Here is a 72,089-nt window from a genome sequence, read left to right as displayed (position 1 = left end):
CTTCCTTTTTCACTGTCAAGCTTTCACATGTGTATGAGGCAACTGAAAAGACCATGACCTGGGTCAGGTGCACCTTAGTCCTTAGTAGTTTAGATTTTCATTTACAACTTTAAAATAGATATATCATCTTATAATTCAGGACTTGCCACACAACCCCTATCCCATTTTCCTACAGAATTATCAGAAGAAGAAAACATATTCTATTATGCATTGCCCCTTAGTGTTTTATGTTGCTTCATAACATAATCCTTACAGATGTCATTCTTACTACAAATATTTTCCTATTTCTCAAAATTTTTACAAAAGAAAAAGATGTTCAACACTTCAGAATAATTGCATAACTCAAAAATAGAAAGGTTAAATATTCAGAGAATAATTTCAAAATAGGGCTAATATAAAAAACAGTTGAAGATAATATTTTTCTCTCAGGGCTCTTAAATATAAAATCTGACTCAAAAACACAAAATCCATGAAATTATAGATCTAGTTTTGTTCTAACACTAATTTGAGATAATCATAAGCATGTCTAAGACACCGAATTGGTGATAGAACATACTTTAGTTCTTTTTATTTTAATTCTGAAGCAACTTTATTAAAATAATGACCATTAATTTTATTCAAAAATCGGTGCTGAGGTTGAAGACAAGAAATAGCTGGTTTATTAAGTACATTTATTTAGATTTGAATTTTGATGGGTGTCTTAGTCATCTAGTGCTGCCATAAGAGAAATACCACAAGTGGGTGGCTTTAACAGAGAGAAATTTATTTTCTCACAGTCTAGTAGATTACAAGTCTAAATTCAGGACGTCAGCTCCAGGGGAAGGCTTTCTCTCTTTATTGGCTCTGGAGGAAGGTTCTTGTCCTCAATCTTCCCCTGGTTGAAGTGCTTCTCAAGCACAGGGACCCCGGGTCAAAAAAACACTCTGCTTCTGGTGCTGCTCTCTTGGTGATAGATGAGGTCCTTAACACTCTGCTTGCTTCCCTTTCTCTTTTTCTCTTGAGAGATAAAAGTTGGCTCAGGCCACACCCCAGGGAAACTCCCTTTACCTAGGATCAGGGAGGTGACTTGAGTAAGGGTGGTGTTACAATCCCACCCTAATCCTCTCGACATGAAATTACAATCACAAAATGGAGGACAACCACACTATACTGGGAATCATGGCCCAGCCAAATTGATACACACATTTTTGAGGGCACATAATTCAGTCCATGACATTCCACCCTTTGGCACCCAAAAATCATATCCTTGCAACATGCAAAACATATTCATCCCGTCATATCACAGCAAAAGTCTTAATTCCAAGTCCCAAATCCAAAAATTCCTCTTCATCTGTGAAGTCTAGAATACAAGTTATCTGCTTCCAAAGGTATAATGGCAGAAAAGGAACAAGCTAGACATTTCCATTACAAATGGGAGAAACTGGGGGGAAAAAAGGGATAACAGGCACCAAGCAAGTCAACAGAACACATTACATTAGCCCTGAAAGCTTTGAAAATAAGCCTCTGTTCTCTGAGACCATTTATGCAATAGTCCTGGCCTCCAAATTCTAGGTACTGGCCACACTCTCCAGATTCTGAGTGGAGGCCCCTTGACCCTGGGGTTCAGCTTCACCTTCCAGGTCCACTAGGACAGCAGCTCTGCTCCCTTGGCTTTAGGCACACAATTCTCCTAGTCCATCTGAGTGGCAACACCCCCATAAGAAACACCAGAGGCCATGGCTCCACCCTTTGAAACTCCTGAGGTCATGGTCATGCCTTTCGAGACTGAGGCAGCTCAGCTTCTTGACTTTGTTTTCTCTTCAGCTTGTGTTTCTTGGTTTCTTGGCTTCTTGGATCCTTGAGCCTCATGCCCACATCTGCCCTTCTGGGGCAAGTGTTCCAAAGCTCAGTAACTCCACTGATAAGTGCCTGGAGGCACCTAACTCCACCAGGAACCTCCTGCACTCAGGCACTTAGCTCTCTCGCTCTGTGGGTTGTCTCCAACCCTGTCTTGCACTGGTATCCTGGTTCTGCTGCTGCTGGTTCTCTGCTGTTGCCACTTCTCTGCTGCTGTAGGTTCTCTGCTGTATTGGCCCTCCGCCACTGTTGCAACTCTATCCATTCACAGTTTCAAAACCACTTCCACATTTTAGATATCTGTTAGAACAGCACCCCACTCTCTTGGTTCCAAATTCGGTCTTAGTCATCTAGTGCTGCCATAACGGAAATACCACAAGTAGATGGCTTTAACAAAGAGAAATTTATTCTCTCAGAGTCTAGTAGGTTACAAGTCCAAATTCAGGACGTCAGCTCCAGGAGAAGGCTTTCTGTCTTTATAGGCTCTGGAGGACGGTCTTTGTCCTCAATCTTCCCTTGATCCAAGAACTTCTCAAGTACAGGGACCCTGTGTTCAAAGGTCGTGTTCTGCTTCTGGTGCTGCTTTCTTGGTGATATGAGGTCCCCAACTCTCTGCTTGCTTCCCTTTCCTTTTATCTCTTGAGAGATAAAGGGTGGTTCAGGCCACACCCCGGGGAAACTTCCTTTACCTTGGATCAGGGAGACGACGTGACTAAGGGTGGTGTTACAATCCCACCCTAATTCTCTCAACATAAAATTACAATCACAAAATGGAGGACAACCACACAATTCTGGGAATCATGGCCTAACCAAGTTGATTCACACATTTTTGGGAGGACATAATTCAATTCATGACAATGGGATAGAGTGTTCTTATGTCAATGTTAACAGTCAATATATAGCAATAAAGAAAACAATATGATTATTAACAATAAATTAAAAAAATTAAAATCTCCATTAAAAAATAAAATCCATTTTGGAGATTTTCTGAGATATTGCACTATAGCATCATTTTGATCTAAGACTTGTTAAATTCGTTGAGCAAAATCTGAATTTTTTACCCCTTACTTTGTACTCCATGACTCCTATTCCACTTTATGTCACCGATGCTTATTGCATGGAATGTCAACAATTTTCTATTAACTTCTAGCTTTTCTGGCAATCCCATTCCCTTTACACTTTGCCAAAACTGAATTCGAGTCACACTACACAACGGTTTAAATACAACAGTAACAACAACAAATATAATCACAAATGCCAGGAGTAAATCCAAGAATTTTTGGAGCCTTAACTTATATAGTTCAGGGGATCCTCTTTAAAAAAAAAAAAAAAAAAAAATCTTTACAAATACAACATCAGATATTGATGTGGATATTTTCACAAAGATATAAGAAGCTAAAGGTAATTAAAATAAAAAAGATGTCTGACCAATATTGCAAACATCAAAATTTAGAAAAGTAAAATTTTAAATTAATAGCTTACCTGAAAGAATGCTATAATACTTATTTTTTACATCTGTTGCTTACATATTCTTTTCCCTGTCATGTAACAAAGATTTTATTATATCATTTTCCTTAGAGTGAATGGAAAGATAATTCAGTCATTGCTCTAGCAAAAATATATAGAAAGATTTTAAAGGGGGTAGGGGGGAGCATACATTTAGGAGGCTTAGAGGTCATATGACTAAATGAATAAATACATCCATGCTCAACGTTGGAATTAGGTAGATAACGGAAGTGATACACATATAACTACAAATGACATATTTGTGTGCATATGTGCATCACTAAATTAAAAATAAATATATCTCCAACTCAATTTCCTTTTATTTGGATCCCAAAAATGTCTAGAGCAACCCCACAACCACATAACACATTAAAAAAAAAAAAAATTTACACAAGGGCAAATATGACAGAGAAGAAATCAGAACGGAAACAGCTAACTATCTTAACCAACTCTGATTAAGGATCTTGCCTTTATAGATAAAATAAAACTAAATTAAATGTGATCTAGTGACTATTTCGCAGCCCTGGTGGCAAAGTGGTTAAGAGTTTAGGCTGCTAACCAAAATGTTGGCAGTTGGAATCCACCAGCCAATCCTTGGAAACCCTATGGGGCAGTTCCACTCCATTCTATAGGGTCACTATGAGTCAGAATCGACTAGACGGCACAGAACAACAAGTGAACATTTTGCTAGGATCTCTCCTATAATCTATGAATATAATGTTTTTCTACCATAGTTGCTAATAATGAAAAATATTTGATGTCCTGTAGATTCTCATTTGAACGCATTGTTTTTAAGGAAAAAAAAAAGGAAAAGGAAATTTGTGAATATTAAAAGAAAAAAAAAATTTTTGAGTCTTAAATAGGAAAAACATATTTTATTAAGGTCCGCTTTCTTCTGCTTGCTGAGGATTAGAAATAAGTTCTTTTCCTAATCAAAGGGGAAGTAGGATTTGCACTCTTCTGGACCTTCCCATGTATTTTGCATATCTGCCTAATAAATAGTCATTCGCATAGGAAATCAAATGCAAACAGATGAGAAGAAAATTAACTTATGTGTGTTTCTGATGTTTTCCAGAGCATGGTATATCAGAGAGACCACATTTAATTTTAATTTGCATACTTTTCTGCACAATTTCCTCTGATCCCTAGGAAGTGATCTGTAGGGTGAAGAAGCATATGGAAGGGAGAGGCTGTGCTGCAGAGCGTGGTGGAGAGGTTTGGCCACACAGTAGAATCAACTCACCCTTGGGCGTTTTCTCCTAAACTTTCCACTTCCCCTTGAACAATGGCAAATCTGAACAGTGACTTCAGCCTGGGACACCTTCGACCAAAATGCTTAAGACTTTATTAGCATTTTTTTAGCTGCCCACTAGAAGTTTGCATGAATATGATGCTAAAGGATATGGAAGTCAAGTTTTCTCACAAGAAGTCAAATTTAACACTTTGAATCAGTATTTTGACTGCCTAGTAAGACCCATTTGAGATTGTTAAGAAAGCATTTTTACTTTCTAGCTCAGATCTGAATTGCATTGTTATTTTTGGTTCAACTTTGAGAGAAAGCTTTTTACAAAAGGGCACAGCACATTTTAAATGTGCTTTCCTTTAACACAAAATAGAGGCAGCATACATGTGGATAACCCCATAGAATAATGTTTGTTTTAGTATGTATTCTTTTTTATGAGTTCTTATTTTGAAATGGTGTACATCAGATGAAATGTACCTTCCAGGCTGCACCAAGATAGCTGAAAATACGTCCAACATTGTCTTGCTCCCGGTCACTTGCCTGAGACCTGTTTTCTTCACCACAGGACTGCATGTCTGTAACAAGTGATTTAATAGAGAAGAGAAGGGGATCAGAATGTCTCTGAGGCGAAGTGGAGGGGTTGGCTTTCCTACTCTTCTCCCAGCTTTGGTGGAGGGAGTCTGGCCCCAAACACAAATTCCATTCTTCAAGTTAGTTCCTGTTTCCCTTTCCCTAATTCCTGAAAATTCCTCTCTCCTTTCATCTTATTGCTTTGCAATACCCAATATAGCTTTTCACAAATGTCATCGATCTTTAAAAAATCTTATTTTCCAATAATTTTCTATTTCCACTTTCCATTCTTAACAAGGATCAGTTTGGAACAAGCAGTATATGTGTAGGTAACGGGTAACGCACCTTCTAGTTTCCCTAGAGGAGTAAAGAATTTCAGCCAGCTAAGTCATTCTGAATTTGGAATTGAGGCTTTTCAGTTGAGCCTAAGAGCAATTTTCTGTTTTCCATAGCCCCCTTTGATACTAGTCATTATCTTTATGCTCTTTAAAGACTACACCACACAAAAGAGCGTTGGTTTTCTGTAGCTATGGATTCAATACTGGAAAGTCACTTTGGGAGCCTCTATGCAGCCCAAAAGCTATGCTTCCTTCTCTGATAATACCAGTTTTGGTCCCAGTAATTATTACTGTAGTAGATGTTTTCTCATTTCTGGCCACAGATAAGTGGAACATGGGTTCCTGGCACAGACTAATCATATCAGTGAGGTTTAGAATTGAGCTTATTGATGCTGGGTGAGGTTCTGAAAATGATAATAATGAGGGTAATAATAGAAATAAAAACCACACACTTACCAGAAGCTTTATGTCTACATAAGTTCAGACATACCCCTTCAAATAATATTTCCATCATCTGATTCTCATACTTCATTTTTTTTTTTTTTCTGAATGGGCTTCGAGATGTCAATAGATGGGTAGAAACGCTATGTTGTTGTTGTCGTTGTTGTTGTTAGGCCTGTTAAGTCAGTTCCCATGCATAGTGACCCTGTACTATGATAAAAGAAGTCACCTCAATCATATATTGTGTCCTGACACATGACTCACCCAAAAGACCCAAAGATGCCTTTTTCAATCCTGCTGTTATGTTGCACTAAGTACAAAAACAGATTTCAACTGATTTTAATTGCCTGTAATGTATGGACTTTTATTTGGATAGTAAACATTTTTACTTTAAATCTGATCATCTGCAGTTTTCTTTTTTTCTCCTCAACAAAGTGCAAACATTTTTTTAAATCTAAATTTGACACAAACCAAAAAACCAGTTACCGTCCAGTTGATTCTGACTCCTAGCGACCCTATAGGACAGAGTAGAACTGTCCCATAGGATTTCCAAGGAGCGGCTGTTGGATTCAAACTGACACAAGCTACCTCAAGTAAAAATCAATAATTCTTTTTGTCTTATTGTTCCAATTATTCAAATTTCACCACAATAATAATTACAGAAATACTTTGGATTCCCAGGAATGTTAATGAAAAAATGCCCTTGCTGTTGCGTGCCCTTAAGTTGATGCCTAATCTCAGAGACCCTATATGACAGAGTAGAAACGCCCCATAGGGTTTCCTGGGGTGTAATCTTTATAGGAGCAGATCACTGAGTCCTTTCTTCCATGGAGTAGCTGGTGGGTTTGAACTGCTACCCTTTCAGTTAGCAGCTGAGCACTTAACCTTTGTACCAACAGGGCGCCTTAGTACTTAAGATACGTACTTAGTACTTTGGACATGAACACAGTAAAGGCAAGGCATTTAGGGGTGGGGAAGAAATATTTAGCCAAATTCTGTATATCTCTCTGCCGAAGAATAAAGTGCAGACTGTTTGAGTGAATTGTAATTGCTGTCTGGACAAGAGAAGGAACAGTTATCAGCTGAAATTATACCTGAAATCTAGAATACTCATTTGAGAGACAAGAAAAGAGAGTCTAAGATAACTCAAACTACTGTGCATCTGCTTCAAACAATGTCAGTAGGTTTCACGCAGCAGCAATTTGATTTCCTCAGGCATCAATAGGGAAGACACCGCAGCCTGGCTTCTCGTAAACTAACATCTGATTCAGAAATTCTGCCCTTCCTGCCTATTTATACTTTTGTTAACTTTTAGTCACCCATGGTACATAAAAGTACCACTTACATTTACTGGCTCTGGGATTTCTTGGGAGGCTCAGTGGTTAAGATGTTGGTTGCTAAACAAAAGGTCAGCAGTTCAAATCCACCAGCTGCTCCTTGGAAATGCTATGGGACAGTTCTACTCTGTCCTACAGGATTGCTATGAGTTGGAATTGACTGAAAGCAATGGGCTTTTATTTTTTATGGTACATGCTGGCATAGGGGTAGGGACTCCATAACTGCCTAAAACAGATAAAAGTTTGTTGGCTACATACTGCTGTGTTGAGAGGTTATTGTATGAGGTGGTACATCCTGGAAGAGTGGTCGCGTAAAACTTTTGTCTCTTGGGCTTCTGTAGAGTACTATAAGGCTTCTAAGTATATTTACTGTTTCCTGCATGTTACTGAGAAGGCACGGTGTTTGGGATTAGGTAATATTTAAGTGAATATTTTTTCCATGCCTCATCCCATCCATCCTACCACAAGAGTCTATTGGGACATAAGTATCCCACATAACATTTATCAAATTCCATCCTACCTAACAAAAATTCAAAACACTCAATAACTCAGCATGCATTCTATTAGAGAAAAAAATATTGTATCTACAAAATCTTATAAATGAAAAGTAATTCGGTAATGAATTAATGACATTCTTAGACTATATAGTGAATCAAGTGTAGTGAATTCCTGTGCATAGACCTGGCTGTACTAATCACAACTGAAGAAAAATTAGATCTTGTTCAACAATATATATCACCAATGAATAACTATAGAATTTCTTTAGAGATATCCAGGATAACAAACATCCAAACACTCAATGCAGTGATTCATGATATGGGCCCTGGAGTCAGACTTGCTGAATTTGATCCCCAGCGCTACTACTCACAGCTTATGTGAACTTGGGCACATTGTCTAACTTCTCTCTGCTTATTTTCTCATCTGAAAAGTTGTCAGGGAGGTACCTAACTTACAGGGTTCCTGTAAGTATTAAATGATTTAGTACTTATGAGCCATCTGGCACTGGCTCCAACATATTTTAGGTGCTAAGTATATGAGTGATGATAATTTTTTTTTTTTAATTATGAAGAGTATAATTTTATTAGATATATATTTTCATAAGTAAAAAATATTAGGTATCCCATGGAACTCTAGTAATCTAAATATTTTTAGTTTTATATTTTGTCTCAAAAAGTGTTTCTTTTTTTTCTTACTTACCAATGTTATACATACACTTTATAAAAATGTCAAACCATACAAACATATAAAAAAAAAAAACATATAGGAACCCCCTTTATCATCTTGAAACCCCATTCCGAGTGTTAACAATTGAAGGTGTATGTTTTCTATACAGATATTCAATTCCTCCACTATTGCAAAGACCACTCACTCTTCAGTGTCACACCACCAAACGGCATTGATAAATTTGTCACAAATCAGATGACTCTAGAGTGAGACAATAATAGGCCTAGATCATAGATCTTCTAATTCTACTTCCAGTTTTCTTCTTTCCAATTTCAACAATGTGTGTGGGTGTGTGCGCGTGCACACGTGTATAATGCTGAAATAATCAATATGTCAAAAATATTTTCTCCTGCCCTTAAAAAAAAGCACCCCTTAAATGGTCCACTGGAATTATGGACATTGTTTTCTTCAGTTAATTACAAATAATTGATTTTATGAACCTCGCTTAATTTTAAATATTAAGGCCAGGGTTTTAGTAACATTTCTAAGCCTCAGTTGTTTTAAAATTTTGGAATATGATAAACAATTTTAATTTTATAATAATGTTGACGGATCCTTCTGAGTGTATTCAAACACTATACATGCATATTTTGAATGTGCATTTAGGTTTAAATGGCTCTTTAATTTTGGGTTCAAAAATAATGTCTAATTCATCATACATAGTAAGTATAGTTGTGAGATCAGCTTACTAGCATGAGGAATTTTCTCACACATTTTGAAAGTTAGTAGAAGATTTAACAAGAACATGAATAAATTTCTACTGTAGTGTTATCATGGCAGCTGCATGTGGTACAGAGTAGAACTGAACTCCGTAGGGTTTTCTTGGCAGTAATTTCTATCCAAACAGACCACCAGATCTTTCTTCCGCAGCCCTAATGGGTGGGTTCAAACCGCCAACCTTTTGGTTAATAGTCAAGTGCATTTGTAATATGGTGTTTGTGCCCTATTAGCTAAAAGTTTACACCCTGCTCAATGCATGAATTTAGTAAACCTCAGCTTCCTTTGCTAAAAATGGGGTGAAAATAGGCCTTTTCTCAAACGGTTGCCATAAGAAATGAGTCAATGAACGTAAAGTTCTTGGCACATAAGGTACTCAGTAAAATATTAACTATAGCTATTATTCCATGTTACTAATACCTACCCATTTACCCCAAGTGTTCCTCAATAACATTCAACTGCATCGCTGTCGCTTTCAAGAGTCTTTAAATTGTCAACTGAATTTTTAGATGGAAGAAATAAAAAGGAGTGCTGTTTCTTGCCTCCTGACTTTAAGCGTGTGTGTTTGTCCGCCTCGACTTACTGAAAAATGCACACTGAGAAAATTACTACTCAAAACCTTTCATATTAAGCATTCAAAAATAATAATACTAATAACTGAGTGGGAAGCCTGTTATTATCTCTACTAAGAAAGCTACTTGAAATTTCTGCAACTGAAATTTTATTTCCCAATGTCAACTTTAAATAAGTGATGAATGAAGAATTCTCATGTATTGGCGATGTAACTCAATTAAGATATGACACTAATAATTAAGAAAGTGTGTCGTAATTTGAAAACTTTCTTACCTAAATTACAAAGAACTTCCCGAAATATGCCATTTCATTTCCAGAGTGTAACAGACTGAAAGTGAATGCTTTTAAACTGTTTGCACTCTGCATAAAATAATGTCTTAACAAATGAGAGCCATCTAGAAAAATAGTGAGCTGTACCAAATGTGACTTTTGTGAGATAAAATAATAGGCATCTCCATGTTTTAGCCAATCCGGTGTCCATTCTCAACAGATTCTAAAGAAAAAGGAATGCATCCAAGGCTGTGGGTTTCTCCCTGCTTGTTTCCCTCAAAGGTCATATGGCATATAAGGAAAGGAAAGCATATAACAGGACCTGGCTTATTTTCTGAGAAGAATGTCATATTTTCATAGCCCCCATAGGAACCAAAAATTTTAATGATGATTTGACGAAGGAAAGGAAAATAAAATCGAGAGTGTCTTCATTTATAGTATGACCAGTATCAGCCAATACCCGAGTGTTGGACCACCTCTCTACAAATGTTGGAAGGACGCTGTTTTACAGCAGGTGTTGTATTTTCTTTGCTTCTTTGTTGTTGTTTTGTAGATACAACATTGAAACTGTAAATCTATTGTTTTTAATGTAACATTTTAGGTCCATACAAACAGCATTAGTAGCACAAACCAGAGCTTATGTTTCACCCTGCTCTGCCATTTTCAAGTAGGCTACTCAAATGTCCAAAGCCTTAGTTCTCCCATCAGTAAAATGAGTAAAAATAATAGTGCCTACCTCATGGGATGATTTTGACAATTCATAGTATGTGCTAAAAATGGTAGCCATTGTTATTGATTGCTATTATTACCATGGTAAACTATCATTTTTAGCTTTCACTATGAATTGCCTTACTTTCTCCTTCTGTTGGCAAGCCTCCTGTACAATGTGTTCACCAGTTCTGTTTGTTCAAATAATATTTAATAAAAATCTAACAATAAATATTTGAAGGCTACTGTGTGTGTGCATGTTTAGATTTCTAACATATAAAAAATTTGCACATTATAATTATATATTTGCTTCCAAAATAACAGTTTGAGTTGAAGGTAAAGTTAAATATGCTCTTAAAAAAAAAAAAAAACAACCTTACATAACTATAAAAAGTCATGAAAAAGCAATTAATATAAAATTATGGGATCTAGATGAAAATGAATTTTAATATTAAAACCTCAGCATTCAGAACTTATATGCACTGGCTCATCAAACTTTTATATTATTTCAAGAAACATTAAACATATAATCTGGATTTCCATACTGTGCGTATCCAACAAATTTTATAATAATAGCATATTTACTCTGCATTAGTGTATAGAATTACAATAAAATGATTGTATAATATTGAGATGAGAGAAATAATTACATATTTTATGACTCTTTTGGGATGCTGCTTTTGTTGTGGCTTCTTCCTTTCTTTTTTATTTCAGATTATCTAATCCCACCTCATGTTTCAACTCTTTTTAGTATATAGATTCAAATTAAAAAATAATAAATAACTTAAAAATATTTATTTTAGAATGCAGAATTAGAAACTAAAGCAGTTTTTTTTTTTCTCTCTCTTCTGACTCGTAGCTCTTACACTTTTTATGGCTGGTAAACATATAAATCTTCAGAAAATTGATTAAGTTTAGAAAATTTTAAGGAAGTTAAAAGCTTGGAATATATAGTATGCTTATTATTTTTTATTATTAATCTACTTGGAGTGTTTTCTTGGAGCAAAATATAAAATATTTGCAATAAAATTAAAGAATGATGTCTTAAAGTACATTCTTATTTTTAAGAATGAAGATGTAATTAAAAGAAATAAAATTGATAGTTTGGTATTATGATTCAAGCCAATGAGAAAATAGATGATAGTTACATATTTAAGTTACCTTTTTTTTTTTTTTTTTTTGGAGTGGAAATTTTATTGTTATGTACTAACCCTCACTATCCTAAATAACTTATTTTGAATTATTTTATATCCGAAGACTTCTGCTAAGTCCAAGATGGAGTACAGGGATAGAATTTTCTCTCCCACCTAAAACAAACCAACAAAAAACAGTGGTTTTGCAGTCATTGGGCATTAAAAAACATAACACAGTGATTTCTCAGAAAGGAAAATAAAAGGAGAGGGGCCTTAAAATTGCCCCAGCTTACTGCATAGAGAGTTTCCAGGCCACAGCAGACAGAAGGAGGACTTAGGCAAAGTCTGAAAATTTTCCAGAGATAAAGACTTGTGAATGTGGATATCCAAGGTAGCTACAGTTTGCAATGCATAGTGGTTGTTGTTAGTTGCATTTGAGTTGGTTTCAAGTCATGGTGACCCCGTGTACAACAGAATTACATGTTGCTCTGTCCTGCACAATCTTCATGATTGCTTGTATGTTTGAGTCCATTACTACAGTTATTTTCATCAATTCATCTCCTTATTTTCCCTGACCCTCTACTTTACCATCCAGAGATTTATTTTAGATTTCAGGTATATAAAGCATCATTCTGAAAATTAACTTGGAACACTTTCTCAGCAAAAAAGAAAAATTTCATTTGTCAACACAAGTGATTGGTGGACATTATCTATTTAACTTGTGAGAAGGACAGTCTTGTAGCTGTCGTTTCCTAGATTGGGTCAGAGGGATGTGTGTTTGTGTTTGCTTTGTTATTGTTTTTATGTTGCTGCAATTGTTTCTGTCCTCCTTGATTGTGCAAAGAGTAGAAAATACACCCACATGCCGGTGTTCTTTGTCTATAACAGATTTATTGGTGTCCATTTATCATTGCATTGCAACCATGTACTGGTAGCATAAGACAAATGGAGCTATTTACCATTTATCTTTGCTGTACTTTCTTGTCAGACCCTCAGAGTGAAAGAGGCAGTGGCAGTGAAATTAAACAGTAGAAAAACAATACAGAAAAGCCTTCCAGGTGAAGTTCAAGTTGCAGTAACTTTATCATCAAGGAATTCTTCCAGTATTTTGTTCTAGGGGATCTTGAAATCCAAGTCAAATATCAAAAAACGAAACCCTGTTGCTGTTCAAGTTGATTCCAACTCATAGTGACCCTATAGGACAGAGTGGAACTGCCCAGTAGAGTTGCCAAGGAGTGGCTAGTGGATTTGAACTGCTGACCTTTTAGCTAGCAGCCAAGTCCCTTTTTTTTTCTCCCCAGTATTGTGTACTGTCTTACTCTTCATCAAAGTTACCACTTATCTATGTCTATTTAGTGTTTTGCCAGCCTCACCTCTTCCCTCCCTCATAACCATCAAAGATGTTTCTTTTCATGTGTAAACCTTTTCATAAAGTTTTTATAGTAATGGTCTCATAAAATATTTGTCCTTATGTGATTGACTTATTTCACTCAGCATAATGCCTTCCAGATTCATCCATGCTGTGAGATGCTTCACAGATTAATCATTGTTCTTTATCGTTGGGTGGTACTCCACTGTGTGTGTACCATAGTTTGTTTATCCACTTATCCGTTGATGAGCATCTAGGTTGTTTCCATCTTTTTGCTACAATGCTGCAGTGAACATAGGTGTGCATATGTCTATTTGTGTGAAGGCTTGTTTCTCTAGGATATATTCCTAAGAGCAGAATTGCTGAATCATATGGTATCCTTATTTCTACCTTCTAAGAAAGCGCCATGTGGTTTTCCAAAATGGTTGTAACATTTTGCATTCTCACCAGCAGGGCATAAGAGTTCCAGACTCCCTGCAGCCTCTCCAACATTTGTTATTTTCTGTTTTTTTGATTAATGCCAGTAATGCCGGGGTGAGATGGTATCTCACTGTGATTTTGATTTGCATTTCTGTAACAGCTGGTGATCTCAAGCATTTCCTCATGTGTCTGGTAGCCACTTGAATGTCTTCTTTGGTGATGTGTCTATTCATTTCTGTTGCTTATTTTTTATTGAATTATTTGTTTTTTTGTTGTAAAGGTGTTGAATTTTCCTATAGATATAGTGATTAGACCTTTGTCAGATTTGTACTAGTCAAGGTTTTTTTCCTAGCCTGTAGGTTCTCTTTTCACTCTTTTGGTGAAGTGCTTTGACAAGCATGTTTAATTTTTAGAAGATGTCTTCTGGAGTTTGTGTGTTGTTAGTTATGATTTTTATCCTGTTAATGCTGTATATTAGGGCCTCAGCCTGTTATAGAAAATATGCACTGAATAAGCAACTATAATATGAAGAGTCAAGAGAAACGTGGAGGCTTTCCCAAGAGTCAGAACAGGTGGATTTAACATAAAATGAAGTTTCAGAAAATATTTCTCAAATAAATTGCTTATAAACAGAGACCTGTTGGTTAAGGAAGAGCCATCTCATTAAAAAAGGGGGCGACTTCTATGAGCTTTGAGGTGGGGTGTATTTAGTATGCAAAGTTATGAAGAAAGGGAAAAAAAATTATTCGAGCTATATGAATTTCCAGCAATAATGAAACAATTTAAAATCACGTGTGACTGTATAATTGTAAAGTATGCCCAAGCTAACTTCCTAAATTAATAAGACTTAGTCCTATATTCTTAGATATGAACCATATATTGCAAGGTATTTAAAGGAAACTGATGCCATGGAAAAAAATTCCAAGATGGAAATATCCACAGTGGAAACAGAAGCAATTCAGAAAATAGAAGAAAACTTAAAATTCAAATAATTTAGTCTTCAAGAAATTCAAGAGATTATTCCATCAGGAAAACAAAAAAAAAGGCCAAAAGACAAGGAAAAGGTTTTGGAATATTAACAATATAATTTTAAACATTAAAAAATCTGTTAAAATAGAAAAAAGAAAAAACACAAAAAATATAATGTACAGATTTAAACACCAAGCTATTGACCCAGACGATAATATTAAGCATTTCTCCAATAAAACATGTAATTGAAGATAAACCTAAATGATATATATGTACTTCTGTACAATATGAATTGCAAAACCAAAGAAAATTAAAATATAAAGGAAGATATTATTAAGATACAGAGGAGGAAACATTCCCTGAACCTACAACGATACATTGAATAGGACCACTAAACGCCAGAAAAACATATGTGAAAGAATAAATCATAGTAAAATTTAAAAACAGAAAGAAGAGTGGAAAAAAATCTTATATATTTCCTAAGAAATAAAAGGGTTCTACAAAGGAGTAAGTGTACAACAGATGTCTGATTTATTGTGATGTCTAATGGGACAATTTCATTTTATATATAAACCAAATGAAACCAGAGTCATTAAGACTGTTAGTGTCAGATCTGACATAATGTTTTGCATATTGAAAAGTTCTGTGTATCTTCAGGGAGGTTTTAGACCATTCAATACTGTTGCTGTTGTTATGTGCTGACAAGTCAGTTCCGAATCACAGCTGACCTATGTACAACAAAACAAAACAGTGCCCGATCCTTCGCCGCCCTCACGATTGTTGCTATGTTTGAACCCATCATTGCATCTCTGTGTCAGCCCAACTTGCTGAGGATCTTCCTCTTTTTCACTGAGCCTCTACCTTACTAAGCACAACGTTGTTCTCCAGGGACTGGTCCCTCTTGATAACATGAGCAAAGTAAGTGAGACAAAGTCTCATCATTCTTGCTTCTAAGTAGCATTCTTGTTATACATCTTCTTAGACAGGTTTGTTTGTTCTTCATATAGTCCATGGTATGTTTAATATTCTTTGCCAACACCATAATTCAAAGACATCAATTCTTCTTTGGTCTTCCTTATTCGTTGTCCAGCTTTAACATTCATATGGAAAAAAAAAAAAAAAATGAGGCAATTGAAAATACAATGGCTTGGGTCAGCTGCACCTTAGTCCTCAAAGAAGAATCTTTGCTTTTTAGCACTTTAAAACAATCTGTGGAAGCAGATGTGCCCAATGCAATAAGACATTTGATTTCTTGACTGGTGCTTCCATGGGCATTGATTATGGATTCAAGTAAAATGAAATTCTTGACAACATAAATCTTTTTTCCATTTATCATGATATTGTATATTGATACAGTTGTGAGGATTTTTGTTTTCTTTATATTGAGGTGTAATCGTATTGAAGGCTGTAATCGTTGATCTTTATTAGTAAGTCTTCGAGTCCTTTTTGCTTTCAGCAAGCAAGTTTGTGTCATCTGCATTATTACAGGTTATCAGTGAGTCTTTCTCCAATCCTGATGTCATGTTCTTCATATAGGCCAGCTTCTCGAATTATTTGCTCAGCATATAGATTAAACAAGTGTGGTGAAGGATACAAACCTGACACACTTGTCCTGATTTTAAACCATTCAGTATGCCCTTACTCTTTTCAAACCACTGTCACTTTGGTCTATATGTAGGTTCCACGTGAGCACAATTAAGTGTTCTGGAATTCCCATTCTTCACAACGTTATCCATAATTTTTTTATGATCCACACAGTCGAATGCCTTAGCATAATCAATAAAACCCAGGTAAACATCTTTCTGGTATTCTCTGCTTTCAGCTAAGATCCATCTGATATCAGCAATGATATCCCACATTACATGTCCCTTTCTGAATCATGGTGTAAATTTCTGGCAGTCCCCTGTCAATGCACTACTGCACCCATTTTTTAATTCTCTTCAGCAAAATTTTACATGCATGTGATATTAATCATTTTGTTTGATAATTTCCACATTTCATTGCATCACATTTCTTTGGAATGGGTACAAATGTGGATCTCTTCCAGTTGATTATCTTGGTAGCTATCCTCCAAATCTTGGCATAAACAAGTGAGTGCTTCCAGTGTTGCATTTGTTTGTTGAAACATGTCAAGTGGTATTCCATCAATTCCTAGAGCCTTGTTTTTCACCAATTCCTTCAGCACAGCTTGGAGTCTTCCTTTAGTACCATTGGTTCTTGATCATATGCAACCTCTTGAAATGGTAGAATCCTGACCAATTCTTGTTGGTACAGTGACTCTGTATTTTTCCATCTTCTTTTGAGGTTTCCTGCAGCATTCAACATTTTGCCCATAGAATTCTTCAATATTGGGACTAGAGGCTTGAATTTTTGCTTCAGTTCTTTCAGCTGGAGAAATGCCTAGAATATTCTTCCCTTTTGGTTTTCCAACTCCAGGTCTATGCACGTTTCAGTATAATACTGTATTTGATCTTCTCGAGCCACCTTTTGGAATCTTCTGTTCAGCTCTTTCACTTCATCATTCCTTCTGTTTGCTTTAGCTACTCTGCATTCAAAAACATGTTTCGGAGTCTCTTCTGACATCCATTTTGGTCTTCTCTTTCTTTCTTGATTTTTTTTTTTTTTATTTCTTGTGCTTTAAGTGAAAGTTTACACATTAAGTCAGTCTCTCATACAAAAACTTATATACACCTTGCTATATACTCCTAGTTGCCTTCTTCCTAATGAGACAACACACTCCTCTCCACCCTGTATTTCCATGTCTATTCACCCAGCTTCTGTTCCCCTTGGACTTCGCATCCCCCCTCCAGATAGGAGCTGCCAACATAGTCTCATGTATCTACTTGATCCCAGAGGCTCACTCCTCACAAGTATCATTTTCTATCTTACAGTCCAGTCCAATCCCTGCCTGAAGAGTTGGCTTTGGGAATGGTTCCTGTCTTGGGCTAACAGAAGGTCTGTAGACCTTGACCTCTGGGGTCCTTCTAGTCTCAGTTAGACCATTAAGTCTAGTCTTTTTATGAGAATTTGAGGTCTGGATCCCACTGTTCCCCTGTACCGTCAGGGATTCTCTGTTGTGTTCCCTGTTATGGCAGTCATCGATTGTAGCCAGGCACCATCCAGTTCCTCTGGTCTCAAATGATATAGTGTCTGATTTATGTGGCCCTTTCTGTCTCTTTGGCTCATAATTAGCTTGTGTCTTTGGTGTTCTTCATTCTGCTTTGCTCCATGTGGGTTGAGACCAATCGATGCATCTTAAATGGCAGCTTGCTAGCCATCTTGTTTTCCAGACACCACTCTCCAAAATGGGATGCAGAATGTTTTCTTAATAGATTTTATTATGCTAATTGACCTAGATGTTCCCTGAAATCATGGTCCCCAAACCCCCGCGTCTGCTATGCTGGCCTTTGAAGCCTTCGGTTTATTCAGGAAACTGCTTTTGGTTTAGTCCAGTTGTGCTGAACTCTACTGTATTGTGTGTTGCCTTTCCCTTCACCTAAATTAATTCTTGTCTACTATCTAATTAGTGAATCCCCCTCTCCCTTCTACCCTCCCTCCCTCCCTTCTCGTAACCTTCAAAGAATATTTTCTTCTCTGTTTAAACTATTTATCGAGTTCTTATAATAGTGGTCTTATACAATATTTGTCCTTTTGCAGCTGACTAATTTCACTCAGCATAATGCCTTCCAGGTTCCTCCATGTTATGAAATGTTTCACAGATTCCTCACTGTTTTTTATCAATGCATAGTATTCCATTGTGTGAATGTGCCATAATTGATTTATCCATTAATCCATTGATGGACACCTTGTTTGCTTCCATCTTTTTGCTATTGCAAACGATGCTGCAATGAACATGGATGTGCATATATCTGTTCTTGTAAAGGCTCTTATTTCTCTAGGATATATACCAAGGAGTGGGATTGCTAGATCACGTGGTAGTTCTATTTCTAGCTTTTTAAGGAGGCCCCAAATCGATTTCCAAAGTGGTTGTATCATTTTACATTCCCACCAGCAGCCCCAAAATTTTATTCCATCCACATCATTAAGGTCAACTGTACTTTAAAGAGGCAGCTCTTAACTAGTCCCATTTGGAATGCATTTCAACCTGAGGGGCTCATTTTCCAGGACTATATCAGACAATATTCTGCTGTTATCCATAGGTTTTCATTGGCCAGTTTTTTTTTTTCAGAAGTAAATCATCAGGTCTTTCTTAGCAATCTGCAAGCTGCACTGAAATTTGTCCTCCATGGGCAACCCTGCTGGTATTTGAAACACCGGTAGCATAGTTTCTAGCATTACAACAACATGCAAGTCACCACAGTAAGAAAAACTAACAGAAAGTGGTGGCGTTCAATTTTACCACCACCAAATGCCATGTTGAATTGGTGACTCCAACAAATTTAATTTATGACAAATTCGGTAAAACCCTAAGGGCTCGAAAGACAGGTTTCCTAAGACTCTGTATTGCTTAATAACAAGTTGTATTCAAACAAACTTTATTTAAACACTTGTTAATTTAGTAAATTTACACTCAAATTAAAAAAAAAAGTACATATGTTACAAGAATCAAAAGTATAGCATTTATCTTTGTTTCCAAATAGTTTTCAGGTCAAAAAACAATAGCCTTAAATAATCAATTTTATCTTAGTGTAATGTGGACCCTCTTTTAGTTTTAAGACAGTATACACATTATCATTATTATTCATTTAGGAAAAAGTCATGAGTTTTCTCAAAAAAAATGATATGCTATAATTCTGTTATGAATCGATGTAAGCACTGCCCCAAAACTTTTTAAAATAGTTACCTCATACATTTAAGTGATCACAGGCATATTTTAATTAAATAAACACAAAATCCAACTCATAGTCACCCTATAGGAAACAGTACAACTGCCCCATAGGATTTTCAAGGAGCAGATGGTGGATCCGAACTGCTGACCTTTTGGTTATCGGCTGAGCTCTTAACCACTGGGCCACCAGGACTCCTTTAATTAAATAGTTATTCTTAAAATAGAATTCACAAGAAATCTGGGGTCATGTGTTTTACTCGTAGATCTATAGCTAGCATATTTTGGAGCCTCAGCTAGCCTCCATTTGCCTTTGTTCTTGTATTGTAAATGAAAACAATTTTTACCAGGATTCACAGCACATGACAACCCTAATAACATATACATAAAAAAAATAACATATACGTATGATATATATATTCATATATATAAACATATATACATATATATGTATATATAAACATATATACATATATATGTATATAATTTGTTGTTGTTGTTAGGTGCCACCGAGTCAGTTCTGACTCATAGCCACCCTATGCACAACAGAGTGAAACACTGCCCTGTTCTGTGGAATTCTTACAATCATAGTTATGCTTGAGCCCATTGTTGCAGCCACTATGTCAATTCATCTCGTTGAAGGTCTTCCACTTTTTCAATGAATCTCTACTTTACCAAGCGTAATGTCCTTCTCCAGGGACTGATCCCTTCTAATAACATATCCAAAGTATGTGAGACATAGTCTCACCATCCTTGCTTCTAAGGAGTATTCTGGTTGTACTTTTTCTAAGACAGATTTGCTGGTTTTTTTGGCAGTCCACGGAATATTCAATATTCTTCGCCAATACTACCATTTGAAGGCGTCAATTCTTCTACCATCCTTATTCATTATCCAGCTTTTGTATGCATATGGGGTTATTGAAAAGACCATGGCTTGAGTCAGGCGCACCTTAGTCTTCAAGGAGACATCTTTGCTTGTCAACACTTCAAAGAGGTCTTTTGTAGCTGATTTGCCCAATACAATGCATCTTTTGATTTCTTGACTGATGCTTCCATAGTTGTTGATTGTGGATCCAAGTAAAATGGAATCCTTGACAAGTTCAGACTTTTGTCCATTCATCATGATGTTGTTCATTGGTCCAATTGTGAGGATTTTTGTTTTCTTTATGTTGAGGTGTAATCCATACTGAAGGCTTTGGCCTTTGATCTTCATCAGTAAGTGCTTCAAGCCCTGTTCACTTTCAGCAAGCAAGGCTGTGTTATCTGCATAATGAGTCTTCCTACAATCCTGATGCCCTGTTCTTCTTTGTATAGTCCAGATTCCTGTATTATTTGTTCAGTATACAGATTGAATAGGTATGGTGAAAGGATACAATGCTGAGGCACACCTTTCCTGACTTTATACCATGGAGTATCCGCTTGTTCTCTTCTAATGACTACCTCTTGATCTATGTACAGGTTCTTCCTGATCACAGTTACGTGTTCTGGAATTTCCATTCTTCACAATGTTATTCATAATTTGCTATGATTCACACAGTCCAATGCCTTTGCACAGTCAATAAAACACAAGTAAACGTCTTTTTGCTATTCTCTGCTTTCAGCCAGGATCCACCTGACATCACCAATGATATCCCTGGTTCTACATCCTCTTCCGAATCAGGCTTGAATTTCTGGCAATTGCCTGTCAATATACTGCAGCAGCCACTTTTGAATGATCTTCAGCAAAATTTTACTTACGTGTGATATTGATATTGTTCAATAATTTCCACATTTGGTTGGATAGCCTTTCTTGGGAATAGGCATAAATATGGGTATCTTCCAATCAGTTGACCAGGTAGCTGTATTCCAAATTTCTTGGCGTAGATAAATAAGCACTTTCAGCTCTGCATCTGTTTGTTGAAACATCTTAATTGGTATTCTGTCAATTCTTGGAGCCTTGTTTTTTGCCAGTGCCTGCAGAGCAGCTTGGACTTCTTCCTTCAGTACCATTGGTTCCTGATCATATGCTACCTCCTGAAATCATTGAACATTGACCAGTTATTTTTGGTATAGTGGTTCTGTGCATTCCTTCTATCTTCTTTTGATACTCCAGCATCATTTAATATTTTCCCTAAAGAATCTTTCAATACTGCAACTAGAGGCTTGAATATTTTCTTCAGTTCTCTCAGCTTGAGAAATGCTGAGAGTGTTCTTCCTTTTTGGTTTTCTATCTCCAGGACTTTGCACATGTCATTATAATACTTTACTTCATCCCCTTGAGCCACCCTTTGAAATCTTCTGTTCAGCTCTTTTACTTCATCATTTCTTCCATTTGCTTTAGTTACTCAATGTTCAAGAACAAATTTCAGAGTCTCTTCTTATATCCATTTTGGTCTTTTCTTTCTTTCCTGTCTTTTTAACGAACTCTTGCTTTCTTCATGTATGATGTCCTTGATGTCATTCCATAGCTCATCTCGTCTTTTATCATTAGTGTTCAAGGTGTCAAACCTACTCTTGCAATGGTCTGGAAGTTCAGGTGGGAAATACATATATGGAGCCCTGATGGCACAGGGGTTGAGAGTTCAGCTGCTAACCAAAATGTCTACAGTTTGAATCCTTGAATCCACCAGCTCATCCTTGGAAACCCTATAGAGAAGTTCTACTTCATCCTATAGCGTCACTATGGGTTTGATTTTGTTTGTATATAATCTAATACTCAACTCCCGTGGGTTTTAAAGAGATTTTTCATTAATAAAATTTATCTACTTTAAGGCGTTTAGATAAATATTGACCACCTCTGATTCTTTGTACATGCTTATTTTCTTTCTTAATAAGTGGTCTTTTCTGAAATAGATTCCTGTTCTTTCTAGGAGAATTTTTCAGGAGGTAGATAGCCTTAATTTTCTTTCACTTGAAATCATTTATTAAAAAGCAGTAAAAAATGAAGGCCTTTTGGGCATCTTTAGGTGAAGCTTGCCTGAATCATATTAGATTTTGTTTGCGTGCCAGCATCGACATATTTTTTAAAACTTTATCTGTTGGAACTGGCAACTCCACCTAAAATATCAACATTGTAAAAAGTCAAGGTCAATTTATATACATGCTGTTGCTCTTAAAATCACTACGTATGATTCACTGTCTTAAAAGAGAAAAATGATTTTTCACTTGTACTTTGTTATGGATTAAATTTAGAGCCCCCAAAATGTGTGTCAAATTGGCTAGGTCATGTTACCAGTATCGTGTGATCACCCACCATTTTGTCATCTTATGTGATTTTCCTATGTGTTATAAATCCTACCTCTACAATGTTAATGAGGCAGAATTAAAGGCACATATATTAATGAGGCAAGATTCAATCTACAAGATTAGTTTGCATCTTGAGTCAATCTCTTTAGAGATATAAAAAAGAGAAGTGAGCAGAGAGACATGGAGACTTCATACCACCAAGAAACAAGAGCCAGGAGAATATCACATCCTTTGAACACCAGACTCCTGCTCAGAGAAACTCCTCGACTAGGGAAGATTGATGACAAAGACCTTTCCCCAGAGCCAACAAAGAGAGAAAGTCTTCCAGTGGGGCTGGTACCCTGTAAGTGGACTTCTAGCCTCCTAGATTGTGAAAGAATGAATTTCTCTTTGTTAGAGCCATCCACTTGTATTTCTGTTATAGCAGTGCTAGATAAGTAAGACAAACATGTTCTTGTGATGGTAAGAAATATGAGAAATTTAGCAAAATCCTGAACAGAATAAGATAATGAGTATGAAAAACTTAATACTTATTTTTAAAATTTGTTATTTTTTTTTTTAGCAGACATTAAGGTCTGAATCTAACTACCATTAACTCAACATCATATCTGAATAAAACATAAATTAAGAGAGTACTTCAAGCATTCTAGAATAAATCCCAAAATGAGTTATCAAATACTAGCATTGGACAAACAGTTACTATAATGCCATAGCAGAAGTTTAAATGTGGGTATTAATAGCTTCCATTAGCTGAGCACTCATCTCATCCAGCCATTATATTAAGTGCTTTACATTCTGCCATGACTTGAATCCTCATGATAGCTCTAAAAGTTAAATTTGTTTCTCATTTGAATCAAAATAAAATAGAATCCAGTCTGCCTACAATAGCAGAAAGGGATCTATTAGAAAAAAAAAGGCCCACACAATCATTGGATTAAACTGAGCTTTCAGGGAAACATTGAAATTGAAGTCCTCGTGGTGCCACTGGTTAAGTGTTCAGCTGTGAACCAAAAGGTCAGCATTTTGAATCCACCAGCTGCTCCTTGGAAACCCCTAAGGGGAAGTTCTACTCTGTCCTATAGGGTCACTAGGAGTCCGAATTAACTTGATGGCACCGGGTGTTTGAGTTTGTAGGGAAAATTCTCAAGCTCTGTAAAGCTCAGTTAAAAAGTGGACTAGTACTACTGACCACAGAACTAGGTTGCCACCACTCCTCCCACTACAGTGGATGACGTAAGTCCAAGGATGTTCCATCAGTAGATCACTTCCAAATCAGTGCATGAGTGCATCTGCAGAATTAGGTCACTGTAGCTGCAAGGGAGGGAAATGATATTTTAACTGTTTTTTTTTTTTTTAAATTTTACCTATGAAAGGTAAGATTAAAATTCAGGAAATACTGAAATTTTAAAACTGTGGTAGAAACCCTGGTGGCATTGTGGTTAAGTGCTACGGCTGCTAGACACAATGTTGCAGTTGGAATCTACCAGCGGCTCCTTGGGAACTCTATGGGGGCAGTTCTATTCTGTCCTGTAGGGTCACTATGAGTCGGAATCGACTGGACAGCAATGAGTTTTCAGGATTATGGTAGAAAAGATTTTGATTTGTCAGCAATGATGTGTCCACTGGAGCAGTATTGCAATTTCCACTTCTTATATGTGAGTCAGAACCAGAGGTTAAGTAATTTAATCAAATCACTGCTAGCTTATTTTAATGAAGCAATAATTGTTTGACTAACATATTTAACTGGTCTTATCACTTGCCTGTCCAAGAATCCTAAAGGAATAAATTAACACAACATTGAAGTCAAGTTGTTATCAATTTAAATGTAAATAAAATACTTTACTGCATTAAGAAGTTGATTAGCATTTTCAAAATATAAACAAGTGGATAGATAGCTCTCAATATAAGGCTATATAGAGAAAAAGGAAACAATATCTAATAAAGATTGACAGCAACAATTTGGGAATCAAATTGCCAGTTCTTTTTAGATTCCAGTTCTTTTTTTCACCTTAATTTGGCATGTTAACTTGGACAAATTATCTACTCATTTGTCATGGACTGACAAATATGTCAAAATATGTGTTCCCCCCAAAAATGTGTGGACTTGGTTAGGCCGTAATTCCCAGTTTTGTGTGGTTGTCCTCCATTTAGTGATTGTAATTTTATGCTAAAGAGAATTAGGGTGGGATTGTAACACCACCCTTACTCAGGACACTTCCCTGTGCCAACGTAAAGGGAGTTTCCCTGGAGTGTAGCCTGAACCACCTTTTATCTCTTGAGAGATAAAAGGAAAGGGAAGCAAGCAGAGAGTTAGGTACCTCCTACCACCAAGAAAGCAGCGTCAGGAGCAGAGCTCATCCTTTGGACACGGGGTCCCTGCACCTGAGAGGCTCCTTGACCATGGGAAGATTGATGAAAAGGAATCTTTCTCCAGAGCTCACAGAAAGAGAAAGCCTTCCCCTGGAGCTGACACCCTGAATTTGGACTTGTGAGCTATTAGACTGTGAGAGAATAAATTTCCCTTTGTTAAAGCCATCCAATTGTGGTACTAGATAACTAGATAACTAAGATGACATTCTTTTCCTCTGTTTCCTCATCTGTAAAAAATGTACAGTGATTTTTTTTTTTAATTAAAAATAACATTTACAAAAAGCATTTATAGCAGTTTCTGATCCAGGCAAAGCTTTAAGTTAATGCTACAAGTTAGAGTTTCAAATGCAGCAGTGAAATGGTGGAACTTGAGTTGAAGCAAATTACCCCAAAGGTAGATAATAACGTTATATTTTCTGAAGAAATTTAAAAGCATTATTAAAAGTAACTAAAAATTGATATATCTTTTAACATGTTCTTTCCTCTATGATAAGAAATGTATTTTTGGTCCTTTTTTCTGACAGATTTTGTACTTCTTCTAGATCCAAGTGTTGCCCTTCCTGTTAAGCACCACCTTGACTTTAGTGGGAAAACATATTCATTCCTGTCTCCCTGCTGCCATATAATCATATATAACTTAGAGATACCACCACTGAATTATTGAGCATATTGTTTTGAAATTTCCCAATTATTTATTCTTTACAGCACATAAGTAATATTCCATATAATTTTTATAAGTGCATCCATACTCCTGTATTGTTGTTGTTGTTACCCGTAATTTGTTATGATCTTCCTCACATAGTGCCTCCCCAAAAATAAATAAATAAAAACTGTTTCCGTGACTCCGACTCATAGGGACCCTATAGGACAGGGTAGAACTACCTTGTAGGGTTTACAAGGAGCCGCTAGTGGATTGAAACTGCCGATGTTTTGGTTAGCAGCTGAGCTCTTAACCACTGTGCCACCAGGGCTCTGCATAGTGCCTAAACCCACCCACTGCTGTACAGTCGATTTCAACTCATAGCAATCCTATAGGACAGAGTAGAACTGCCTCATAGAGTTTCCAAGAAGCACCTGGTGGATTTGAACTACTGACCGCTTGGTTAGTAGCCATAGCACTTAACCACTACACCACCAGGGTTTCCGCATAGTGCCTAGCACATGGTAAATGTTGAGCAAATATCTACTGAAAAAATGAATGAACCATTCAGTAAATCCAATAATCAATCATCTCAAGTTATAACCTGAGCTTAATTTCCGATGCTAAAGAGATGGCAGCATATTAGAGTGGAAAGAACAAAGTCTGGTTCTGATCATATGATCTGACCACATGCTATTGAGCAAATTACTTAGTCTTTCAGGTTGCCATTTTCCTCACCTGCAAATAAATGAAAGAAAGATTTCTCATCTTAAAGAGTTATGAGAAGCAAATGAGATAAAATCTATTTTTGTGCAAAAGTTAGATGCTATATTGAAACTCAATAATTCATAATTCCGTGCACTTACATGGGTTATTGATAGCTACAAATGCTAAATAGTGTATTCATAGTGTGAGCCCCTGAGATATATTTAGCAAAATTGGTTAAAATATGTCTGAAATCAAGAAATTATTATTTGGGTAGGAACATTTTCCTCTGGAGTTTGGTTCTAATTGAAACTTCCCAAAATAGCAAATACAATTTCTTCCTCTCTCCTATGAGAATTAAAGGCTACTGAAGTGTTTCTTGTTACGTATACTAAAGGATGAAATTAATCAAGTCTTTTTTTTTATTATCAGCCTCCTTGTCACGGCTCACAACAAAACCTTGCTTGTATTGAGAAGCTTACAATGGATTATGGTTTTAATTAACATCTTGTTTTCAAGTGGAGATGCAATAAGCAATTTTGATGTAAAGGTCTCTTTTGCACTTATCTTTGGCATTTTTTTTTTTTTGGCAAGATATTTTATCAAAGAGAAAAAAATTACTTTTCCTTAAGTATGGATGAGTTATTACAATTCGCAAACATTTTATCACAGTGTGTGTATATGCGTGTGCTTTGTTGTTATTGTTGTTAGGTGCTGCTGAGTCAGGTCCGACTCAGTGACCCTATGTACAACAAAAGGAAACACAGCCTGGTCCCACACATTCCTCAGTCATTGCTATGTTTAAGCCCATTGTTGCAGCCACTGTGTCAATCCATCTCACTGAGGGAATTCCAGAACACTTAAACACTTAATTGTGCTCATACGTGTTATGTGAGTGTGTATATATATATATATACTTCTATATATATTCTAATTTCAATAGTATACATTATCACCATTTATTTATAGTATATAAAATTTTTAGTGGAATTTTCCTTATTATTAGAAGCAAGTGCTTTTTATTAAGTACAGCATGAAAAATTACATGAGTTGCTTGATTCCAATTAGATCTTCTATTTTCTATTGTTTCTAATATTTAATATACACTGGTTCTCTCTTTAAATATCATCAGCCAGATAAAAAAATAGCCCAAAATGTATTTGGTAACTTACACCTTTTTTTTTTTTTTTTCTCCTTGGCATTTGTTCACATATGTATTTGTTATTTCACTTTTTTATTTTATTTTTTATACTTATTTGACATTCTTAGGAGAAATGAAGGAAGAAGAAATTACAGGTTTTTGAAAAGTTTTCTTAATTCTACCCCTCCTGATTCTTTGAGAACTAAACTTTCTGTTTGAGCATGGATGCTCATTTAATGGGTTGAAATCTATTTACTCCTATGTGCATTAATTCAGTCTTTACCATCTAAGGAATCTAGGGAAAGATCTCTTTTTTTTTTTTTTTTTTGTCTGAATTAAAAAAGACATAGCTAATATATTATTTTAAAAACTCCATAGCATTCACTAATAGCTTATTCAGGAGAAGTGGGTAGGAAATGTAAGGAAGTAGTCTATTCAATATTTTTTACTAACCCCTCAAAGAAAACAGCACTGCCTCAATGTGTCTGCTTAAGTAGGGAAGGCAGGTTCGCTGATCCACACCATTAATGCCATAAGCCTGGCTGGTTACAACCCATCAAAAACCAACTGAGAACACTAAAGAACATCCATAGGTGAGTCATTTAAATGACCAAGAACATGAAATGGTTTGCATGCAAAAGAAATTTACGACAGTTTTCAATTTGGGAAATTGACAATTATAAATTTAGGGCAAGGTCTAGGAGAACAAGCATGATAGAAATATCTGCACATATTTACTCACCGACTGGCATCACTAGAAAACACATACTAACATTTAAATTGGTTGTTTAGGAAAATAAGTAATGTATATTCTTAAATGAGTAGTTCGATATACCAAATGACATACAAATACAATATATAGCGATATTGTTATTGTTAATTGCCATCTAGTCTGTTCTGCCTCATGGCGACCCCATGTGTGCTGAGTAGAACTGCCCCATAGTGTTTTCAAGGCTGTGACCTTTTGGAAGTAGAACACCAGGCCTTTCTTCTAAGGCGCCACTGGGTGTGTTCAAAAGGCTAACCTTTCAGCTAGTAGTTGATTGCTTAATTCTTTATGCTACCCAGGACTATCTAGCAGTAAAGTCTATTTTTCTAAATACATGGATCCATAGAGGTTAGTTTGGAAAAGACAGAAATGTTAGGGTTTCTTCAAAAGTATTTGAGATCACCTTTCCGGAGTGCAATCTGTCTAGCTCTCTCTCCCAAAATGTACTTATGTCATTATTTGGAAAAAACGCTGGACTATCAGATCGTTGTCTTACCTCAGTGAACATATCTGCTGCCCTTGTTTGTGGCCAAGTCAGTTATTTTTGAACTTTGCTATATAGAGGAAATTGGAAGCGACAAAGATGATAGGTGATTCAATCTTATCTTCAGTGATACAGGCACACTTATTAATGCCTTTACAGAGATTATGACCATACCCATATCCATACTCTGAAGGTATTTAAAACTCTTTTAACTTCAAAGACTGAAGTTTAATGCAAATGGACTCTGTCTATTTTAGAAAATAGATGAATGTAGGTGAGGAAGTGTGGAGTTTATTAAAGACCTGGCATCTTCCCTATATTAAAAATTTTCTTTACTATGTCAGATTTGAATCTGGGATGTTTTGCCCCATTTGTTTTTCTCCTCTCTTTTTTTCTTTATCCCTCATCAGTACTGTATATTCAAGTATATCATCATATTAATTTAACAAGTGGGTAGAGTCCTTCCCTTAATTTTTGTCATCTAAGTGTAATTTGGCAAATGTATAAATTTGTAAGTTTTCCAAAAAAGATAAATAGATGTGAAGTCCTGGATAAAAAGAGATTCATTTTTTGAAAACCTCTCATATTATTTCCAACAGAAATACTTTCTTACTAAAACTGAAAAATCTCAGTCAAAGAGAAGAAAACAAGTGTGTACAGCATCCTGACACGGACATTGAACAATTTAAAAAAAAAAAAAAAAGTATTTTTCTTTTGATCAAATCATTCAAAAGCTGTAGTTTTACACATAAGTTTCTATCAGGTCATTCCTAAAAAAATCCAACAAATTTTATAGAAATCTGTTTGTTATGGTTAACATATTAAGTAAGAGTCTAAAACAAAAGGGAGAGTGTTGACCAACACATTGTGGAGTTGGCAACCAATGTCAGGAAACAATTTCGGTATTAATTTTTTAATGAGACACTAATTTGCTCTGTAAACTTTCACCTAAGGAATAATAATAAAAAAAAAAGAGCCTAGGACACTCATTTTTTTTTTTTCATTTTTCTTAATTTTTTTTTTCAGGTGCAAGGGTTCTATATTAAACTAGAAAAGTGTGTATTTTCAGCCCTGGCAAAATCTCTGTGGACCTTTTTTATGTGTTGAATGGAAGTAGTAGAAGTAAGGCTATATAGCTTTGCCATAAACTGGATACCAAGGTTTCAGATGACTGTCAAAGTCATTTTCCTAACATCTTCCCAGAGTCGGTAAAAATGGATGAAAAGTTCAAACTTCAATGAAAAGTATCAAACTTGAATGAAAAGAGATATGTATACAGCACAGTAATTTTTCCAAGAATATTATTTATCTTTAATTTTTTTTTTTTTTTTGCAATAGAAGATCTTAATGTTCTTCTCAAATAGATAATATGTTGGTGAAGGAAAAGGTCCAAGAGATGCCTGTAAGCTTGAGAAAATATTCACCCATGATGAAATTACATGTGTACATGTTGTATGGCTTCCTTTTAATAGAATGACTGTGGTATCACTCATTTAGAGACCTACAAAGATTGGGCAGTATTTGGAGACAGTCAAGCCCACCAATTCCTTCTTCCTTACCTAACTAGTTGTAAAGTTAACTTTTATTTTTCAGAAATAATAGATTTCATATATTATATGTTGTTACAGTACTATCAAGCTTCATTTCCCACTTATTGATTGATTCATGAAGTATGGCACTTTTTATAAAAAGCATATGTGTTTCTAGAACCTGCAGGATTGTCTTTTCAATTTATGATATACTGTTTTCTACTGGAAATGCCATTTCTAATGTAATTACAATATTTTAGTTTTTCTATTACTTAACGCAAAATTATATATTATAAAATTAAGAGCTTAAATATCCTTAAAGATCATATAATTCTACCTTATTTTACACATTAAAAAAAATAAATTCCTTTCTGTTACTTGAGTCATATAGCTTATTAGTGGAAACTCAACATTCTTACTTCTTATTAACTGTTAGAATAAGTATGATTAAAGAATACAACACTGACACACACTTTTCCTGATTTTTTTTTTAACTTTTATTGTGCTTTAAGTGAAGGTTTACAAATCAAGTCAGTCTCTCACACAAAAACCCATATATACCTTGCTAAAAACACTCCCAATTACTCTCCCCCTAATGAGACAACCCGCTCTCTCCCACCACTCTCTCTTTTCATGCCCGTTTCACCAGCTTCTAACCCCCTCCACCCTCTCATCTCCCCTCAAGACAGGAGATGCCAACATAGCCTCAAGTGTCCACCTGATCCAAGAAGCTCACTCCTCACCAGCATCCCTCTCCAACCCATTGTCCAGTCCAATCCCTGTCTGAAGAGTTGGCTTCAGGAATGGTTCCTGTCCTGGGCCAACAGAAGGTCTGGGGGCCATGACCACTGGAGTCCTTCTAGTCTCAGTCAGACCGTTAAGACTGGTCTTATGAGAATTTGGGGTCTGTATCCCACTGTTCTGCTCCCTCAGGGGTTCTCTGTTGTGGTCCCTGTCAGGGCAGTTATTGTTTGTAGCCGGGCACCATCTAGTTCTTCTGACCTCAGGCTGATGTAGTCTATGGTTCATGTGGCCCTTTCTGTCTCTTGGGCTCATAATCCCCTTGTGTCCTTGGTGTTCTTCATTCTCCTTTGATCCAGGTGGGTTGAGACCAATTGATGCATCTTGGATGGCTGCCTGCTAGCGTTTAAGACCCCAGATACCACTCTTCAAAGTGGGATACAGAATGTTTCCTTAAAAGATTTTATTATGCCAATTGACTTAGATGTCCCCTGAAACCATGGTTCCCAGACCCCTGCCCCTGCTACGCTGGCCTTCGAAGCATTCAGTTTATTCAGGAAACTTCTTTGCTTTTGTTTTAGTCCAATTGTGCTGACTTCCCCTGTATTCACTTTTCCAGATTTTAAACTATGAAGTATCACTTGTCCTGTTTGGAAGACTGCCTCTTGGTCTATGTACAAGTTCCTCATGAGCACAATTAAGGGTTCTCTGGAATTTCCATTCTTCACGATGGTATCTGTAATGTGTTATAATCCACACAGTTGAATGCCTTTGCATAGTCAATAAAACACAGGTAAATATCTTTCTGGTATTATCTGCTTTCAGCCAAGATCCATCTGACATCAGCAATGATATCTCTCGTTTCATGTCCTCTTCAGAATCTGGCTTGAATTTGTGACAGTTCCCTGTCAATGTACTGCAGCAGCCTCTTTTGTACACAGACAAAGAGGCAGTTGTTTGAACAGAACAAGGCATACTGCTTGGTTTACAATCAGGAAAGATGTGCATCAAGGTTGTATCCTTTCACCCGTACTTATTCAATCCATATGCTGAGCAAGTAATCTGAGAAGCTGGACTCTATGAAGAGGAACAGGGCATCAGGATTGGAGGAAGACTCATTAACAACCTGCATTACGCAGATGACACAACCTCGCTTGCTAAAAGTGAAAAGGACTTGAAGCACTTACTGATAAAAATCAAAGACTTCGGCTTCCAGTATGGGCTATACCTCAACATAAAGGAAACCAAAATCCTCACAACTGGACCACTAAAGCAACATCATGATAAACAACAAAACAATTGAAGTTGTGTAGAATTTCATTTTACTTGAACCAAGGAAGAATTGATGCATTTGAATTATGACTTTGGTGAAGAATATTGAATATACCACAGACACCAGGAGAACAAATAAATCTGTTTTTGAAGTACATCCAGAATGCTCCTTAGAAGCGAGGATGGCCAGACTTCGTCTAATGTACTTTGGACATATTATCAAGAGGGACCAGTGCCTGGAGAAGGACATGATGCTTGGTAAAGAAGAGGTTCAATGAAAGAGGGGAAGACCTTCAAAGAGACGGATTGACACAGTGGCTGCAATGACGGGCTCAAGCATAGCAATGATTGTGAATATGGTGCAGGATGGTGGCTGTGTTTCGTTCTGTTGTACATAGAGCTGCTATGAGTCAGAATCAACTTGATGACAGCTAACAACAACAACAATTAACTGTTAATGTTAGAGCTCAGTTAATTTTTGGTTTCAAGTGCTTGGTTTGTGTTGTTTGTATGTGTGTTATCTCTACATTTTTAAAGTGGACTTCAAGTTTTAGAGTTTAGTTTTCAACCCACATAAACATACACTTGTCGAAAGTCACTGTGTAGTCAGATAAAAAGTAATCAAAACTTTTCATTTTAAATTGACTTCAATTCTTACTACAACCTGGAATTGCAAAATATTTTTAAGCAGTGATCTTTTCTACTCACATCTGAGATCCAAATGGCCCTGCAGATGTGAAATTGTCTGTTGCTATGGAAGAACAGCTGGAATCAGTTAATGAGTCAAGTCAGCAGGAGCTCTAGCACTAAAAACCCTAGCGCACTAGAGCCTGGAAAATTTCATCTCCATGATAGAGATCTCTAGGAAAGGAAGCAGAGAGTCAGATTGTTGCCTGGGTGTCCCCATGAGTGAGGCAGCTGTGAGCATAATTAGGATCCTCTCCTAGTGGCAAATGAGAGTGTTGTTTATACTTGTACATATGGGACTTAGTCATCAGCAGACCAGTCTTCAATCCTGTCTCTACTGCGATAGAGAACCAACCCATTCAGGTCAGATATCCTGGGGACACTAATAAAAATGACCTTTGTCTAGGAATTGCTAGAAGCAAGTGTGTCAATTATCCTTAAACTTGAAAGAAATGTAGAAGTTTTTTTGGTAATCACTGTTTGTTTCTCTTTTTTCTTACATGATCAGTTCATGTCCATCATTTGACAGAAAAGAATGAGAGGTGTTTATCACCTTTATATTAATTTTTGGACAAAAAGCATTGGACATGACATCAATTAGTCAAGACATTTTATTAAACTGGACTGAAAGTTTTCTATTAGTTTGTAAGTTTAAAATCTTTACTTTAAACACAGAAGTATTTTCTCAACTACTATTATGGATAGGAAATGGAAAATAAAATTTATTCTTAGAATTGCTTCAAAGTTGTGTAAATTACACCCACTAAGAATGATGATTCAAGCATAGGGTTTATATCTCCTGCAATCCTTTGTATAGCTAACTTCTCACTGATGCCTATTAAGTGAAGATGATGATATAGTTGATGACGAGATGGAAATGTTTAATTTTATGCTGCTCTCATTCTCTTCTCAAGAACATAAAACAGTGGGATGAGCACTAACAAACTATAGTAAAAAAGATAACAGTGAATTTATTCATTTAACACTTATTTACTGTCCCTGGGATGTAGGGTATTCAATATCTACTGTGGTCCAGGCACTCTTCTAGGTCCTGAAAGATATAAAGATGAACAACAGACAATGCCCACCCTCACTTAACACTGGTGGCTTACACACCACACTCATATAGAACGTAAGGCTTACACATGCACAGAGAAAAACTACAGATAATAATATGGCTACTGTAACAGGAATAAAATTCTTTGAGGAAAGACAAAATCATGCTTGTATTCGTTTACATAGAGACTCACATGGTAACCTTGTCACTATCACCACCATTATTGCTACTGCTATTGTTACTAACAATTTAGCTCTTTCTTTATGTGCCAGGCACCATGTTTAGAATTTACATATACTGAATCCAAACTGCAACCAGAAAATAAGCACTATTAATTTCACCATTTTATGGATGGAAAACAGAGACACAGAGAAATTAGGTCATTTATTCAAAGTCATATGACTAAAATGTGATAGAACTGCAAATAGAACACACACAGTCCAATTTCAGAGTCCATGCTTCTATTCACCTCACTCTACTGTGTCAAAATAAAGTGTTTATTTCTTTGAATGAATGAGTGAATAAGTATCATGGTCCAAGTAAATTTCTACCTTTCTGAACATGGATTATTTCCTCCTTTCTCACAAGTTAAAATACATTGCTATTTTTTAACAACTTAATACCTCTAGATAAAAATCTCAAATCACAACCATCACATAAGCAGACCCAAGGAGCATACCACTAGGGTATTCGAACCTGTGAAGATATGTTTTAATTCCAAAATGAGATTAAGAACAAAGGGAATAATTTGCTTCAAAGAAGCTATTAAAATTACTTTTCCATAGAGACTCTTCAAACATATGTAGATAAGAGTATTCTCACTTTGGTCTCATTTATTGTGGTTCTGTATTTTGTAACTCTAGATACAGTTCTTTAGAGTCCAGTCCAAACTGGGTTGCAGATGAATAATGTTGAGAAAATAACAAGTACAGAATGGAATTCATTGATTTTATTCTGCAGACATGATAGCTCATATTACTTAACACGTTTGACAAACATATCACTTTGGTGTTGTTTTACTCATCTTCAGGGAAAATAAGACCAAATTTTGGCATTCGTTAGACATGAGTGAATCCACATGGGTTAACTCTCAACAAGGTGATTATGTACTTAAACGGGAAAATTGACTTGTGGGAACTAACGTAGGACAACAGTTTAAAAGAAAACTTTATGAAAAGCTTCAGAAAATTATCCAATAACTAAGACCAGTTTCAAGAAAGGTTCATTAGTAATGCTTGGATAAAGTTTAGATGGGCTCTGTTTTATCAGTTCTACTCAGCATGTCTCTATCTTCACATAGAATCTACTCTTTTTTAATGTCTTCATCTTCCACTTACCGACTGTGGCCTCTTTGGCATTCTAGGTATTTCATGGTTTCTCTTGATGATTTCTTGAAGAACTTTACAGAAAATAAAAGTTGGAGCTGGAATTTTCTGCCAACCAAGAGTTTTTCTCCTGAGATACACAATTATCCTCATCCATATTTTGAATGGAAACTCTGGTGGTGTAGTGGTAAAGTGCTATGGCTGCTAACCAAAAGGTCCGTAGTTGGAATCCACCAGGTGCTCTGTGGAAACTCCATGGGGCAGTACTACTCTGTCCTATAGGGTTACTATGAGTCGGAATGGGCTTCACAGCAATGAGTTTTTTTGTTGTTTTTAATACTTTGGATACTATTCATGAATTCTGAGTAGGATACTGCCATGTGCCTCTTTTCAACTTTGCCATTTTTATCTGTCTCAAGATTACATGCTTCCTGAGTCAGAAGTTTGGTTTGCCTTTGTTCTGTAAAGGACCACACATACATATGGCACATATTTTGTCAAACATGATAATACTTAGTTACAGAGGATTATTCCTAAAATAAAATACTTGATTTGGTAAATGAAACAAAATAGATGACTGACAATTTTATTGCACATCCAAAGGACTGACCAAAAAACAGTAGTGCCCTTTTTTTCAAAATAATTATTATGGAGGAAATTGACTTTTTTTTTTTTTTTTTGGTCTATCTCAATCTAGAATTTCTGCTTATATATTAAGTGATCGCTAAGGGTTTTTTTTTTTTTTTTTTTTGGGAGGTTGTTTCTCACTCATTCTATAACTTATTTTAGTGAAAGAAAGAAGTAAATAAAATATGTCTTATATCCATAATTATCAACACCTTCATATCTTTACAAATATTAGCCAATTTTTATGGGCATAAAATAAACAAATTTTATCCTGGTATAGGATTTAAAGCAGAAATGACAACATACAGATAGATTTATATAGAAGGAAAAAAAAATTAAATCATTAGTGTGATATCAAAGATTCTAAGGCAAGCCACCAATACATAAAAAATTTCTTAAGAAATGGAAAACATTAAGAACAATTATTTTGGTATTGTTTTCTGAGCTTTATTTTACTTGCAAAATTTACCTGTATAATTTGTGGTTTTCCAACTTAGTGAAATACGGAAATTAAGATGTAAGAAGTAATATTGCTATATCTTAGTTACAACAGAAAATAGTATTTCCTTACATTTGCATGACTATTTTGTATGTTTACAAAATAACCTCACATACACTGTTTTATTTGACTATAGAACAAGTTATTGAAGTTGCCCAACAAGTTATTATTCCCATGTTACCAATGAGAAAAAATAGTTTAGGGAAGTCATGATTGCCAAAGGTGACAGAAGTTGTGGTGGAGTTAGAAATTTAGATTTTCTGATGCGTATCCAATGCACTCATAAGTTTCTTTTCAACTGCTAATTGACTAATTGTCAGTGATGCTCGGAACGCAATGCACGTAGGATTTTGAGGTCCTATGGGAACCCTGGTGGCATAGTGGTTAAGTACCATGGGTGTTAACCAAAGGGTCAGCAGTTTGAATCAACCAGGCGCTCCTTGGAAACTCTGTGGGGCAGTTCTACTCCGTCCTATTGGGTCACTATGAGTCGGAATCGACTCGACGGCACTGGGTCTAGTTTTTTGGTTTTTATCTCTACTCGGTGTGAAAGGATGTTGTGACTGACACAAACGTGACTATGGACCCAGGACAGTTAAATGCCAGAATAAATATTGTGAATTTCCTATTGCCTTTCTACATTTCTTTCTTCAATTCAACTGAAAATCACCGCAGTGAAATCTCATTTCTCATGGCCTTCTCTTATATTTTCATTAATATTAATCAGGCCATCCAGCTCTATTTACCATTAATATGCCACAATTTTGTTTATATTTTCTTGTCACCAAAGTTAGCTCCCTTATCCTTTCTGTTATAATAAATATGTCTATATTTCAAGAACCAATTTGAATCCTACCTCCTCCACTAAGCTTTCTTTTTTCTACATTTAATACTTAGCTCACTCGTATTCTCTCCTCCCTCTCTCTTAGTATTATCATCCTATACTGTTTTCTGAACCTGTAAAACTTGTCTCCCAAAATAGATTTAAGCATCTTGAGGGAAATTTGTTTCTAATTTCTATATTCTCCACAGTAGTCACAACAGCGGTAAGATCATTAGTAGTGACAAATAATCGACTACTTGAAATCAGTCAAGACACACTTATTTCTTTTATTAAATTTCAGACATGGAAAACAGTTGAATTGGAAAAATAGTAGGGAGCAATTATATTCATGGAATTTACCCAGAATGTCACTGTATGAATGCTTAGAAATATCTAGAGACTCCATTTGCTCATGTATAAAAACTTAAAATTCAGAGTGAAGGAGAAATTATTGTGAAAATTGAAAAGATACATAGGGTGCCAACCATATGTGGAGATGGACCAAACCCACATGGTAAAAATTACAAATGGCCAAGCCCCACAGAAACTTCCAGACTGGTGGCAGAAAAAAAAAAAAAAAAATTATAAAGAGTGGTATGGAAAAAATGTCTTTATTGGTCTTTAACCAAAATACTAACTTTGATTGTTTTCACACCATAGGATTCAGATGAAATAGAAAGTTTTCTTTAGATCCAGAGAGTTCTAGACATCGGATCTTGTCTAAAAAGATATCGGGGATATGAGATGTCAACTAATTGTTCCAGCTTATCCATCTAAATTATGATAAAAGAATCATTACCATCGGGCATTCAGTAATTATTTATTGACTTATTGAATGAATGAGCCCATAATAGAATAAATAAAATTAATATACTGTTAACTGGAAAGTATCTGAATACTCTTTTTTTTGTAAATTATAAATGTGACTACATTTGTTTCATCTAGGAGAAACACAGTTTATCTATTTACTTAACAAATATTTACAAATTTCCTTGAGTATAAGATACACATTTTCTTTATGTTAAAATCAGAATGTGTTTCATAATCAATATTATTTCATAGTTACTTTGTATAATTTTCTCTTATTTTTTAATAGTACATTGATTATGACATGGCTTACAAAATGGTATGTTTAATTAATTATGATAGTGAGTATCTTATCATAAGATAGGTATTGAATTCTGTAAAATATTACATTACTTATATATAATAAAATACATATTCCTTTCTATTCTGATTACTATGGAAATACTTAAAGCAAGACTTTGGGATGAACTATTAGCATCCCCATTATGCAAATGAGAAATTGAAGCACAGAGAGGTTATAAGTAAGTAACTTGCTCAAAATTATGCAGTTGATAATTTGGTGGGAACAGAATTTGAATCGTGACAGCCTGGTTCCCATTTTATGTACTTAACCACTAGGCAGTGCTGTGCTTCCACCAGGCTGACAAATGTTTATTCATTTAACCTGCCAAGGGTGTTTCCTTGACTTACTTCTAGTTAATCCAAATTAGACATTTAAAAAAATCTATATTTATTTAGATGAAATTTTTTAAATTTAATAAAAGCAATCCAAAAACCAAAACCAAATCCAGTGCTGTCGAGTCGATTCCAACTCATAGCGACCCTATAGGACAGAGTAGAACTACCCCATAGAGTTTCCAAGGAGCATCTGGTGGATTCGAACTGCCAACCCTTTGGTTAGCAGCCATAGCACTTAACTACTATACCACCAAGGTTTCCAATAAAACCAATAAGCAATATAAATAGACTGCCTATTACCAGTTAGACCTAGATTTTCCAAAGGTACAATTTTAAAGATTGTCAGCATAGTAATGAAATAACACTAATCCCCACATAGTAGAAATAAATTTTCAACCTAAAGCATATTGAAAAATGACTTACACAGAAACTTTTGGACAATTAAAAAAAAAGATAACCTGTCTTAATGTATTAAACATTTGTTTTCATAAGAACAGAAATTGCAACATGAATTTGAATATTTAAATAACAAGAGGGTAAGAAGTTAAAACCATTATAATAAAATTACATCTTAATTTAATTGTTGCTGTTGTTAGGTGCCATTGAGTCTGTTCTGACTCATAGTGACCCCATGAACAATTGTTGCTATGCTTGAGCCCATTGTTGCAGCCACTGTGTCAATCCACCTCATTGAGGGTCTTTCCCTTTTTCACTAACCCTCTATTTTACCAGGCATGATGTCCTTTTCTAGGGACTGATCCCTTCTGATAACATGTCCGAAGTATGTGAGTTGTAGTTTCGCTATCCTTGCTTCGAAGGAGAATTCTGGTTCATGTACTTCTTCCAAGACATATTTGTAAATTCTTTGGAAGTCCATGTTTAATTGATATTCTTTGCCAACACCACCATTCAAAGGCATCAATTCTTCTTCAGTCTTCCTTATTAATTGTCCAGCTTTCACATGCATATGAGGCGATTGAAAACACAGTGGCTTGGGTCGCATGCACGTTAGTCCTCGAGATGACGTCTTTGCTTTTCAACACTTTAAAGAGGTTTTTTTGCAGCCAATTCACCCAATGCAATGCATCTTTTGATTTCTTGACTGCTGCTTCCATGGGTGTTGATTGTGGATCCAAGTAAAGGAAATCCTTGACAACGTCAGTCTTTTCTCCGTTTGTCACGATATTGCTTATTGGTCCAGTTGTAAGGATTTTTGTATTCTTTTGTTGAGACATAATTCATACTGAAGGCTGTGGTCTTTGATCTTTATCAGTAAATGCTTCAAGTCCCCTTCACTTTCAGCAAGCAAGGTTGTGTCATCTGTATAAAGCAGGTTGTTAATGAGTCTTCCACCAATCTTGATGCCCCATTCTTCTTCATATAGTCTAGCTTCTTGGATTATTTGCTCAGCATACAGTTTGAATAGGTATGGTGAAACGATACAACCTGGTATATAATGAAGCCTAGAAATAAATGTGGAACCCTGGTGGCATAGTGGTTAAGAGCTCAGCTGTTAATCAAAAAGTTGACAGTCCAAATCCACTAGCTGCTCCTTGGATACCCTCTGAGGCAGTGCTACTCTGTTCTATAGGGTCGCTATGAGCCAGAACCAACTTGGTGGCACCTAACAATAACAGAAGTGAATGTATATTTCAATGTGATTATAATAGTCATGGATTGACCAGTGTGTTGAAACATAAAACCACAGAACCTCAGAGCAGAAAGGTAACTTAGGAAACACTGAGCCCTTCATTTTGCACATAAGGACACTGAAGCCCAGCAGGGGAGATGACTCAGCAATGCCACATGTATTCTTTTTTAAATTATCAAGCCAGGGATCTCATGGATTGAATTGTGTTCCCCAAAAACATGTGTCAACTCAGTTAGGCCATGATTCCCAGTAATGTGTGGTTGCCCTCCTTTTTGAGATTTTCCTATGTGTTAGAAATCATAATCTCTACCAGTGATTAAAGAGGATTAGGGTGGGATGTAACACCCTTGCTCAGGTTACATCCCTGATCCAATGTAAAGGAAGTTTCCCTGGAGTGTGGCCTGCATCACCTTTTATCTTACAAGAAATAAAAGGAAAGGGAAGCAAGAAGAGAGTGGGGACCTGGGGTCCTTGTGTGAAGAAGTTCCTAGTCCAGGGGAAAATTGACGAGAAGGACCTCCCTCCAGAGCCTACAGAGACAGAAGGTCATCCCCTGGAGCTTACACCCTGAATTTGGACTTGTAGCCTACTAGACTGTGAGAAAATAAATTTCTCTTTGTTAAAGCCATCCACTTGTGGAACCGACTCGAAGGCGCCTAACAACAACAGAAGTAAATGTATTTTTTGAGGTGACTATAATAGTCATAGACTGACCCGTGTGTTGAAACATAAAACCACAGAACCTCAGAGCAGAAACACTGAGTCCTTCATTTTGCACATAAGGAAAAGGAATCCCAGGAAGGGAGAAGACTCAGCAATGCCACATGTATTCTTTTTTATATTATTATGCCAGGGACTCTGTGGTTTAGCTCGAAATTAAAATCTGGGTAATATCAGAAGTTTAATATTAGGAAACTACAATTGAGGAAATATAAACAGGAAACTCCCAGCCTAGCCACCTGAGATTTAGAAAATCAAAGTTGGCCATAGGCCATTTATCATCTTGATTAAATCAGCATCATATTCAAGACATTGAAGACAGTTTGCATATTTGCCCACAGGTTAGATCACTGAAAAATTTCAAAGTCAATAGTGATTCCTGGGGATGAGAGTCTAGAAAACCTTTCTTAAAAAGGCAAAGCTATGCGATATAGAAGAATAAACTCACATACATACATACATATAGCCCCAAAACAGTTATATACATACATACATATATAGATACAGATATAACAATGTTAAATGATAAATAGGGAGAAAATATTTGCAATGCTCCTTGGAAACTCTATGGGGCAGTTCTATTCTGTCCTATAGGGTTGCTATGAGTAGGAATTGACTCGACGGCTCTGAGGTTTTTTTTTTTCCTTTCTTTTTTTTTTTTTTTCTTTTTATTAGTCAGGATAGACTATCATTACATGAATCTCAATTCCTCAGGGGTCAACACAATGAAAGTTTCTTACTTGCTTGTGAAGGATCCAATCACTCCCCAATCCGCAGAACAGTACTGTTCCATGAAGTCATTCAGGAACTAAGTTCTTTTCAACAAGTGGCTTTGACATCTTTCAGTGCCCTGGAGTCCTCCAGCGATTTTCTTCATGTATTTGTTACTTATTCCCAAGCATGACTTCTAATCCTCTCCCTCCTCCTCCCCTCCTCCCCCTTTTTTTTTAATTGAATTTATGAGCTGAATACCTTTCCCCATGCCATATAGTTTAGAAGGAATTTTGATCACAGTAGCTCATTTCCCAGGAGTACCTGGGTGGTGCAGCAAATGGTTAACCACTTGATTAGTAGCCTAAATGTTGGAGATTCAAATCCACCCAGATGTGCCTCCAAAGATGAGCCTGGCAATCTGCTTCCAAAAGGTCACTTAAAATTCTATGGAGTGGTCCCACACTACACACACGGGTTCTCCATGAGTAGGATTTGATGAGACAACAGCTTATTCCTCAGACCCAGTGGATAGAACTCCTCAGAAGACCCCAACATTTGGCCATATGGTTTGTTTAGTCTAATCAGAGTTTTCCCAGGAGTTTGTTTGTTTTACCAGACTTATTGGGAAAATTATCTCTTATCTTCCCCCCGCCCCTCACTCTCCAGGGCTGAAAAGATGTTAAATCAGAGATTCTTGACATTATTGTGCATAATTTCATGGTAAAGTTGCCTGCAGTAAGAGATGATTACTCCAAATGCAAAAAGCAACAGAGGTTACTAGGCATGAGAAACGAAGGGAAAATGAAAGTTTCCCAACAACACTGCCTGAGCCTCTGGATTCAGCCAGGTTTTTAACTCTGGCTTTTCATCAGTGAAGCAAATTGGTTTGTTTTTTCTTTTTCTCCTTAAGTATTTTAAATTGGGCTTCATAAATAATTAAGTGGGTTATTACTAAACTGCCTCTTATTGTGATGGTTAAGGCTGCGTGTCAGCTTGGCTGGGCCATGATTCTTAGTGTTTTGGCAGTTGTATAGTGTTGCGATCACTTTCCTGTTGAAATTTAATATGTGATCACCCCCATGATGGAATCTGCTGAGTGGTACTGGTGGGGCTGGGGTCTTCCACCAGCCTTCATGGCCCCCTCAGCCTTCATCTCTCTGCCTTCCACCATCTACTTCTCTTCTGCTCACATGGCAATGCTGTTAGCTTATTCTGGATCCAGCAGCTGTCTCTTTTCTGACCTCTGGTTCTTGGGACTTGATCTAGCAGCTTACCTGTCCATCTTGGGATTGGCCGATCTTCAAGGCCTGCTCCTCAACCTTCCCATCTTGGGTTTGCCAACCCCTGCAGCTAAGTGACTCGGGAGAAACCTTGCAGTCTTGCCTGCTGACCTTAGAGATTCCTCAACTGTCATAACCTGTGAGCGGGATCCCTGCTCTCCAACCTGCTCATCTTGGGTTCACCAGCTTCTGGGGCTCCATGAATTGGGAAAGGACTCTATCCTGATCCAAGGACTTGGGATGTTCCAACCCCTACAATCATGTGAACTGTTTCCTTATTATAAATCTTACTCTATATATTCATATCCATTACTGGTTTTGCTTCTCTAGAGAACCCAGCCTAAGACACTTACATTACTGGCTTTTCTAGGACATCCCCTACTTGGTGAACTTTTAATGACGACTTACTTCCAGTAGATGTGCCCAAAATATGACACAGCTGGATTCAGCTTGAATACATATTCTGTCAACACAAAGTCATATATTTTAATTTGTTTAAAGACTCAAGTAGAGATCATGCACTTCAAGAACAGCCACCACTCATCTGTCAGTGAAGACTTCCATGTTGTTGTGAATTTTCAAAGAAGCTTCCAGATCAGACTAGGGAGAAGGGCCTAGCAATCTACTTCTGAAAGTCAGCCAGTGAAAATCCTCTGGGTCACAATGTTCCTACCCTATTGTTCTTGGGGCCTCCATGAGTCAAGATCCTACTCAACTACAGGTAACAAACAACAGCAATTACTTTTAGTGTGATTTCAGTGGAGTAGTGATGGCAAGCAAGGAAATCAAAAACAAAAACATTTAGAGCTGTGGGGAATAAACAGAAGGAGAAAAATTGAAGGCAGAATTCTAACAGTGATAATAACCAAAAAAAAACCAAACCCAGTGCCGTCGAGTTGGTTCCGACTCATAGCGACCCTATAGGACAGAGTAGAACTGCCCCATAGGGTTTCCAAGGAGCGCCTGGTCGATTCGAACTGCCGACCCTTTGGTTAGCAGCTGTAGCACTTTACCACTACGCCACCAGGATTTCCTAAATAAATAAATGTTAGCTGTTAAGTGATAATAGCTAAGATTTATTTAGCACTTAAAATATTTCAGGTACTATACTAAGTATTTTATATTCACTTGCCCTTATTGAATTCTTAAACACAAAAACAAACAAAAACTTTATGAGGCTGTGAGGTTACTGATCTATTTACACTCGTGTAGGAAAAACACAGATTAAAGATAATGATTTGGAAGGGTCTCTTTCTTTCACTTTCAACACAAGTCCTTTTTGACTTATTCTGACAAGAGAAGAGTGACTCAGTGTATTTCTCAAGACATATCATGTATGTAGATATGACCCCATCTGAGGAATTTTGTAAAAATGCCTTGAAAACTTTTCAAGAAATGTTTATAGAGTTGCATTTTTGTGACACTGACATGAAGCGGTATAAATCTTCTAATGTTTACTTAGGTTTCTGAATTCACAGTTTTAACCACTTGGCAAAGAATCTACAGGAGGGTGATATTTCAAGCACAGATGGCTCTGAGGCAAAAGGGTAAGCTCCTGTCACAAGGAGCTGGATTAGAATCCTCTGTGCCATTTCTACATATGTGGGTTCAGTGACTTGCTTTTTGCTTGTGCCTCAGTTTCCTCATCTTTAAATTTAAATATCAATACTGTATCTTTGTAAGGTTGTTGTGAGGATTAAATGAAATGATACACATGAATGCTTAACAAAGCACCTTGTGCATTAATGATTACCATATTTTATGAAAATAACCCACGCATTATACATTTTTGCCAACTGTGTAACCCCTCACACATTATTTCCTAGACGTACTATGCATGTTATATATGTGGGTGCTTTATTGATATAGGCACATCACTTGCGAAAAATGCAGTATTAGTTTTTGGAAAGTAACATGGCACTGATGATGAATGGTGTCATTGTAAGTAGCCGGTAAAATTGGGATATTAGTATTAAATTTACTAATGATATGTGTTTAGGCAATGCTACCAAACAAAACAAAAAAGTACAGAGAGTGACTACTGTACATGTTAATTCTATAATAAACCTTAACTCTAATTAGAGTCAAGTAATAATTTAGGGGCATGGATACAGTATGAGGAATCAGAGTGAAGAATTCTATTTCCACATTTGTTAGTATCTTTGTAACCTTGAAGATGTCCTATTACTTTGGTGACCAAGCCTCTTTTCTCTTCTATAATATGAAACAGGTAGACCTTAAAGTTCTTTTTAGAGCTAACATTCAGTGACCATTGTCAGGTTTGCTTTTTCAATTTAGTATTCAGAAAGAATGGCCATCACTTGAGTCTATACTCAGAGGAGAGCAATAAGTAAGAATGGATGATTTAAAGGAGCTGAGGTGCCTTCCTCTGACTTTGTCAGCCCATTGCCTCTAGTTTGGCTCAGATGTTGCTTGATGAATAGCCATGGCCCTATCAGAACTGTGTGAAAGAAATTGCAGATTTTCCAAGGACTATTTCTGAATGCCCCAGTTATTTCCAAACCTATTATAAGGAAAGGAATAAAGCATGAAAGTGGGCAAATTCTTCTCACAATAGTTCTCAAACAGGAAAATGTGGAAGCTTTAGAAAAGCCCTGGGCTCTTCTACTCCACAGATTAAATCCTGCAAACTAATGTCATGCCAACAAAATGAGGGGTAGTGGTGGTATAGAGGCTTAGGGGCAGTGCCAGCAGAGTCCCTGTAATGTGCTGCCAAGAGATCTACACGAGGGATCTTCTAGCACTGGACATTTTCTGAACTGAAATCCTGTCTAACTGACAGGAAAGACTTCAATGGAGATGGAAGGACTAACCCTTGCATTACTACATTTTTTTCTCCTTTTTCTTTTTTTTTTCAGCATTGGAAGGTATGCTTATTAATCGTGTTTAAATTTTTGGTTGGTAATATGTATTTTGATAAATCCCAAAACCAACCCATCCCACTGCCATCGAGTGATCTGATAATTCAAGCCACCAATGAGGCGAGTGGCACTGTGGCATCTCCAACCTGTGGTATGACAATATAGCAATGAGAGCTATATAAATAATTTATTATGGGCATTTTTCCATTAGGTTACATGTGGAGCCTCTGTTTTTCCAAGTATGACACAGAAAAACCAAAACAAACCCATCAGGGCTCCCTAACTATCACACAGGGAAGCCATAATTATGCTTAAGAAAAAAAGGCAAAAGTTTAAAAAACTAGTACATCCAGGAAGCATCACCTAATAGAATGCTCAACCTACACAACAATGAGGCTCCAACTTAGGTCTGCTGAACTTCATGCATTTTAAAAAGGGACCTACCTTGACACTAAACACGTTAGCATGAGAATAATGCCTTACCTCTGAGTTCCAGAGGCATAAAAAATGGCTGGTATTCCATTAATCCAATAGTAATGAAAAAGCTAAGTCATATAAATTCAGAAAGTAATGTTCTCTAGCCTTGTCTGCTCTGGACAAGTACATGGCGCTCTTATAAGGTACGTAAGGGACCAGAAGGCTGCTAGAATCTTCCTGATGGGCTAAGAAATGGTCCAAAATGTCTTTTTATTTGTGTGTGTGTGTGTTTTGTCTGTGTGTCAAAGCAGCACACTCCATCCATTTTCATTTTTATGTATTATTCAAGCACATTAATGGTGACTTGTTATTCTATTTTATGAGAAATAGTGAGACAAAAATTACTTTATTTTAAAAAATTTATCAGAGACTGCAATTTAGGCCCTACCAAGAGTTCTAACTGCCCACCAAAGCAAGGCAACAATGCAAAACTTCAACGGTACGTGTTCAAGTACAAATGCCTGGAAATCATATGAGTTTCAAGAATGCTTTTTTATTAGGGTATTACCGATAATATTTCATAGTCAAAGGTTTTAGCTGCTGCTTCCCTTCTCTTCATCAATAATTTTAAAAATACTATTAGGTTTTACTTTTGTCAGCCATTAGCTTTAACTTTGGCATTTACCATTTTTGTTGTTATTTTGCTCCTTTTTTATCTTGTGGCTATCTCATACTTCCTATCTCGTACATTTTTGGGTGGTAATATTTTTATGCCCAATTCCTTTCCTAGGCTCACACATCTTTCAAAGTGTCACTGAGAGGAAAATGCCTGCCTGACACTCCATTGGGGTCATTCTTGAACTGTAACTGTTATGGGGTTGTATTGCATTAAATAACATTTTGGGTTGGTGGTAGTATCAGTTACAATTGCAGCATAAGAAGGCACTCTAAACTTAGTGTCATGAACAACAATCATTTTCTTATACTCAGATGGTCTACGGATCCAGATTTTAGAAAGAGTGCAACTTGCCTTTCTTCATAATGTTTGGGGCCTCATTTGGGAAAACCCAAAGGCTGGAAGTGGCTTGACACCTTGGAACTGAAACCATCTCAAGGCTCATTCACTCACAAATCTCTAGGTTGATGTTGGGTGTTCTAACCTCCAGATGTCTGCTTTCTCTTGAGTAATATGTGGTAATTATAGTACCTAATCGATAGGTTTGTTGTAAAGATTACATAAGCTAATTTTATTTCATGTATGTATTTAAATACGTATGCCTGAATGTGTGTGTGATATATGTGTTATCATACTAAACCATATGAACCAAGAAAACAAGCTGGTTCTTTCTTGGTTTTGTTTTGTTTTATTTTTTAATCTGTGTAATCTTAGAGTTTTAAGACACATAGAAGGTGATCTTTGAGTATTTCATGAGAAAGGATGTACAGAAAATTCTTAGCAAGGACTCCAGTATACTGCACAAGCTCAAAAAATATAGTTTTGTCTGAAACAAATATTATTTTCTGGTCTCCAAGCAATAGAGCACAACCATTTTATACACTGGCAATGAAAATAAATGATCTAAATTTTAAACCAAGCTCCACTATACCTACTCTGTACTTATAGACTATCTCATTACCTAACATTTCACATTTATGACAATAGTAAAAAATCTACTATTCTATTCTGCTCATTAATGCCATATGCCTGGCAGTAATAAACGTCAAGTTATGAGACAAGAGTGATGCTGGCTGTGATGGTTAAGTTTATGTGTCAGCTTGGCTGGACCATGATTCTCAGTGGTTTGGCAGTTATGTAATGATGTAATTTGACAGTTACATAATGATGTAGGCATCCTCCATTTTGTGATCTAATGTGGTCATTCTCCATTTTCGAATAATGCCAGCTTTCACATAACAAACTAGCCTTTGGAACCTAACCATGAGGATACGTGAGGAGAGGGTGCATTTGCTAGCAGTGGGCCTGGAATTAGTTTTCTTATTTGGAATATAGCAATGACAAAAATTAGTTCCCACTTAGGGTTATACCAAAACAAACCAAACCCGTTGCCATTGAGTTGATTCCAACTCATAGTGACCCTATAGGATAGATTAGAACTGCCACATAGGGCTTCTAAAGAGTGGCTGGTGGATTGAACTGCCAATCTTTTGGTTAGCAGCCAAGGTCTTAACCACTGCACCACCAGGACTCCTCTTAGGGCTATAATGAGATTTAAATGCATCAGCAAAGTTGGCAAAGTGCAAACTGCTGCACCAACTTTTGAAACTACTGGTAGAAATCTTGTAGGATGCCCTTGAGTTGTAGATCAAGGATTAGGAAATGAGGTCCTACATGAAAAAGAATACTCCTGGAAATCTCAGAGAATAAAGATAGGGCTGTATCATAACCTAGAACTTTATAAGCCATATTTTTAAAATATATGTTTCTGTTCTCTGTATATATTTATCTTAAGTTCTCCCTTTGAACTGTATCTACAGAATCTTTTGGAAGGACTGCCTTTCTCATCTATGCTCCCAGAAATGAAAGAAAGATAGTTTTCAAATGTTGAAAGAGGAAATGTTCTCTACCTTCTTCTCCTTTGTGCCCTTTCTTGTAAGTATGTTGTTATAATAAGGATAGATTCCCAGAAAATCAACACTCAGCAGAACAGAACAAGAAATAAATGAATCAGCTACGGTTCTCTGTTTGAAAGTTCTTCTTCCGTATTAACCTTGAAAGTTCTGAGCCCAATACTTTTATAGTACATGAAATTTCTTTTTAGTTCTGTATACTGCAGTCAGCTCTATTACCTTCCTACCATCCCTATAAAAATTCTACTTTCCATGGTATAGTCAATTTTGGAGGCTGATGTTCAACCATTTCAAGAGGTAGCATATGATCAAAAACCAATGGTATTGAAGGAAGAACTCCAAACTGTACTGAAGGCATTGGAGAAAAACAAGGCACCAGGAATTGGTGGAATACCAACTGAGACATTTCAACAAATGGATGCAACACTGGAAGCACTTACTTCAGTATCACAAGAAATTTGGTTCATGTGGCCCTTTCTGTGTGGAGGGGAGATAGGAGGGTAGAGAGGGTTAGAAACTGGCAAAATTGTCACGAAAGGAGAGACTGGAAGGGCTGACTCATTAGGGGGAGAGTAAGTGGGAGTATGGAGTAAGGTGTATATAAGCTTGTATGTGACAGACTGACTTGATTTGTAAAAGTTCACTTAAAGCTCAATAAAAATTATTAAATAAATAACAAAAAAAGAAAAAAAAAAAAAGAAATTTGGAAGACAGCTACCTGGCTAACTGACAGGAGGAGATCGATATTTGTGCCCAAAGAAGAGTGATCCAAAAGGATGTGGTAATTACAGAACAATATAACTAATAACACATGCAAGTAATTTTGCTGAATATAATTAAAAAACGGGTGCAGTAAGAATTTCCCTAACTAAATCAAGACACCTAACTACAATGGGGCTGATTGGACCCCATGGTGGTAAAGGCCAAGTGGTGACAAAGACAGGACAAGTGTGGCTACTATAATGAAGAGTCAAAGCAGTAATCAGAATAATCTGACTCATATGGACTTATGACATTGGCTGCTTATCATGATGTCCCTCAAAAGGAAATAAATAGAAAATCTACTAAATATTTACTTGATCTGTACAAGTGGAAGAATTCTAGAGTTCAAGAGAATGGCAGCCTAACTAGAATCCCCAGAATACAGAGTCATGGCCTTTCCAACAATCCTCCAAGTTGAGCTGATTTACAGACCCACAACCTCTTGAATGAAGGAGAGGCTGGGTACCCTTGAAGAAAGACCCCACTACACAGGCAAAAAAAAGCTTGCCATTAATCTTTCTTCCAGCACTTCACAAAGGGATCTACAGCATTTTACAAGAGGTACTGTGCACTGGGAAAGAGATATAATCGGGGCTTTTGGGGATTACTGGGTATTGACATTGAACTGACACTAATTCCAGGAGACTCAAAATATCACTGTGGCCCACCTGCCGGAGTGGGGCATATGAAAGTCAAGTCGCTAATGGAGTCTGAGCTCAGATTCATTTCACAGTGGGTCCAGTCAGGTTAGTTTCACAGTGGGTTCAGTAGGTCCCTGAACCCATCCTGTAGTGATTTCCCTAGTTCCAGAATGCATAATTGGAATAGATATATTCAGCAATGGGCAGACCACAATATTCAATTCGTGACAAGTGAACTAAGGGCTATTATGGTAGGAAAAGCCAAGTGGAAGCCATTAGGATTGCTCCTACCTAGGAAAATAGTAAACCAAAAGCAATACCTCATTCCTGGAGTGATTGCAGAGATCATTGCCACCATCAAGGACTTGAAGGATACAGGGATGTTGACTCCCACTACATCCCCATGCAACTTGCCTATTTGGCCTGGGCAAAAAGCAGACAGATCTTGGAGAATGACAGGGGATTATCGTAAACTTAACCAGGTGGTGACGGTGACTCCAATTACAACTGCTGTTCCAGATGTGATTTCATTGATGAGAAAATTAATGCATTTCCTTGTAGCTGGTATGTAGCTACTGAGCTGGCCAATGCCTTTGTTTCAATTCCAGTTTTGAAGGGTCACCAAAAGCAGTTTGCCTTCAGCTGACAAGGCCAGAATACACTTTCAGTGTCCTACTATAGACGTGTATCAACTCTCTATCCCTACGTCATAATTTAGTCCACATGGACCTTGAGTACATTTACCTTCTCCAAGACATCACAATGGTCCATGACATTGATGACATTATACTGACTGGGTCTAGTAAGGAAGAAGTATCAATGATTCTAGACTTATTGGTAAGACATTTGAGTGCTGGAGAGTGAGAAATTAACCTGACAAAAATTAAGAAGCTTTCCACTTCAGTGAAATTTCTAGGGATCCAGTTTTTTAGTGGTGTAGGGTATGTTGAGATATTCCTTCTAAAGTGAAGGATAAATTATTGCATCTGGCCCCTCCTAAACCTAAAAAGTGGCATAACATCTGGTGCACCTCTTTGGATTTTGGAAGCAACGTATTGCTCATTTGAGTGTGCTACTCTTACCTATTTATCAAGTACTTGAAAAGCTACCAGTTTTGAATGGGGTTAGAGCAAGAGAAGGCTCTACAACAGGTTCAGGCTGCTGTGCAAATGGATCTGCCACTTGGGCCATATGATTCAGCTGATACAATGGTGCTTGAAGTGTCAATGTCAGATAGAGATATGGTTCGGAGTCTTTGGCACATCCCTATTACAGCACAAACCCTTAGGATTTTGAAGCAAAACGCTGCAATACTCTGCAGATAACTATTCTTCTTGAGTAACAGCTTTTGGCTTGTAACTGGGTCTTAGCAGAGACTGAACACTTAACCACAGGCCACCAGGTTACCATGCAGTCTGAGCTACCCATAAGAACTGAGTGTTGTGCACCCCACGGAATCATAAAATCAGACCTGCACAGCACCACTTCATCATTCGACGGACACTTGGCTCAAGCAGAATCTGAAGGCACAAGTAAGTTACATGAGGAAATGACCCAAACGTCCATGGTCTCCACTTCTTTTACATTACCTTCCCCTCCTAGTCTGTACCTATGGCCTCGTGGGGATTTCCTTATGTTCAGTTGACTGAGGAAGAGAAAACTTGTGCCTGCTCTACAGATGGTTCTGCACATATATGCAGCAACCACCTGAAAATGGACAGAAGCAGCACTGTGATCCCTTTCTGAAATTTCCTTGAAGGACAGTGGTAGGGGAAAATTCTCCCATTGGGCAGAACTTGAAGCAATACACCTGCTTGTTCGCTTTACTTGGAAGAAGAAATGGCCAAGTATAAAATTACGTACTGATTTATAGGCTGTGTGTAGCAAATTGTTTGGCTGGGTGGTCAGGGACTTGGAAGGAATATGATTGAAAAATTGGTGATGAGGAAATATGAGGAAGAGTTATGTGGCTAGATCTCTGTGAATGAGCTAAAACCCACTGCAACTGAGCCAAGTTCAACTCACAGTGCCTGTATAAGACAGAGTAAAAGTGACCCATATGGTTCCAAGAAGTAGCTGGTAGATTCAAACAGCTAACTTTTTGGATAAAAGTCAAGCTCTTAACCACCATTCTACCAGGGCTAAAGAAGTGAAGATATTGTTTCTCATGTGAATGCTTACCAGTGGGTGACCTTGACAGAGGAGGATTTTAACAACCAAATGATTAGGATAATGTGTTCTGTGGAAATCAGTCATCCTCTTTCCCCAACCATCCCAGTCATTGCCTACTGGGCTCATGACCAAAGTGGCCATAGTGGCAGGGATGAAGGTAATGCATAGGCTCAGCAACATGGACTTATACTCACCAAGGCAGCTTGGCTACAGAGACTTGGCAGCAGAGACTAATACTGAGTTCCCAATATGGCACCATTCCTCGAGGCAACCAGCCATTCAATTGGTAGCAGGTTGACTATATTGGACCACTTCCATCATGGAAAGAGCAGAGCTTCATTCTTAATGGGACAGACACTAACTTTGGATATGGATTTGCCTTATCTGCATATAATGCCTCTGCCAAAATTAACATCTGTGGATTCACAAAATACCTGATTCACTGTCATGGTATCCCATATATCTGCCTCAAATCAAGGGGTTCACTTCACAGCAAATCAAGTATGGCAATGGACGCATGCTCATGAAATTCACTGGTCTTACCATGTTCCCCATCATCTTGAAGCAACTGTCTTGATAGAATGATGGAATGGTCTTCTAAAGACACTATTACAGCACCAGCTAGATGACAACACTTTGCAGGGTTGAGGCTGTGTATACCCTAAACCAGTATCCAATATATATGGTTCTGTTTCTCCCATAGCCAGAATTCATTCTGCCAGGAATCAAGGGCTTGAGATGAGAGTGGCACCACTCACTATTACTCTTAGTGACCCACTTACAAAAATTTTGCTTCCTGTCATCACGACTCTATGGTTTGCAGGCCTATAGATCTTAACTCCAAAGGGAGGAATGTTCCCATCTGGAAACACAACACAGATTCCATGGAATTGGAAGTTAAGAATGTCACCCAGCCCCTGTGGGCTCCCATGTCTTTGGATCAACAGGCAAAGAAGCGAGATATCATAGTGACTGGTGAGATTGATTCTGACTACCAAGGGAAAATTGGATTAGTGCTGCGTAATGAAGGTAAAAAATAGTATGTCCACAATGCAGGAGGTCCGTTAGGGCTTTCTTACTACTACTATGCCCTGTGATAAAACTCAATGGAAAATTACAACAATTGGATTTTGACATGACTAGTAATGGCCCAGACTTCAGAAACAAAGGTTTGGGTCACCCCACCAGGCAAAGGACCATGAACTGCTAAGGTGCTTACTGAGGGTAAAGGAATATGGAATGGGTAGTGAAAGAAGATATTTCTAAATACCAGTTGTGATCATGTAACCTCTTGCAGAAAAGAGGGCTGTAATTGCTATATTTTTTCCTTGTTTTATTATGTGTGTGTGTGTATATATACATAGTAATTTTTGTTTTCTTCTCTCCCTTATAAAACATAAGATGTAAACTGGGTTAGTGCATTTTTGGTTGTACACGTTAGTTATATCATGTTAGAGTGAGCATAATTTTGTAATTGTCTTTATTTAGAGATTATTTATGGTTTAAAAAGACGTCTACAGGTGCAAAGGTGACTATGGGTGGACTGTGATGGTTAAGGTTGTGTATCAACTTAGCTGAGCCATGATTTTCAGTGGTTTGGCAGTTATATAATGATACAGCTTGGTAGTTATGTAATGATGTAATTTGGCAGTTATGTAATGATGTAATCATTCTCTATGATGTGATTTGACATGATCAGCCAATCAGTTGTAAGGGGAGTCTCCTAAAGGGTATGGAATGCATTCTATATACTTATGGATGTTCTGGCAAAGCTCACTTGCATGCTCTGGATCCTGCATCTGGATCATCATCATCTACTTCTGGTTCTTGGGATTCGTCAGCTTCTGTAGCCTGTGAGCCAGCAGCCTACTATCTGACCTGCTGATCATGGGTTTGTCACCCCTGTAGCTATATGAATCAGAAGAAGCCTACAGCCTGACTCCTGACCCATGGAGTTGAGACTTGCCAGCCTCTACAACTGTGTGAGCCATTTCCTTGGGCTGGCTCTCTCTCTCTCTCTCTCTCTCTCTCTCTAAGACAAACACTTATTGATGAAGATTAAAGACCACAGCCTTCAGTATGGATTATACCTCAACATAAAGAAAGCAAAAATCCTCACAACTGGGCCAATAAGCAACATCATGATAAATGGTGAAACGATTGAAATTGTCAGGGATTTAATTTTACTTGGATCCACAATCAAAGCCCATGGAAGCAGCAGTCAAGAAATCAAACAAGCAAATCTGCTGCAAAAGATCTCTTGGAAGTATTAAAAAGCAAAGTTGTCACTTTGAGGACTAAGGTGCACCTGACCCAAGTCATGGTGTTTTCACCTCCTATGCATGCAAGAGCTGGCCAATGACTAAGGAAGACTGAAGGAGAATTGAGGCATTGGAATTGGGATATTGACAAAAAATATTGCATATACCATGAACTACCAGAAAAACCAGAAATTTTGTCTTGGAAGAAGAAGAATTCTCCATAGAACAAGGATAGCAAGACTTCATGTCTCATACTTTGGACATATTATCAGTAGGGACCAGTCCCTTTAGATGGATATCATGCTTGATAAAGTAGAGGATCAAAAAAAAAAGAGGAAGACCCTCAACAAGATGATTGACATCGTGGCTGCAATGATGAGCTCAAACATAACAATGTGACGATGATGCAGGATGAGGAAACATTTTGTTCTGTTATATATAAGGTTGCTATAAATCGGAACCGACTAACAGTGACTAACAACATCATTAAGAAAATTTTGGAACTGCTGGCATAGGAGCCACGTAAATACCAGTCCAAACTTCTTCCTATTTCTACTTGGACTCTGCCTGAGAAAGAGTCTATGAGAGAATTGAATCAACATACACAGTGGAAGTCATAGGAAACTACAATAGAAACACTTCAGAAGTTGGAGGCAATTAATAAAGTAGGATCCAGATAAAGTGATTTTGAATTATGGTTAGAATATGCCTCAGAAATCACAAGAAAAGGGACAGGATCAGAGGCAAAGACACTGCCAGCTTCTGTGAGTTTATGATGTCTGCTATAAAGCTCATTTTTGCACCGAAATCCATAAAGGCTAACATTTACGGATAGAAGTAGGACAAGTGTTTGACGTGCTAGACAGCGACTGGAATTCATACTCTGAATTCAATACAGCATGCCGGTGACCCTGAAAAAATTGTTCTTTGTTTTCCGAATGGAGGAACTATACTAGTGAGCCCTCTGCCAGCAAGCCACAGAATGAAGATTGGAGGCTTGGAAGCACTTAAACTAAAATTATGTGGGGATGATAATACAGCGAGAAACTAATAATATTGTAATAAATAATTTCTACTCCGAAGGCAACCCAAATTCTCACTGTTGGGCAATCTAATCATGGTTAGGACAAATCAGTAGACAGATATACTGGCCAACAAAAAATCAGGGCCAAATAATAAAATACAAACAAACCACAGATATCTGTGGAACTTAGACGTTGCAAGTTTGGTAGACATGGTTACACATTTTGGATGTACCCACTTTCCCAAGTTGGAAAAAAAAAAATTACATGGAATGCAGTATGCATATTCCCCTAACCTAGTGGCCTAATCACAAGAACCTTCCAGAGTCAACTTTTAAAGTTTGAGCTGGAGTTGTGGCACCTTTTTTTTTCTTTTTATCAGCAGCAGATTGAGTCATAACTGTACTTATATAGTTATTTAGTTACTCTTCACCTGATTATTTTCAGATCTTACCATGCTTAGGTTAAGCTTTGAATTTTTTAAAAATAATATTTTATAATATTTTCAGTGAAAGTTTACACAGCGGTTTATGTTCCCATTCAACAATTCCTACACAAATTGTTCAGTGTGACGTTGGTTACATTCTTCACAATGCATGAACATTCTCGTTATTTCCATTCTGATTGACCGTTTCCATTAATATAGTTTCCCTGACCCCTTACATCCTCATCTTTGTTTTAAAGTATTTTTTGACCATTTGGCCTCATATAGACGATTTTCTAAAGGCACACAGGCTTACTGGTGATATTCGCTATTTTATGAGCCAATCTCATTTATTTAGCTGAAAGGTGATCTCAGGGGTTAGTTTCAGTTCAAGGTTTAAAGAGTATCTCAGGGTAATCATCTCAGGGAGTTCTCCAGTCTCAAGCAGTCCAGTAAGTCTGCTTTTTTTTTAGGAATTTGATGTTCTGTTCGCATTTTTCTTCCATTCTTTCATGGCCCATCTATTGTAGCCCTGATTAGAACAGTTGGTAGCGGTGGTCAGACACCACCTAGTTCTTCTGGTCTCAGGGGAGATGAGGCTGTGATAAACCTTGAAATTTTGAATGTTCATCCAGGGCTTACTCTGAATGTGGAAATGATAAAAACTTAGTGTCTGCTCATTCCTTATTTCTTCTTCATAACAAAAATATTGGTGGATACTAAATCCTCAAACTGATGCTTTTACTCATAAGGAAATTATGTATTCCTCTGTCCCATGGTTTTTTAAGGAGACTTTATAGGGTTGCTATGAATCAGAATCTACCAGAAAGCAATGGGTTTGTTTTTCGGTTTTTAATGGAATTAGCCAGCTCCCACCTGAGACTATCAGCAGATGGGAAGAAGAGGAGAAAAGGAAAAAAAGAAGAAAAGGAAGACAAAAAATAAGGAGGAGGAACAGGAGGAGAAGGATGGTTAAGATGCTGACTGGATGTTATTTGATGGTGGTGGTTGGGAATGTAGGTATAGAGCATGATAAAGACTCATCATGGCAAAGTGCCAATGGATAAAACACCTTATTGGATATGTTTGGAGACACCAATGAACTCTTTCTATAAACCAAGATGATCTTGCAACTATCAGCCTAAATCTCTTCTTATCTCTACTCAGACTCTGCCCTATGAAGAGTCTGGGAAAGAAATGAGGTCAATACATGCAATGAAAAATAAAATAAAATAATAACATCAGAAGATAAATAAAACTAGGTGTGCTCGGGCAGACAGATGAGTTTTGAAGAGTAAGAGATTAGTGATTAAGAGATTCTAAGGACTAAGGATTGTGAAAAAAACAGCAAAGGAGAAATGTGAGTTGGAAAAGAGAAAGGGGACTATGAGGATTACTGTGGAGCTTCCAAATCGAATCCCTTTTAATAGTATTTGAGAAAAGGAATAAAGGATGAATTAGCTTTTGTTGTTTTTGATTTATCATAATGAAAATGTTGCGTAAGCATGGCTAATGACACTCAAAATGCACCAAACCTGATTCATTTACCCTGACATCATACGACAACTTGGTCCACCCTATGCACTGTGTGCAATAAAAATGGCAGTCTAATAGTCGCTTTATTACAAACACTGTCTCTATTCGGTATATAGGATGTACAGTAAAAGATACGAATAATAAGTTGGCATTTGATTTTGCAGTAAATCTCCCTTCCCACAGCTTAGATCTCATCCCAAATGGAATCTTATAATGGGAAAATGACATGTCGTTAAAAAGTTCTTTGTTTCTCAGTCTCCTTTTTCTCCTCCTCTCTTCCTTTCTGAATTGCTAGTCAGTTCTGATCTCTTCTGTGTCAGATAGGGTAGCTAAAGAAGGAGGGGAATAAGAGCATAGGAAAGGTCTTCTTTTAAACTATTTTGTCACACATACTGGGTCTGCACTCTGGGCATGGCTAATATTTAAATACAACTCTCTCCCTCTGGATATGATTAACCAAACCAAACCCATTGCTATCGAGTTGATTCTGACTCCTGGTGACCTGGTATATTACAGAGTAGAACTTCCCCACAGGGTTTTTTCTTGGCTGTAATCTTTGCGGAAGCAGATTACAGGTCTTTCTTCCCTGGAGCTGCTGGAATCGCCAACCTTTAGGTAACTGGCCGATTGCAAACCACTTGTGCCAAAATCTTTGTTATTGTGTGCTGCAAGTCTATTCCAACACATAGCCACCCTATACGGCAGAGTAGAACTGCTCTATAGGGCTTCCTAGGCTGTAATCTCCATGCGAACAGATCAATGAGGTCTTTTCTCCCAAGGAGCTGCTGGTGGGTTCAAATTGCTGACCTTTGGGTTAGCAGCTAAGTTCTTAACCACTGTACCACCAGGGCTCCTTCTGGATATGATTACTGGGTCCAGAAAGATCTCTCTTCCATCTGCTATTCTTACAGCCCCAAAGAATCCAGCATTTATTTTTAGCTTCTTGGTGCTGAGTTTCCTCACTTCTCTAAACAGCCTCCTTCTACAGGGGAAAAAAACCTGGAAGCTGATTTTTTCTCCATTATGAGTATGCATTGATGTATCCTTTGCCTCAAATCATGAGAATGCAAGCTTATCCTATCATAGCTCCCTTTTTTCTGTGGACCAGCTTGATTAATCACAATGGGTCAAGTACCATTTTTCTGACATTCCCATCTTCAGGCAACAGGAATTATCTAAGAGCTTTCATCACAAGGATTGAAGCAAGAGTCAATTCTTTTCAATCCTCCCCACTTAGAGTGAGATGGATACTCACAGCCTACTGATAGCTCTCTCCAGTGAAGTATCTTCTGTAACAATCCATTTTTATAGCCTTGTTTTATCTGACAAGTCCAAAAGTCATGACACCCATTTTTATTAATTTCCTTTGTAAATTCTGCATATGGTGATTACTGGGGAGATTTGCTTCTTTGTGTTTTGATGATTTGTTCAAAATTTCAATTTAATATTTGGTTACAGTTTATTTTCTGAATGTGAATTATTCAAACAATGTAGATCACAACTTCCAGAGAGTTATACCTGCTGAGCATTCAATAGTAAAATTCCATAAAGAAATAGCACAGTTTTATTATTTCATGTCAGGCATTAAGGAAACTAAGACCAGGGAAGTCAAATGACTTGGCCAAAATCAAACAGCTAGGAAGTTCTGGACCCAAAATTTAAACTGACTCCTAATGAAGTGGTACTTTTAGTATACTATCCACAAAAGAAAGGGGTGGGGTGGATTTTGATAGCCAGTTATTTTATTTTCGTGAACAACGGCCAATAGTTAAGGGGCAGATTTAGAAAAATATCATAATGGGTTGAGTCCCAGACCTTCTATGGCTTTAAATTATCAAGTCTCATCAATTATCAATTTTCATTTTGATAGTTGATCAGGAATTTATCCCAGGAAAACATGGTATAATTTTTCATATATTTTTTAATTGAGTGTAAACTTCACTCTATAGAGCATTTTCCTCCCTAAATGATAGAGTGTTAACCAATTCTTCCTTTTTTCCAAGTCCATTACACTAAATGATTCCTGAAGAGTCTTCATAGAGGCGCTTGGGTGTTTTGATCTTTGTAATTTTGATTTGAATTTCCATCATTGGTATAAATAGCAGAAAATGTGTCAGGTAGAGCAATAAATCTTTTTCATAGTATGTTATTTTATTTTTTCTTATTTGCTTCGGGGACTGGAGCAAAGACAGAATACACAGAAGAAAAGCAAGCGCTTAGCTCAGAAAGCTGATCTTTCAGGTAAACATGTCTTTTTTCTCTACCCTATCTTTTAAAATTAAGTGATTTGGAAGAAGAGTTACAGTAAAGTGTCAACTCCTTGTTCAATATAAATAATATATTTCCACAAGAGACTAAGCAGGAGTATGAAGGGTTCACAGGAATGTATATGGAAGAAGCCAAATAAATTAAAAGTTGACAGCCTTTCCCCGAGTCAGAAATTAATTTCCATACTAAAGTTAAAAAATATCAGAACTTTCATATTTTAATGATCCAAATATATCTCCTGCATGGGAAAATAGCATAGGAAATGCAGTTAGTGAGCCTGCAAGCAATCTCTGCATGAAGTTACTGTTTCTATTCATCCTTTGCTTTCTAAGCAAACTAGTCTAGAGACTTTAATCTCAGTAGATGATTGTCAAAGAAACATATTTAGTAGTGGGAGTAAAAAAAAGAGGGAGATACACTGATGTAAAAAGTCTTTGAAAATGTCTTGGCAAGACAGTAGGATCTTGTCACACAAACATTGATTTCGAATAGCGGCTAAGTTTAAATAGAAAAGGTTCATGTATCATAAAATCATCTTCCATTGAGGGAAAGACTACTATAGCAATCAAAGGCTATGGATACTTTTTATAGAAGGCATTGCCATTTTATTGTGAATCACCATAAAATCTTGTGATGTGCTACTGATTATTTGGCTAAATAGTACAAGTGGCTTGAAAAACAATATTCCCATAAAGCATGGTCACTTATTTCCCAAGGAATTAAAAAAAAAAAAAAAAAAAAGCTGTTTTTAATATAATTCTGTTTTTCTGTTTTTACAGCTCTGGATCATGTATGTCTATGGTTGGATGAGTATCTGTGACTTCTTAGTGAAACATATTTGTCACATATATGAGTTAAAACACATCAAAATTGGAATACACAGACAAAAATGATAAACTATTCTATCCTTTGACTTGTTGCTTCATCTATATATTATCTGTTATTATAGAAAAGATCTATAGCTAAACTGCACTCTTTCTTTCATTTTTAGCAATTGTTTAAAATGCAATTTCAGAAATGAGAAGGGATGAGTCAATAAATTGTTCTTTTAGGGCTAAAACCCCTACAATACACCAGGAACTCTTATAAACACAGGAGAGGTAGAAATGAAAAGAAAAAAAAAAAAATGAAGTTTCATATAGAAGCCAGTCTACTAGGAAAGATTACCATTTAAAGAAATATAATACAACATGGTAAGTGTTATTCTAGGTGTGTCAATAAAATTCTATGATGAAACTAAAAGACAGCAATCAAATTTGCCTAAGGAACTTGGGAAGTCTTCCCAGAGGAGGACACAATTGCATTATATCTTAAAGAATGAATAAAACTTCTCAAAAATGATAACACAATAGGGGGTATTTCAGATGGAGGGTAAGTCTAGTGAAATGTACGGAGCAATGAGGAAATTGAAGGTCAATCCAAGGGATACTAAATTATCCAAAGTTTACCTCATAGGGGCAGTGCAGAAAAAGAATAATGTAAGGGTGCATTATCAAGGTTGCAACCATAGACACAGGTGCTCAACTTTGTTGGATTTCCTGACATGTGCACAGAAATCTTCTCTGGACACTTCATTGGTTCTCATACCCCACTGGTTGAGGGTTAACCCTACAAGGGTTAACCCCATACTCTGAGCAGTGTTGGAAAGCACATCAAATTGACTCCTGAGATCTAGAAGAAAGTCATGCATTAGAAACTGTCAGCATAAGGTGACTCTGAATCTTCACTTACCTGTCCCCCACAGTTGTGCTAAAATGAGAGGTGAGCTGGGGTCATGCGATATGGGGCACCAAGGCATCCGCTATCCCATGTGAGTGTGAGATCTTATATAAGGATATGAGGCATGTGGGTGCTTTATCATTATTAGGATTCAATTTTCTACCAATACAATGAGTGGAGGCTTGAAGATTAATTTGACTTGAAGAATGAAATGAAGGTGACATAACTTGTTCCTTAGAGTGAGGACATAGATTTATACTTTTTTTTTTTTTTATATATGAAGCAGCAGTCGAGAAATCAAACAGCATATTGCATTGGGCAAAACTGCTGCAAAAGTCCTGTTTAAAATGTTAAAAAGCAAAGATTTCACTTTAATGACGAAGGTGTCCCTGAACCAAGCCATGGCATTTTCGATAGCCTCATATGGATGCAAAAACTGGACAATGAATAAGAAAAACCTAAGAAGAATTAATGACTTTGAATTATGGTGTTGGTGAAAAAGATTTGAGTATATCAAGGACTGCCAGAAGAACGAACAAATCTACCTTGGAGGAAGTACAGCTAGAATGCTCGTTAGAAGTAAGAATGGCGAGACTTCATCGCAGATACTTTGGACATGTTATCAGGAGGGAGCAGTCCCTGGAGAAGGACATTACGCTTGGTAAGGTAGAGTGTCAGCGAAAAAGAAGAATACCCTGGACAAAAAGGATTGACACAGTGGCTGCAACAATGAGCTCAAACATAGCAACAATTGTGAGGCTGGCACAGGACTGGGCAGTGTTTCATTCTGTTGTACATAGGTTCACTATGAGTCAGAACTAACTCGATGACACTTAACAACAACAACAACAACAACGTGAAGATGTTACTTATTAAGGTACTGTGATTAGCATATACTTGACTTTCAATATATTTTACTTTCTTTTTCCTAATTTCCTCTTTATTTTCTTGCTTATTATAAGGTAATTATTTAACTTCTACTTACAGACATGGAAGAGTCTGTTGACGTGTCTGCTCAGAAATCTGCAGCCCTCTTACTCATAATACTAATGAGATAATAATAATAGCAACAATGACATAGTAATAATAGAAATGTATTAGACATCCACTTTGTACCAGACGTTGGACAGGATTCTTTAGAATTTGGATGTTGATAATTCCCTACAACAGTGCGATTTCGCAGGTATAGATGGTGACATAGGAGCTGAATGTCATACCTTATCCATAGTCACAGACAGGTGACGGAGCTGAGATTTGAACCCAGTCTCTCTGACTTTAAAGCTTTTGCTCTTAGCTACACTAACATTAGTCCTGTATCACCTTGGTATATTTACAAGTAGCTTTGTTCCTGACAGGAACTCTGATCGAGCAATGGTTAAGACCTCAGGCTGCTAACCAAGAGGCCGGCAGTTCCAATCCACCATTTGTTCCTTGGAAACCCTATGGAAGCAGTTCTTCCCTGTCCTTTAGGGTTGCTGTGAGTCAGAATTGACTTGACGGCAATGCATGGGTTTTGTCATTGTTGTTGCTTTTTGGTTTTTGTTCCTGACATACAATAGTGAGATGATAAATACCCTAAATACTATTTTGATTAGTAAACAACAATAGAGAAAAAAAGTAAGAATTGAACATCCAAATTGAGAAAGAACATTTTGATATTTCTGGAGCTGTTGGTAAGTTTCCCTGTATAGTGGAAAGAGGCTACAATGCTTGGTATCTGAATTTTCTTTTTATTGAATAGTACATTCCACTAAGAAACATTTGTATCTTTGTTTTTTGTAAAGTAAAAACATTACATTCCTTCTGAAACGCAGCAATTTTCTTTCTTGTTTCAGAACAAGAAACCACACCATCTGCTTCCAATGATCTATAGCTTGTTTTATTTGAACAAACAGATTGAATCAAAATTTGGTGCTGGGGGCTGGGAAAAAGAATATTACAATGGTTTCATAATGTTATTGTAATGAGATGTGTAAATCCCTATTATTGCAAATAAAGAGTGCCAAAATTGCCCAAATACTTAAGATGAATGGACAAGAGGTGTTTTCTCTGTGGATAATTCTGTATGCAATAAATTGTATGTTAGCCATATGTATGCAGAGCCGATTCCCAATTACACATGGAAAATTGTTAATTCTTCTATCAGCAGGTCTATCTTCAGTGGTAATAAGCACATTTAATACTAACTTAAGTGGAAATTTCAGGAAGGCATATCCACAGAAAAAAATTAACATCATTGAGTGAATTACAGAATTAAATAAAAACGGTATCTCAAGTTTTAGAAACACTTGCTTCTGTCTGCTCTCCTCACCAATTACTCTTGCTATGAAGCCTGAAGAGTTGATTATTTGTAAATGTGTGTATATATCCAAGTCTGTGTGAATATTCACATTGAGTTTCTTGTCGCTGTTTTTACATGCTATCAAGTTGCTTCTGACTCAGGGCGACCCTATGCACAACAGAACAAAACACTGTCCAGTCTTGCCCCATCCCCACAATATTTGTCATCTTTGAGCCCATTGTTGCAGCCACCATACCAATCCTTCTTGTTGACGGTGTTCCTCTTTTTCGCTGACCTTTTATTTCACCAAGCATGATGTCCTTCTCCAGGGGCTGATCCCTTCTGATAACGTGTCCAAAACATGTGAGAAGTAGACTTGCCAATCTTGCTTCTAAGGAGCATTCTGGTTGTACTTCTTGCAAGACAGATTTGTTTGTTCTTTTGGCAGTCCATAGTGTATTCAATATTCTTCACCAACACCAGAATTCCAAGTTTCTTAGACATGTATAATTAAATTGAATGTTCTGGCATTTTCAGTACAAGTGTTTGTAATGCAAACACTACAACGGCAGTGATACCCTAGGACCTATCGGGTCCTAATAGAATGATATTTCTTTTCTCAAAACAGGAGAAAGTTAAGCCTGTAAAAGAGTATGGACAGCGTTCAGTTGCAAGCAAGTCTCTTTTTTAAAAATCCAGGTGAGAGAAAAATAAATGGAGACCTAGCAAGTTTCAGTGACTTGCCCGATGGTACCAAGGCATCAGCTACTGTAGGACCTGGAATTCAGTTCAAGTCTTTGTTTTCTTCCTCTTCTTTTTTTTTTTCCACCCTATCATGGTAATCTTTTGTGAGAGCCCTATGTTAACCACTGTGAAAGTAGGTCTTACTTAAAAAAAGAATATTTAAATAACTAGTGCAAGATAGAAAAAGACAGTAAGGAATTTATAAAAGAACTGACATAAAAGTATCTGTGGACTTTGTATTGCTAGAGATTGTGACAATGCTTTTTTACTCAGATACTGATAATAACTTTATAAAGTAGTGCCTGACACTCAGAAAATCCATACAATGCTTAGGAGGCAAGAGTGACCTATTAATTACAAAATTTTTGAGAATGTCTTTCACCAGGAATTACACACACACACATACAGAATAACAATATAAACACAGAATTTAAAGCAGATATAAACAGTAAAGCTCTCTTAGTAATAATTTTCAAAATGAGATCTAAAATAAAAATCCTTCTGTCTTATATGCAAAATGTAATAATGGCAAGTCTTACCATTACCTCTCATAGTTCAACTTCCTGTTGCAAGTATTATACATATATAGCTCTAATCCTCACAGTGACTCACTGAAAATTTTATTATTATCTCCATTTTAAAGAAAAGGAAGCAATACTTCAGAATACTTAAGATATTTACTTAAAGTTACATTTTAAGTAAGTGACAATACTTGAATTTTAAACTATACATTCCTAAATTCAAACTCAAATTTGTCTCCAAAGCAACAAACTCTCTGAGTTGCATACTTGTAACATCAAATACCTATCCATAAAGAACGTCTCCATTTAATGAGTGTGTACATTGGTAGAGTTTCTCAAACACGGTAATTTCGACAAGCCAGTTATCTGGAAAAAAAAAAATTGTGAAAGTGTCCCTAGTTCGAAATGTTATTTGTCTTCCTTTGATTTCCAGAATTGGTTTTAAAAGGCATTAGGAAGCAAATCAATCAGTGAGCTGAAATTTGGCTTATTTGTGAAGTGAGGGATGGTGGCTGGAGAATACTAGCCTGGGACTCAGTCTCATGTAGTCCACCACACATAGGTTGGGTAAAGAGGCAATCTTTTTCATTTCTGTAACAGTGAAAATAAAACATGCCTTCAAATAAGAACTAACAATAAGGAGCTGTTATTCTGTGAAATAATGTTGCTATTTCTCCTTCACTTTTTCTTTTGTGTGTAACACACACACTGCTGGAAGCAGTACATCCATAAGGAGTTGCCAGAAATTCAAGCCATATTCAGAATCGGACATAGTTCTAGGGATATCATTGTTCATGTAGATGGACATTGGCTGAAAGCAGAGAATACTAGAAGGATGTTTACCTGTGTTTTATTGACTACGCAAAGGCATTCAACTGTGTGGATCACAACAAATTATGAATAACATTAGAAAGAACAAGAATTCCAGAACACTTAATTGTGCTCCTGGGGAACCTGTATATAGACCAAGAGGCAGTTATTCGAACAGAACAAGGGGATACTGTGTGGTTTAAAATAAAGAAAGTGTGTGTCAAGGTTGTATCTTTCACCATACTTAATCTGTATGCTGAGCAAATAATCTGAGAAGCTGGACTATATGAGGAAGAATGTGACATCAGGATTGGAGGAAGACTCATGAACAACCTGCAATATGCAGCTGACACAACGTTGTTTGCTGGAAGCCAAGAGGACTTTAAGCACTTACTGATGAAGATCAAAGATTACAGCTTTCGGTATTACACCTCAACATAAAGAAAACAAAAATCCTCACAACTGGTCAATAAGAAACATTGTGATAAATGGAGAAAAGATTAAAGCTGTCAAGGATTTCATTTTACTTGGATCCACAGTCAATGCCCATGGAAGGGGCAGTCAAGAAATCAAATGACGTATTGCACTGGGCAAATCTTCTGAAAAGACATCTTTAAAGTGTTAAAAAGCAAAGATGTCAGTTTGGGACTTAGGTGTGCCTGACCCAAGTCATGTAGTTTCAATCACCTCATATGCATGAAAAAACTGGACAATGAATAAGGAAGACCTAAGAAGAATTGATGCCTTTGAATTATGGTGTTGGTGAAGAATATTGAATATACCATGGACTGCCAGAAGAACAAACAAGCCTGTCTTGGAAGAAGTACAGCCAGAGTGCTCCTTGGAGGCAAGGATAGAAAGACTTTGTATCACATACTTTGGACATTTTATTAGGAGGAACCAGTCCCTGGAGAAGGACATCATGCTTGGTAAAGTACAAGTTCAGTGAAAAACAGGAAGGCGCTCAATCAGATGGATTGACATAGTGGCTGCAACAATGGACTCAAACGTAACAATGATTGTGGGGATGTCACAGGACCAGGCAGTGTTTCATACTGTTGTACATAGGGTTGGTATGAGTCGGGACTGACTGGAAGACAACAACAACACACACACACCCTACATCTGTGTCTTTTAAAAAATTGTTTCAATATATTTGCAACAAAACATTTGCCATTTCAAAACTTTTTACCTGTACAATTCAGTGCCATTAATTACGTTCATCATGTTGTTCAACTATGACCACTATTAATTTCCAATTTTTCCATCTCCCTTAACAGGAGTTCAGTGTTCCCTAAAAGATGAGTCTCCGTATCCCCTTTCCTCCCACCCACCTCTGATAACCGCTGTAAATTTGCTCTCTACACACTTGCCTACTCTAGACATTTCATGTAAGTGGAATCATAGAATATTTTTTTGTGTGTGACTGAACTATTTCAATCAGCATAATGTTTTCAAGGTTCATCCACGTCATAGTATATATCAAGACTTTGTTTCTCTTTATGGTTGGGTCATAAATATTTCCTTGTATGTGTGTATCACATTTTGTTTATCCATTCCATCTGTTGATGGAAATTCAGGTCTATTCCTACATTTTGGCTGTTGTAAATACAGTGCTACAATGAACATTGGTGTACAAGCGTCTGTTGGTGTTCTGTGCCTCTTTCTTAATAACTCCATTCCTCTTTTCTCCTTTCGTCTTTATGTATGGATGGACACATGAACCTCTCATCCTTCCTGAATACAGGAGGATTCTCTGGCATGGATAGCAATTTATTTTTATTTTCTGTCTCCAACATTTTCTCTTTTCTAGCTTTCTTTTCACTGTCATAATATTAAAATAGAATATCTTAGGGATTACATATGTTCTATCTATAAATAACAGTTTACTTTTTTAATTTAGAAGAAGATAAATGGATTTTTATGACACCCTTATCAAAAAAAAAAAATCTAACTACATAAGCTGTTTTATGCTTGTGTGGCTCTTGGAGGACTTATTTTTTGCGGATCAATGGCCCTTAGTAGGAAACAGTCTCCCTCAGAGTAACATAGATTGAGTTTTTATAACGTCAAAACAGCAGGTCAATTCTGATAATCAATTTTTAAAAACAAGCATTTCAGTGATTGATGGGTGATATTGTAGAGACAAAAAATAACGTATTGCCTTTAACTCTTTCAAACAGTTGATACTTTTTCATGACTCAGAAATAACCATTTTTATACATGCTTTTTACTCTCTTCCCAACTATATAACATTAAATATGAAATGCTGCAAGTCAATTGCCAGAAAACTAAGAATATAAACTTCCTAATTGTATCTGAATGTTGACATGTATCTAGCTGATTAGGGAATTAAACCCACAACCAGTTTGGCTTTGGTTCTAGTGACAAGTCTAAATATGACCAAATGGTTTATACCAATATTTGTGTTGTTGTTAGTTGCCCTCAAGTTGATTCCAATAGAGTCCCTGGGTGGTGCAAATGGTTAAGCGCTGGACTATTGGCGGAATGGTTGGCAGTTCGAACCCATCCAGCAGCACCTTGGAAGATAGGTCTGGCAACCTGATCCCAAAATGTCACAGTCTTGAAAACCCTGCGGAGCAGTTCTACTGTGAACATGTGGAGTTGCCTTAAGCAACATTTGCTAAAGGGAACTTTTGGTGCGCTGATGTGCAAATTGGAATTCTTTGAAACTTTATTTTGTATTGAAAACACAGAATTATTGAGAAGAAAAAAGAATCACTGCTGTCGAGTTGGTTCTGATTCATAGAGATCTTGTAGGACAGAGTAGAGCTGCCTCCTAGGGTTTCCAAGGAGTAGCTGGTAGATTCAAACTGCTGACCTTTTTGATAGCAGCTGTAGCTCGCTGTAGCTCTTAACCACTGTATCATCAGGGCTTTGAATTGTTATGAAAGCTGCCTAAATATGTGGCAGCTAGGTGGGGGGGCTGGGAATAGAGCTGGGCTTTTAAACTTTGGTAAAATTTGGAGACATAATGGCTGTACTGAAGAATTTCATGTGTGTGATTTTCTGTCTAAAATCCCAAAGTTTCAAAAGGATATTCTTGTTATCCAGTCAAACTCCTTCCTCTCTTTGTTGAATATAGTAACATCCAATAGAATCTTTGCAACTCTATTAGAAGATATTTTATGCTAAACCCTATAACCCCAGCCTACTGCCTTTGAGTCGATTCCGACTCATAGCGACCCTATAGGACAGGGTAGAACTGCCCCAGAGGGTTTCCAAGGAGTGCCTGGTGGATTTGAACTGCCAACCTTTTGGTTAGCAGCTATAGCTCTTAACCACTATGCTACCAGGGTTTCTTCATGCTAAACAGGTACCCATTATTCTTCATAAAAACTGAGACTGAGATATACAGACCAGAAATAAATGTCCCAGGTCAATGGATGAACAAATGTAATTACACTCGGTCATTGAGATGCCTTCACTCTCTCATAATGAGATCTCTGCATTTTGACACATTTACGAAAAACATAGCCACAATTTGTCTACCTATCTGTATTTCTTCATTATTAAAAGGAGTCAGATTATCTACAAGTGGGAACAGAAACAATCCGGAACTCTCATTTTAACCTCATGTGGCATTGATCAATCGCAGCAGATTCTATGAAGATGTAACTGACTCGGCAGATGCAATAAAAAACAAAGCTTATTTTTTCTTATAAATTCTCTAGATGAAATTCTAAGTTGCTCTCACTGCTTTTGTTGTCACTTCTTAGTCGTTCAGAAAGTAAAAAGTCTAAAAAAAAAATAAAATGAAACTTGAACTTCTAATATAAAGTTTTATTATTATTCCTCCCGCTGTTCCTAATTTGGCATGGGAAATAACCAATGGAAAAGCAAGAATGGTTAGTTTTCACTTTCTCGCTGACTCTTTGACCTCTCTCCAGTTGCTGTTTATGGCCCATCAGGGTGCAAACTAAAGAAAACAGGAAGGGGGGAAGGAAGGGAATTCCTTGACTACTACAGCTATAATCTAGTTTTGCTGCTATTTAGATACGGCAGAGAAGGTGGAGGTGGTTTAGTCTGTGATAGAGTTCCCACCTTCCATGGAGGAGAACTGGGTTTAGTTCCTGGCCAGTGGACCTCATGCACAGCCAGCACCAGTCCGTCAGTGGAGCTTGGTTTCACCAGAGATTCCAGACTGAGATGGACTAGGAAATGAATACTTTCTTCACATTTTCTGTGGTTAGCTCTTTTGGTGATGTGCTCAGGGCTGGATTAAGGCATGTGAGGGCCCAAAACACTGATAATCTGTGGTGCCCACTGCTCTGCTTACTCACACATTCAAATGGGATATGTGAATTATATATATATATGTGTGTGTGTGTGGATGTGTGTATACACATTCCTTATCTGTGTATATACATATGCATACTCCTTATCCATGAAGATAAAGAGTTTCAATATATATGCAAGTGAAAGCTGGACAATGAATAAGGAAGACTGAAGGACTGATGTCTTTGAATTACGGTGCTAACAAAGAATACTGAATATAACATGGACTCCCAGAAGAACGAATGAATTTGTCTTGGAAGAAGTACAGCCAAAATGCTCCTTGGAACCAAGGATGGCAAGACTCCCTTTCATGTCTTTTAGACATATTATCAGGAGGGATCAGTTCCTGGAGAAGGACATCATGGTAAAGTAAAGGGTCAGCAAAAAAGAAGAAGACCCTCAACAAGATGGATTGACATAGTGGCTGCAACACTAGGCTCAAGCATAACAACGATTGTGAGGATGGCACAGGACTGGGCAGTGTTTCATTCTATTGTGCATAGGGTCCCTATGGGTCAGAACTGACTTCAAGGCACCTAAAAACAACAACGTGTGTCTGTGTGTGTCTGTGTGTCTTAGTTAACCATGAAGTAACATCTTTTTAAATATGACTATAATATTATCAATTGAATCCAAAAGTGGTATATGCCATTTTAGACGTTTGAGATGAACTGGATTATAAAATTTTTAATGGATTTCAGGTACTAAGATTTTTACCATCTACCACATTTTCTACGAAAAGAATATTCTACATCAAAGAAAATTTCCAGTATTTTTGGTATGTCTTTTCTATGTTAGCATTAAATTATTACTCATGTTACTATTACATTAAATATATGCCAGATTGTGTCTGTGTGCATGCCAAATGTATTTTTAAATTGTTTACAAAACTTAAGATATAACTCTGTATATAAATGTTATACAGTTAAAGAGTAACTTGATTTAGTTCATTACAATAGTCAATTTATCCAAGTTCCTCACTTATGAGCATCATCTGGGTTTGGAGTTCCCATTGGTTGTTTACTAGGATCTGCGTAAGAGCATACCCTTGTATGGCTCTCCTGACTGAAGGTGCTGGATCCCCAGACATGGAGGTACTAGACAGTTCTCTCAAAATGGATCAGAAACCTGTCATGCACGAAGATAATCTGTCCTTGCTCAGTAACAGCTCATGTTGAATCCAGTTGCATATTGGGTTTAATGTAGTGAGAGTTAGACTGAACAGCTCCCCTACCTCTTGTTTATTCGAAAGAAATAGTATACTCATAAGAAATCCCCCAAGACAAGGCATTTCAATTACAAGTGAAGGAACCTCAGGAGACAGATGTCAATGAAGACGTTGAAGTGTTAGGGGCCTCATAGCTCAAACAACCTTGCATGTGGGCACCCTAATGTCCCTGTGTGAACTTTAGTTCCACGCAGCACATTCTCACACTCTGGAGCTGAGATCAATTTCATTTAGTGTCCTGCCAGTTCCCTTTCTCTGTGGTCCTTGCTTTTTCTTGTGTCCTGTCTGCTTGGCATCTGTTGCTCTTTGCTTTGAACTAGTGGTGTTCC

The sequence above is a fragment of the Elephas maximus genome, chromosome 7, assembly GCF_024166365.1.
Source record: "Elephas maximus indicus isolate mEleMax1 chromosome 7, mEleMax1 primary haplotype, whole genome shotgun sequence".
NCBI lineage: Eukaryota > Metazoa > Chordata > Mammalia > Proboscidea > Elephantidae > Elephas > Elephas maximus.
The sequence above is the reverse complement of the archived record's forward strand: the minus strand, read 5'-3'. Positions refer to the sequence as shown.